This window comes from Heliconius melpomene, unplaced genomic scaffold, assembly GCF_056956725.1.
Source record: "Heliconius melpomene rosina isolate 202511_hmr_F unplaced genomic scaffold, ASM5695672v1 ptg000026l, whole genome shotgun sequence".
Lineage (NCBI taxonomy): Eukaryota > Metazoa > Arthropoda > Insecta > Lepidoptera > Nymphalidae > Heliconius > Heliconius melpomene.
Genome location: NW_028181862.1, coordinates 125,666 through 197,754, shown reverse-complemented (window position 1 = coordinate 197,754; position 72,089 = coordinate 125,666). Strand labels below are relative to the sequence as shown.

Here is a 72,089-nt window from a genome sequence, read left to right as displayed (position 1 = left end):
ATGTAATATGTGAACGCTTAATAAAATTTTTCAAAAGCTTTGTGATTTTATTTCACCGTTTTATCACCTTCAATGAATCCATAAATTAAGAGTTATTTAATATATAAAGTTTACAGCATTTAATATATTGTTAGCGATATGCGAGCGGTATCGTTTCCCACGCGTATTAAACAAGCGCTAAGTATTTGTCTCATTTTTTAATTTAAATTAATTGGAATTAATTCCAAACGTGTTGTATTATACTGTTCAAGGGGAACAGTGGTCTTTATAGCCGCAGTATTGGCTATATAAGTATAAGTTCAATTGTAAATAATATAATGGGATACTTGCTATCTGTATTTTGTAAAAAAAAGATAGTTGTAGCCTATATCACATGTCAAATTATTATTTTTAATATTTATTACATTATTTATATCAATTAAATTGGTTTTACTATTATTTTCACCTAACGTTACATAATTACCTACTATTTATCAATATATGCAACATATTATTTAAATTAAATCTAATATCATTTTCTTGTGGCAACTTCTTTATGTAAGGAAATATAGCATATAAGGTAATATAACATATATTTTTTTTACAATACTTAGTTCTTTTTTAAATTTAACCCTTAAATAGACGATTTTGTTTCATGATATTGTTTTTGAAATGTATTTATTTATTCTTCATTATATTTATAAAAACAATTGCTTTTTTTCGTATCACATAAAGATACACGACATTTTGGGCACATTTTGGGAATTTACATCTCTGCTGCTTATCCAGCTTAACTGCCCAATGACATGTCTAATCCAATCTGACGTCTTTCAAAGAATTTGCTTGAGCTGGTCCTCGGAAATTCTTCATTACAAGTTCTCTTTGTATGGTGCTCTCACTACACAATAGACCCAATTTACAGAGGGTTTCAGCAAGTTCTAGTCTAAATGTACCCAAATTGAGAAGTTGATCATTTCCTTTTATATTATTTACCTTCTTGAACAAAACCCATGAATTTATAACTGTAAGGTCCAGGAAATGATAAAATAAGCGCATTGTCCACTTGCGCCTCTTCAATATGATGTGATAACAACCTATAAATAAATCTAATAAGTCCATGCCTCCCATGTGGGCATTGTACTATTTGATGAATTTGTGGCATGGAATAGCAACTCTCTCTTTCTTCAAATTACCAAAACGTGTGACTGTCATGTCCAAATGGGTCTGAGAATGGTCTTATAGATGAGTGATTTATTATTGGTGGACAATTTGCTGTTTCGGCCCAGCAGCCAATGTAAGCCTTTATAACGGTTGTTGAGTTCTTCCCTTTTTTTCTTTATGTGGTATTGCTAAGTGAGCCGACGATCCAGATGTATGCCCAAATATTTGACACAATCTTTATGAGGCAGTACAATGTTCTCTAATGACACAGATGGGCAATTGCCTCTTCTTAGGGTGAAAATTACTTGTGCTGACTTATGCACACTGGCCTTTATCCTCCATTTCTGGAGCCATGCTGATATATCAGCAGGTCAAGGCCTGCTTGGAGCTGCAATGATGCTGTGTCTGGATTTTCATGACTTGCAAGTATGACTGTATCATCAGCAAATGTTGTAGTGCTGTGTAGATTGTACAGAGGATGGGACCCAGTATCCCAGTAGACTCAGATCCCTGCGGAACTCCAGCTCTGATATCATACAGCTAAGAGATGGTGTCATCCTGTTTCACTTGGAACAATCTTTCTGTCAGGTATAATTTTAGTAGCATGTAATAGTTGTGGGGCAGACAATTTTTAATTTTGACCAATAGACCATCATGCCAGACACGTCAAATGCTTGCTGTACATCCTAGAACACTGCGGCACAGTGTTTCTTTTCTTAGGTGTAAATCAGAATGCCTAGGGATTTATTTAGTATAATTTCATTTATAATTTCAGCATTGGAGATTTGTTACTGGGCTGCGTATAAGTTACTTTATTCTATGATTTTCTTTTTTATATCTGATGTAAAATAAAATGAAAAAAAAACCATATGGCGTGTTACAAGACATCAGTGCTTCGATTATCTGAGTTTCTCCCCTAAAAATAAGGCTGTTTATCAGTTCCGTTTTCGCCAAACCAGATGTCGTCTAGAAATCCCTTGTGATCTACTTTGGGGTGCTGCTTCTTCAGCTTCCAACATAGCGAGGGTCTGGCATATTTTCATCGTTTTCGATTACGAGAGGGGGATTAGCATCCACTTCATTAGGCTGGGCATTCTCGCCTTCATCACTATTTTCAAGGTCTCGGAGAACATCTCGAGCTGTTTGATAATAGTGACCTTCATCCTCTACTTCGGAGTCTGACCCGTCTAAGCCATCCACTGAATCTTCAAGAGTTTCTAAATACTAGTAATCGCGGCATGCTGAAATGCAAAATAAGAATCCTTCACCAAACATGCATTTATTTAGCAGGCAATGGGCATTGTAGTTTTCCTACAACATACCAGATTTGACCCTATTCAACAGTAGCATCAAGTGATTTTCAATGTTTTACAATATGAACATGTAATTGAAGATACAGCTACAAAACTTAGTTTCGCGCCACTAGAAGAGTTTTCTTCAAACTTCAAAGTGACATTTGACATTAACTTATTTTCAATTAGTGTTACCGATCGGTAGTGGACAATCGATAGGCTATCGGTATTCTATCGATAGTTGTCCGATAGAAGGACTATCGATATTATAATCGATAGTATCGTATCTCCCAGCCAGAAAAGTATCAATACAATCGATAGTATCGATACTATCGTTTCTTAGAAATTCAATATTATCGATATTTTTGTGACTGGAAGATACGACACTATCGATAATGTCGATAGTATTGCACCTGTCCGATAGTATTGTACCCTTTTGAACTATTGATAGTTTCGATACTATCTATTTAATCGATACTATCGATCGCATGGGCTTTTTAGATTAAAACTATCGATTGTGAAACTATCGATAGTTTGGCAACGCTATTCTTAATGCTTATAAACATTGGATAGTGCCAACATTAAAAAATTTACAAAATTCGTTCAGAAATAAGAACTAGTTGTCAAAATTAACAAAAAATTAAAAGAAGGTCAATTTTATCTGCGGTTTTTAATATTTTGTTTAAAAACAACACTGTGCATTTAAGGGTTAAGTTCAATAGTTATAAAAACTAATAAATAAACAATAGAATATAAATTAATTAAAACTAAAATTACTAATGAATCTTAATATATTATGATAATTCATATTACTAAAATGTATTACTTAAGATCATGCTATAAGACTTTGATGAATGTATTTTGTTGTAAATATGCAAGAAATAGAAGGTTTTTATTTTATTTATTTATGTTTTAATTTATTGTCTTATTATTGGAGGTTGAACAAAGAAGCTTTCATGTTTCTTTCTTGTGGATAACTCTGGCAAAAAATATCTTTCGAAATGATTTTATTATATCACAGCAAAACTCTGGATATTGTGCACCAGTCTGTAAGACAATATTTTTAAAAGAATAATACTATAATAATCTCTTTCCACCGACAGTCATCCACTTACATTGGTTGGCTGGAAGAGATTTCTTTGAAAATTGAGCTCATCTTTGTTAACTAACCGTTAAATTTTGTATTTCTTACATGTAAGTATTTAGTGCAATAAAGAATATAATACTAGACATGAGATTATTTTGGGTGAAGCCATAAGAGATATATGAATAGATAAAATAAAAGATTCCATAAAAAATTTTAACTTTTTAATTGAAATTTTAAAAACTTATTGATTATATAAATTTTAAAAAATATAAAAGAAATCTTAACAAAATAAAAATTACCATAGTCTCTTCAATTCAAACCATTGAGTATTATGGCAGGCCACGGCTTCCACCTGGAATTTTTAAAAAAAAAATCAAATAATTCAATTCAATATCTCGATCACTTAGTAAAATATTAAGATAGATGTAACTCACAAAGTATATATACATAGAAATGCTATATACTATACATAACTTAACAAATAACAATCGCTTAAATAATTTATTAAATTTATATCTGTCAATTTTAGCACATTTAAAGACCAGACCAGACCCAGTAAGGCCCCTAAGTCGGATAAACGTTGCCTGGGCTAAGTAGCGGGAGGTCACTGGTGTGGTCTGTGGTCGCAGGATACCGTCCAAACTCTTATCCGGCCAAGGAGATCGTGATCGATGCCTCCAGACTCGTGCATGACGCATCCAAGGTACCTGAACTTTTCCAACTTAGGGGATGGCCCAAAACTTATAAGGATAGTGTTCGAGTCCGGGCTCTCGCAGGCCATACTCGGTCTTTGACACATTGCCAATATACATTTCATTCATGGAGAATGGTTATGTAACGCAAATGCTGCAGCTAGAATGCATCGGAAAAGATACCAAAAAGCTGAATGTCATCCCGATTATCGTGTATTTCGATTTTTCTCTCTTCAACAAAGAAGTAATCCAGCAAGTGTCGTACCATTTCGGAATCCAGATTAAATGCGTAAAATCTTAAGCTGTAATTCACAGAAGGGTTACTCATGATTACATTACAGAAAAAAAAATGAAGAAAGAGTAATATTTGTAGTCTTAGGACTTGAAAAATCATCACAGGGTGTCGGTTTTTCCGATATTTTTTAAAATCAATATAATATGAAAAATACATGACAAAGATTTTTTTTTATATTTTTCCCATAACTGTCATGACTTGGTCTATCACCTGGTTTCGTTTTATCGCTGACTCCTGGGACACCCTATATATATATATATATTTATATATACAGGGTATAATAATAATAATAATAATAATAAAATAATTTATTTCTCCACACAAAGTAAAGTATACAAAAAAAGTTGTGTATATTTAGGTACATAAAAATATTATTTACTATCATGTGAGACTGACGCTTGTACTAAGCTCAGAGCCTGTATTACTAGTCGCCAGGATCTCACTCGCAGAAATGGATACAAATGCTGGTATGCACCGATATTATAATTACAGAACAACAGGGGAAGGAACAAACGAATACAATATATAAACTACAACAATAGGTACATTAAGTAACAATGTAAATAATTTAGGATTATAGATATTGCAGAATAATGAGTAAGTTGGATGTTGTGCGTGCACGTGTAAGTGTAAAAGTGCGTGTTTGTATATATGTATGTTTGTATATGTGTGTGTTTGTGTATGGTGTGTTTGTATATGTGTGTGTTTGCATATGTGTATGTTTGTGTGTGTGGGTGTGTCTGTATGTGGATGTGATTTGTTTTAATTAGGTAGTGATATTTTTTTCAGTGCAGTCATATGATATGCCTAATAACCATTCAGTAAGAAGTTTTTTTGTTTTAAATTTATTGCAGCTGTAGAAAAATAGTTTCGCATTTAACTTATTATAAAGGAAGCTACCCAGAAAGCAATAGAATTTGTGTGAAAAATTTGTTCTGTGAGTAGTAGTAGGGCACACTTTACCTTTCTTCCGTTTAGTTGCATTTTCTTTTGGGATATAAGATAGCTCAGCGTGTTTTTTTAATATAGTTTGAAGGATAAAAAGTTGCCTCACTGTGAGTACATTCCACAATTTATAAAGATCGTTAGTGGGATACAGTATAGGAAGAAAAGCACTTACTTTTAAAATGGCTCGTTGAGCCCTTTCAACTTTTAGCATATGGGACTTGTACGACCCTCCCCAAGATGTGATGCAGTAACTAATGAGAGATTGGCAAATGGCAAAGTATACGGTTTTTAGTATCTCACGATCTGCGATGTGCCTCAGGTTTTTAAAGATGACAATTAACTTGCGTAGTCTTACTGAGAGATTCTTGAGATGAGGCTCGAAGCTTAAATTGTGATCAATTTCCACTCCCAAGTATTTAACCACTTCAGCCCGTTGGAGAGTATTGCAAGAACAGAGAGACAAGTGTGGGAGCATACAAGAGTGAGCAAAGAGCTGGAAATGAGAAGGAAGAGATAGTTTGTGAATAGAAAAGGTAAGATATTTAGTTTTCTCGATGTTTAGAGTCAAGAGATGATCATTCAGCCAATTCCCAATCTTGTTCAAACCCTCCTGAGCATAAGAGAATACTTCTTCCCAAGATTTGGCTTTAAAAATGAGTGCTGTGTCGTCCGCAAACGTTATAATCTTGCCATTTGTTATTGAGAGATTGCATAAATCATTAATATAAGTTATAAATAGCGTGGGGCCAACTATACTACCTTGGGGAACTCCATAGGTGATAGAAAGAGGGTGGCTTATCCACTGATCTATTTTAACCCTTTGAGAGCGTCCGCTTAAGTAGGATTTGAAAAACTCTAACGGCAATCCTCTAATTCCCAAGCATTCTAATTTACTTAATAGAATCGGAATGGAAACGGTATCAAATGCCTTGGCTAGATCTAGGAATATTGCGATACATTTTTCTTTATTATCCAACCCTGTCACAATATAGTCTGTTAGTGCGTGGACTGCGTCCGAAGTCGATCTATTTGCACGAAAACCGAACTGGTTCTTTGATAATAGCTCAGATGATTCTAGGTACTTGACAAGTCTTTGATTGAGTAATTTTTCAAGCAACTTAGACATTGAGGGTAATATTGATATTGGTCTGTAGTTATTGACGAGGCCCTTATCTCCATTTTTGTAAATTGGTAGAATTAATGCAGTCTTAAAAGCTGTGGGGAAAACTCCTGAGGAAAAGGCAAGGTTACAAATATAATTCAATGGGGGAATAAGTATGTTTTTATATCTTTTAATTATTTTACTGGGTATTTTGTCTATCCCCATTGCACAGTCCGTCCTCAAATTTTGTAGTTAATTTTGTTTAGGTTTTTTCCAACATTAGCAAAGTAATGATTTACTTTGTTGATGTCATTTTGAGGGTCCGTCATAGAGAGTAGGCTTGCAGCTGAGATTTGCTGCTTTGTTGGAAAAGTCGTTCTTTTTAGGGTGTCCCATAATTTTTTCTTATCAGTGCTAGCATTTCTAACTTCCCCTCTCTCATAATCTCTTTTAAGTTTTTTTAGAAGTCCGTTGCAGAAATTCCTGTACCTCTTGTAAGATTGTTTCAAAATAATATCATCTGGTTTTTCTTTAAGTTTTAGATGCATTCTATCTCTATTTCGCATACATCTAAGAATTCCTGCAGTTATCCACGGCTTTTTAATAATTTTCCTATTAGGTATGCGAACTAAAGTAAGATTTTTTTGAATAGTCGAAGTTAAGGCAGAAATCAAAAACTCAGTAGCAGTGTCTACATGACTATAGTTGAATATTGGTGCAAAGTCATAATTCTTTAGGTCTGAATCTAGTTGTTTAAAATCTATACGTTCGTAAGTTTGTCTTTTATAAGTGTATTTAGTAGGAGTTTTATCTAAAGTAAGGAAAAAGAAAACGGTGTCATGGTCGGTAATTGATGTCTGAGCGACATAGCAATATGCATTTAATTTAGTTCTTATTATGACGTGATCTAAGCAAGTACGCCCATGAGTAGGAAGAGTATGTGCTGGTAATAGTCCTTGCCCTGCTAGAGTATCTAGATAGATGGAACTTTTAGGGTCAGATGTATTTTCATGTATATCAATGTTAATATCGCCCGTAACAATTAAATTTCTAAATTTAGAATATTTATTTATAGTTTCATCTAAACATTCCAAAAAACCTGTGATTTCTTTATATCCTGGCGCTCGATAGATAGATAAGATAATTATATCATTGTTAACATTTAAAACTAAGGCATTAGCATTAACTAACTCAACTTCTACTACATTGATGTTCATATTATCTATAAAGTATACAACAACACCTTCATTTTGAGTGGTATTTCGAGTGGTGTAGGCAAAACTATAACATAGGGTAACCAGCATTCGGTCAATATAATTATATCCCACTTGACTTGGCTTCTAGTTAAGAGTGTTAAAAAGCTGGGCATATTTCTATTTATACTGCGTATGTTTTGACTTAGGACTTTAAGACATTTATTAGTAATAGGGATTAGTGTTAAGGAATCTTCAATATCGCATAATGAAGAAAAGGCTACTGAGACTTCGTCAAGGTTATTAATTATTCTTACGTCTTTATTACAATTATCGAATTTTATTTAGTAACGGGGGCCACATATTACAGGAGAACAACGAAAAAATTAAGTGATACAGAATTTTGAAAAAGGTATTAGAATAAAAGAAGTTATGTTTGCGACTTAGATAAATAAAGATAATATTGTGATAGGGATAATTCAATGAAGAGAGACACTTGGTTATATGTATATTTATAATTGTTAGTATAATGTAAATTGTACAGAGTAGAATGTTATGTGCATTGTGTATATTTGTGTTTATACACCCACTAAGAGTAATTTTTACCATATATGTATTTGACATATTCATTTTATGAAAGAAAATCAATAATAAATTCTTGTATGTATTCATTAAACTTGCAGTAATACTAAATTTATATTTCAGCTTTAGAATAACAATATGTTTAATAATTATTTTGCTAAACAAGGAATAAAGGAATAACAGTAAAAATAAATTATATCTATTATGTATACTTGAATCTATGCACCTACTAGAGTTACACCTTAAATTTATCAAAAAAATAGTTTTAACAAATACCTTACAATACAAATAATAAAGAAAAAACAATAAAAACAAATTATATCTATTATGCATAGTTCTATTAATGCACCTTCTATGCCTTATTTTCAACATAACCATATATGTAAAACTAGAGAACTTGTAAAATAAACAGTGAAAGAAAAACACTAAAGTAATCAAACATATTGAGTTACAGTTCATGGTAATAAAAAGATGAGTTACAATATTTTTTTGAGATCTTCTTGCTGGTCTATATATTATATAATAAAACTGTAAAGGGGGTAAAATCTGTACATTGAATATAAACGATAAAAACACTTCAGGGGGACTCAATACAACTAATTGAAGGTAAAAATATGATTTTTGGAATTCTTGTCTGTCTGTCTGTCTGTTGTGGCTTTTTAACTCAAAAACTACTGGACAGATTTAAATGAAACTTCTTTTGTTGCATAGCTATTAGTCTTCGGCAACATATAGGCTATAATTTATTTTGATAGTCCGAATACCTGATGTGAGACCCTAGCAGCCCGCCTAATCTATAAGAGATATCAATACAACGCATTAGGAAAAGTTATTCAGCGTGATGAGCATTTTCTGTTGACATAAAAAAAATGGATCCAATGTGGAACCCCAGTCACCCAGCTAAACTTTATTACATATAATTCGTCAGTCGTCTTAAAATAAATTATTCTACGTAATAAGCATTTGTTTTGACGTTTACGTAATACCATAATTATTATTTAAAATGGTTCAACACCAAATGATATAAATTTAAGTAAATATATTAAGTAAATATATACAATTCAAATATTTTTTTTTTAAAAATCCATAAATCGGTAACATATTTGTGTATCACAGAAAAAAAAGATTACATTCTTATAATTTTGAGGCCCGTTGTGGCGCAGTGGCACAAGCACGCGACTTTATACACGACAGGTTCTGGGTTCCATTCCTACTTGAAGAAATGAAATATTTAATATTTTCATTACCTCACTCTGGAACGAGGCAATAGTAATTTTATAATATCAATAAAATATACGAAATATCTTCTTTTTTATAAAAATTAATCGCTGAATGTGTTACTAAGCGCAAATCTCGAGAGCAGCTGAACCGATTTCGCTAATTTTTTTTTTATAATATTTCTTGAAGTACGAGGATGGTTCTAACGGACAGAAAAAAATAAAAAATTACCAGAAAAGGTCCAAAACCATGACTTTTCTATATTCCCATACAAAAGATTCGTATTAATATCTACTTAAAAGTCAATTTGGACTTTAATACCCTAATATAAAGTTTAAATGTTAGTAGCTGGATTCCTGGAAGGCAAAACAATTGAGTGACGTTAGTATCGTATAAATATTATAGCCCAAGAACCCAGAGCTGCCAGACCGACGTCATTTTAGCAAAGGTGAAATTTTGAGGACATTAGTCTTACACGTAGTTAAGACAGTATGCTTACTCACTAACTTGAAAATGGGATCCTTTCAGAGGTAGAGAAAAATAACGGTATATCTCTTTTTGGAAAAATGATAAAGCCATCGGATTGATCTGGTTGCTTAGGGTCTGGGGCTAGAGGGGTCTTGAAATAGTCCGTAAATAATATATTTTCAATTTTAGATTTACTTTAATGTAGTTTGCTTTAATGCAAAAGCAAATGTTTACTTTAATGTAGAACACTTGAGTGCCCTATATTTAATACCTCTTTCTATGAAAAATCCTTCACAGTTCAAGCAGTGCGCTTATGGAACTTTGAATATTTATGTAGGTATAGTAATATTGATTAATATTATGTATATTTGTATGTAGGTTTATTATTATTATCAACATTATATTAAAATACCGCACCCGAATCATTTCTTTTAACTTCCCCTACATTCAAGGGTTTCTGGTAGAGATCTCTATTAGAGATAAGTTATCCATTGTACACATTTTTTCTGTTATCATAAGTTTTCTGTACTTTCTTTCTTGTGTGGTACAAAAATAAATGAGAAAAAAAAGAGACTTTCTTCTTTGACGCGACTGAAAGTGTGCTTTAAGTTGGCACTATCTCTGAAGGTTTTTTAAGTGAGAGACTTAAGTACATATTAGACTATCAATCCTCAAAATTTCAGCTTTGTTAAAATGATGTAGGTCTGGGGGCCCTGGGATCTCAGTCTATTAATGTCAATATTTGTCAATATTTCTATAGTAAGATGTCAATTGAAATGTAAACGTCTCATTGTGCGTCTATATTACTAAATCTAAAAGCCACAAATTTCTATAATATTAATAAAGTGTTTTGTATTTGTGACTTACTAAATATGCCTTCTATAAGGCGGTGGATAAATTTAGACAGAAGAATCTAATCGAACATGAAGATTGCAATGAACGTGAGCACGATAGTTGACTGATAATTGTGCAAATTTGAATCGAGCTGCTTTTTGTTACGATATATCAATTGATACCAGCAGTCCCTACAGCTGTGCTTGCTATTGGATCTATAAACTCAGCTTGCCAATATCGTAAGGTTATTGTAAAAACTCAGTTTGCGAATCAATTTGGTGGCGCCATGATTTTATTATAAGGAGGAGGATTGCCAGTGGTTCCACGTGTCGACAGTGCAAGCTGATGAACTGAATTCATGTTTAAAGTCCTCGAAATTGTGGAAACATGTCAAGGTATTACATTTAAGCAAGAATATGCGTGTCATGTTGCAAAATGATCAATCTGGAGACATATTCTCTAAACAACTGTAAGACAATTGTCAATGTGAGGGTATTTTACAGAATATAAAATAATAATACCCACATAATTATTTATAAAAGAGGAAGGGAACGGCTATAAAAAGTGACGTTTTTGAAGGATTGAGTCAGTACGTCGTTATTCTGCCTGTCGTGAGGTGTAAAATTGTGACAGTGTTCAAGCATTTAAAATCAGTGTCATTGTTGAAACTATGCGTTTTAAAACGTGTATAAGTGTAAAGTGTTATATAGAAACAGTGTTAGAAGTGTGTATATGTAAAAGAGGAACAATAAATTGTGGTTATTAAGTATTTTATTATACTTAGCACCTGACATTTTTACAAATGTCAGAAGTGGGATCCAACACCTAAAGATAACTGGTGTTGTTACTACGCCCAAAGCAGACCAACCGGCGCACGACGACCAACACGGTACGTCTGCGACGGTGATCGTAGACAGAATAGACGCGGAGATAATAAGCGGAAGCGATCACAGCAACCGGAACAACCGAAGTTTTAGTAAAAAGCATAGTTATGGTCGCCGGCCAAGTAGCAGAAGGTACAGTCGAAATTGCAGAAGACGTGAACGTGAGGAACAGGGACGTCTCAGCAGGCGTAGGTGCGTGGTAGCAGGCGTGCCCGTAGTAGTGTTCAACAAAGCAACAGCGACCATGTTTATAAGCCGAAGCGTGAACAGTAAGTTTGCCGCTAGCGTGACAGCCGTGCAGATGGCTCTTATAAAGAAGACAATGAAAACCGTCTTCCTTGAAGTAAGCATCGTTATAAAGGTACGAGCATTTTATTAATAGTAACAGTAATATTAATCATCAAGTAGAAGTGCAGAAGCGGCACAATATGGTAACAAAATTTTAATAAGATATTAAGATGCAAAAGTCAAAGTAGTCGCTATAATTAAAGTCTCCTTTATAACAAATCTAACAGTGTGCTAAATGTCATCTTATAGTTTACTTAGTTAAAGTCTGTAGAAAAATGAATAGCGTAAATGAACTAAGTGAAAATGTAATCGAAAGAAAAAGTAATACAATTAACAGTGACGTGTTCTCAGTAAACGACATTGTTTTGAATTCTTTCATTAAACTAGGAAGAACTTTCAGTAGTATATTAAGTGAAATAAGGATAAAACGGAGCCTTTAATAGGTTTTGGTAACTCGACAGTTACACCCGTAGATAGTTATGATATTTAAATTATTATTGATGGCATTTTGGCAATAACGGAAGTGCTTAGTGAATCTAATGAATATTTACTTAGGTTATGCTGTTACGGAACAAACATTTATAATGTTTAAGACTTACGATACTTTTAAAATAATAGCTAAATAAAATTATAATACCCGCAGTATTATCATTTAGTAGAATTGAACAAAAAAAAAGTCTTATAAAGTCAAAGCATCAAACAGCGGTTTAACAATGGTTAGTGTATAGCAATGGTAGATGTAATAAACTTATAGACGTGTAAAGAATATTTTGTTTTATAAGAATTAAATGAATTTAACGATAAAAATGGTAAACTTATTCTAAAATAAAGACAAAAAGAAATAAACTTTCAAAAGATAGTTATGTGTTTCAATAATTATAAAAGTAATATTGCTCTCATTGCTCTATATCGATCCCCATCCAACACGAATATCGCATCTTTCATTAATAGCCTAGATAATGCATTAAATTCAATAGTTAATTTTAAAACAAAAATTATAATAGGGGACGTAAATATTAATATTGGCAACTTGTCTAATGATGTACGAGCAGACGAATACCTAAACCTTTGTGCTTTACACGGTTTATTGCCAGAGCACCTATTTCCTACCAGAAATAAAAATTGCATTGATCTTATACTACTTAAAACTGATACAACCGCTAAATCTTTCGTTTTAGATACCGACCATAGTCCTATAATTGTTTGTTGCGATCTACATATACATATATAAAACAAGTAACAAAAATACGAACATCTTTTCTCATTGATAAATCTGCTATTATTGCTGACATTAAGGAGACTGATTTTTCTGATGTTGTAACTTCCACTGATCCTGAAGTCTCTGCAAACAGATTAGTATCAATTTTATCTGCTGCTATAAAAAAACATACCCGTGAAGTATTGGTTTCTAGTAAAAGACGAATATTAAAACCTTGGATAACCCCAGGATTATTGCGATGCATACGAAACCGTGATAAACTCTATAGGAAAGTAAAAAAAGATCCTAATAATATAGATTTAAAATCATCGTTTACCCGTTATAAGAATTTTTGCAATAATTTACTAAAGAAAATTAAAATAAATTATGAAAGTAACGAATTCATTAAAGCTAAAAAAGATTCAAAAAAGACTTGGGACCTAATTAAACAGTTTGGCAATCTACCTAACAAAAAAGCGAATGTGTCAAGCCACCTCTTAAAATCAGTAAATGATGCACACGAAGCAGTTAATAGTGTTGACGTCTTTTTTGCCAATATAGGGAGGGAGATAGCGTCTAAAGTCATTCAACCTACCGCTAAGTATAAGAAATACATCAACTTTCCAAATAGTCAATCTATGTCCTCTTCGATGGTAATTATTGACACCGATGAGTCCGAAATCAGGTACATCATCTGCCAACTTAAGGACAACTGCGCTGTGGGTTGGGATGGGATTTCGACATCGATACTAAAAGCAGCTGCGGATTTCTTGACTCCTCCAATAACTGTACTGTTCAATTTGAGTTTATCGAAGGGCATATTCCCTAGGGTTTTTAAAAAAGCTATTATTCATCCAATCTATAAGAACGGTGATAATGAATCTGTCAACAATTATAGACCTATCTCCATATTGAGTTCTTTGTCCAAAATCCTAGAAAAAGTAATTTATAAGCGACTTATTTCCTACTTGGATAAGTATAAACTGCTTGAAGATAATCAGTATGGCTTTAGGGTCAATAGGTCTACTGAGGACGCACTCATGAATTTAGTAGATACCGCCACTCAACATATTGATAAAAAAATGAAAACTGTGGGTATTTTTTTGGACTTATCAAAAGCCTTCGACACGGTTTCTATCCCTCTCCTTCTTTCCAAATTAGAAAAACATGGTATACGTGGAACGGCGTATGACCTTTTTAAAAGCTACCTGAGTGAGAGAACCCAGTGTGTTTCTATAAACAATATTATAAGTAGCGATCAAAATATATCCTTCGGAGTGCCACAAGGTAGTGTGCTGGGACCTATCCTGTTTCTTATATATATTAACGACCTGTGCAAGCTACAAATTCCAAATTGTAAAATTATTACTTACGCCGATGATACGGCTCTGATAGTTAATGGTAGTACATGTTCTGAGGTTCGTAAGCATAGTGAAAATGCTCTGGCTACTATAATCAATTGGTTATCATGCAACATATTAACGCTAAATACTCAGAAAACTAAATTCATTACTTTTGGCCATAAATCCCAAATTCCATTTGATACCTTTTCGATCATTGCACACAAATGCCCAGACCAGGGTCACTTTTGCGATTGCTGCCCTCTTAGTCGTTCACGTACACTAAAATACCTCGGGGTAACCCTAGATGAAAATCTCACGTGGACTGAACATATAAATGCTTTGGTATCCCGATTAAGGAAACTCATATATATTTTTAGAAATCTTAGATCTAGCGCAACCCAGGAAATCTTAAAAATGGTTTATTTTTCTCTTGTGCAGTCTATTTTGAATTACTGCATTCCAGCATGGGGTGGAGCATCGAAATGCACGATGCTTCGACTGGAGAGAGCCCAAAGATGTGTTTTAAAAGTCATCACACACAAACCTAGGCGCTTTTCAACTGCAGATTTATATAAAATTTGTAATGTACTGACTGTTCGACAATTGTTTATCTTGCACGCTATTTTACGGAAACACACAGAAATATCTTACAACCAGAATAGTGAAAATTTGAAACGCAAAAATAATAGAGTATGTCCGATTGAAAAAAGACGCTTGGCCTCCTCAAACAAACATTACGTTTATTTGAGCCCAACACTGTACAATAAAGTCAATGAATACCTTAAAATCTACAGACTAACGTTACGAAGATGTAGAATTGTATTGTTTAATTGGCTTCTAACACTAAATTATAGACACCGAAAATCTTATTAAATTTCAGATGCAAACATAAGCACGCACCACACACACAGACACTCACGCGCACGTGTATACACGCAAACATACACACAGACACACACACAAATACACACACACATCTATACACACACACAAACACACACACACACACTCACAGAAACCCACTTACTTTTATATTATTTTACTTTAAGTTTTTTTTTTGTATTTCATTGTATTTCATTGTAATTTTGTGCTGTTTCATATATTTACAATATTTACTAAGCAACGCTAGGGTGGTGGGCGTTAATAGCCGCAACACAGTGTATCACTAATGCGGTTATTATCGTACAAATTGTTTCTTGTGTAAATTTCTTGTGTATTCCAATAAAGTATTAAAGTATTATTAATAATAGTCATTTAAATAAGCAGACCCAAACTTAAAGTAACTTAGAAATAGAAAATGAATAAAAAAATAAGTGTTAATGTAGATATTTCATTAAAGGAATACATATTGAAATTGTTTTGCTTTTAATTCAAGAGAATTAGGTGGTGATCTAGCAAATTAAATTAATTGATAATAGTGCGGTAGTTTCTGCGTTATGGCGCTTTAGATTTTATTCACTGGTCTAAAGGTTAATTTGGTGACACATTGTATTCATTGCGGGCATCTTTTGAAAAACGTTAAACGTAAATGATAAACAGAACACTGATGTAGTCATTTATGTTTCAAGTAATTCAACAAAGTGCAAAAAAATACGTACGGTTATGTTTATATTGTGTTTATCACAAGGCATCTGATGCAAAACCTAAAAGATTAATAATAAAAAAAGTTAATTGTTGTGAATCATTGACATATTTTCCTAAACTATGAAATAATACAACCATTTAGAGGAACAGATGAGCCCACGATCCAATGAGCAGGTGGATATAATCGGAGGAGGATAATAATATGTTCCAGTAGTGGTTTGAATATAAGAATAGTAAGGCGAGCAGCGTCATGTTCTGTTGGACTCTCATGGCTAAACAAATTGTTTATTTGTATATTTTCGAGCTTTCTATCGAATGAGCTACTTTTATATTTTAAATTTGTACAATATAGAAAGTAAATATATTTGTCAGAGTATTATTTACAAATCAAGGTGTCATTAATTATTAGTTATAATTGAATTGAGTATAAGACTGTTTAGAGGTCTTAGAATAAAAGTTATACAATAGGAAATAGAATACGGTGTTGCTGGTACTAGTTACAAGTACTTTTTATGTAGTAAATGAATCTACTTAATTTAAAGTGTCATCATCAGCATATACTTTTATTAAATTAGCGAATCAATTTTACATTTTTAAATATAAATTATTATAAGAAAAAAAAAGGTACATTTAAAAATATAAAAACCACTCTTCCGAGGGCGGGACAAGGGTCCAAGCCATCGGTGGCTAGGGCTCCACAGAGAGGAACCTCCGCACAATACGTGCCGTCTCAAGTAATACTGCCTTCTGTATCCGTCATTACTATTATTATAACAAACCCTTTTGATGTATAGAAAAGTACACGATAATAAATAGAAATATTCTATTTAGTATTGCTAGTGTTGTTTAATACTTACTTCAATTCAATCGTTAGCAATTGCGGACAATAATTGTGTTGTTAAATAATATTCATAATAAAGGAATCGGTTGAACGCCGACTGAGGTTTAAAATGTGAGTAGCAACTCTGATAGTCTTATATTAAAGTCATTAAGCGTAGATATAAAGAATAAGTAATAATAAAGAGTAATAAAATTATAAATGAAGTATTTATAAAAAAGGGGGTCAAATATATAATAGCATAAAAGAACCGCCGTGTCAGTACCAAAACGAATTTTTCGTTAGAGTTTTTCGTAATAAAAAGGTTACAAGTTTTTAACAAAAAAACAAATATGACATTTAAGATCTTCTCCCAAGTACAAAAAGTGTAGGGGTGTTTATAAAGCAATAGTGGCCATAGATAAAGATAGAGCGTGGGTAGTGTTGACCATCTTTCAGACGATAGTGATTCTCAACCCAAATCGGGTAGTCATGATGATAATGAATGTCAGTCTCGAATTATTTAATTTAATGAAGTCTTGTATAAGTTGATAAATAGTCTTGATAATATTTTAATACTATTAAATAAATTTCAATTAATAAAAAAGTAGCATGTATGAAGAGGTTGATGACGGTGGACAGGGCTAGTTAGTGGTAGCTAGGCCGTGGCGTTTGGCGCTCCTTTCTCTCTCGCTAGGAATAAAGCGTGGAGTTAAGCGAAGTTAAAAGTATAGTATACAGTGTATACTTATGTCAAGTAGATAAAGTATACATGTAAGTCAACCTTTTTTTTTTTTTTTTTTTTTTTTTTTTTTTTTTTTTTTTTTAACGTGAGGAAATCCTTTTACGGATACCGGCCCGAGTGGGGACTCGAGCGGACATGTAAGTCAACCTAGTCTAACATTGTTGTAACACATGGTTTAAATAAAATATAATAAATATAAAACAAGTGCCCGACGGCATGTGGGCCTATGGTAGATTTATGACTCCGAGAGAAAGTTCTTTAAAAGCATTACGAGAACCCTGCTGCACATGTTGGGGCACATGAACATTGGGATGTCGATGACAATAGGCTCGCTGATTTCCGACTTCCCGGGAATTTCATATAATAACTCCATGAGAAACAAAGCATCGTGGGAAACGAGCCAAAGGGGTGGGGACACCCGAATTTGTATTAAAGCCGACCAACCTTAGGGATAAGGCGGATTCCACTACCAGCACTCTTATAGTTAAGAACTAGTTTTAATAATAAATGTATTTTATTTTAATAATAAAATAGTTTTTAAAACAAAAGTTTAAGATATTTTTACTTGTATATGGATTTATTTAATTCTAAGTGAATTGTTATGTTTAATGTATGGTTTTAGATTTAATTTTAGAGCAATTGCTCCAGTTCAAGACGGGCAGATTGCCCCAGTTCAAGACGGGCAGATTGCCCCAGTTCAAGACGGGCAGATTGCCCTAGTTTCAGTTGGGCAGATTGCCCTAGTTTCAGTTGGGCAGATTGTCCTAGTTTCAGTTGGGCAGATTGCCCTAGCTTCAGTTGGGCAGATTGCGCTAGCTTCAGTTGGGCAGATTGCTCCAGTTTCATTTGGGCTGAATCCCCCTGTTGCAGTTGGGCAGATTGCCCCTGTTTCAGTTGGACAGATTGCCTCCAATGTCAGTTGGGCAGATTGCCCTAGTTTCAGTTGGGCAGGTTGTTGCCAGTTGCAGTCGGGTAGATTGTCACTAGTTTCGGTTGGGTAGATTGTCCCCAGTTTCAGTTGGGTAGATTGCCCCAGTTTCAGTTGGGTAGATTGTCCCCAGTTTCGGTTAGGTAGATTGTAGCAGTTTCGGTTAGGTAGATTGTAGCAGTTTCATGTGGACAGATTGTCCCAGTTTCATGTGGACAGATTGTTCCAGTTTCATGTGGGCAGATTGCCCCTGCTTCATGTGGGTAGATTGCCCAAGCTTCATGTGGGCAGATTGCCCCAGTTTCATGTGGGCAGATTGCCCCAGTTTCAGGTAAACAAATTGCCGCAAAGCTGATCACCTACCAACTTGGGCCAAGTAGACGCGCAGGTAGCTACTGCGAGCTACCTCGAGCAGACCATCAACGGTGACAACATCATCTTTGACTCCGTAAGGTGCCTAGCAGGCTTCTGCCGCCACGTTTCACGGAGGATTCTAATCTTCGCTGGCTTGCAGCCAGTGGGAGTCGAGGAGGAGCACTGTGAGGAGGGACAGATTGCCGCAAAGCTGATCACCTACCAAGTTGGGCCAAGTAGACGCGCAGGTCTGTTATACCATCGTGTGCCTCCATACCTGCGCCGCGTCATCGGGGCTTACCTGTCCGGGAGGTCTGTGACCTTTCCGGCTCCTGGAGGAGGTTGGGAGGAGTTTGTGGTGTCGGCCGGTGTTCCACAAGGGTCGGTGCTGGGTCCGATCCTCTGGAACATCGGGTACGACTGGGTGCTGCGGGGCGGCACCCTGAGGGGGATAAAGGTCCTCTGTTACGCCGATGACACGCTGGTCTTGGCGAAGCAGAGGACCTATCGGGAGGCGGCGGTCCTCGCGACGGCTGGAGTGGCGGAGGTCGTCGGCCGCATAAAGCGGCTGGGTTTGGAGGTCTCCCTCAACAAGTCCGAGGCGTTATACTTCCACGCTCCTCGAAAGGGCACACCAGCAGATGCCCACATCGTTGTCGGTGGCGTCAATATTGACGTCAAGAGGAGCATGAGGTACCTCGGACTTGTTCTGGATGGTCGGTGGAGTTTTCGGGGCCACTTTACATCCTTGGCCCCGAAACTGTTGAAGACAGCGGCGGCATTGGCGCGCCTTTTGCCCAACGTCGATGGGCCGAGCGCCTCTAGCCGTCGGCTGTACACCGGAGTGGTCCGATCGATGGCGCTCTATGGTGCTCCCGTATGGGCGGACGCCCTGGATCGGCACAACATCACTCTGCTGCGACGTGCGCAGAGGGTGATGGCCATCCGGGCGATACGGGGGTACCGGACCATCTCCGGTGAGGTGGCGTGCGTGCTGGCTGGAGTCATGCCGTGGGATCTGGATGCTCTGTCTCTGGCGTCGGTCTATTGCCGGCGTCGAGGCCTAGTGTCCGGGGAACCGGCAAGTCAGGCACGCACGGAGGAGGCGCGGGAAACCGCGGTAAGAATGTGGGAATCCCGGCTGGCGACACCATCTGCCGGCCGGTTGACGATCGAGGCAGTTCGTCCAGATTTCCGCCAGTGGTTAGCGCGGCGTCACGGCGTCCTAACCTTCCGCACCACACAGGTGCTCACGGGGCATGGTTGCTTCGGGGGTTACCTGTGTCGGATCGCTGGGAGGGAGCCCGACGCTCGCTGCCACCACTGCGACGACTGCCTCGACGAGACGGCCCAGCACACGTTGGAGGTGTGCACAGCCTGGGCGTCTCAACGTCGCGCTTTGCGCGACGTCATCGGGGACGACCTTTCCCTGCCGGCCGTGGTCAAGGCCATAGCCGGTAGCGAGACGTCGTGGGACGCGGTCTCATCCTTCTGCGAGGCAGTGGTGCTCGAGAAGGAGTCGGTGGAACGGGCGAGGGAGGCTATTGCCGAAGTCGCCATCCGCCGTAAGAGACCGGGTCGCCGGAGGGCGGCATACGATCGCCGCCTTCCGCCCTAATGTGCCAGAGGGCGGTCAGCTTGGGGAAGCTGGCCGCCTACCAACCTGGCCCGAGTAGGCGCGCGCAGGTCGCTCCCGCGCGCTACTCCGAGCAGGCCGTCGAGGGTGCCCACACACCCTTGGCTCCGCGACGTGCCTTGCAGGCTCCCGCCGCCGCGATTCGTGGACGATTCTAGTCCCCGCGTCTCGCGGCCAGTGGCGGTCGAGGAGGAGCACCGTGAGGTTTTAGTGGGTATGTGGACGGCCTACATCTGCCTAGTCCGCGAGTCCCACATAACCCGCTCGAGTCCCCACTCGGGCCGGTATCCGTAAAAGGATTTCCTCACGTTACAAAAAAAAAAAAAAAGTAGACGCGCAGGTAGCTGCTGCGAGCTACCTCGAGCAGACCATCAACGGTGACAACATCATCTTTGACTCCGTAAGTTGCCTAGCAGGCTTCTGCCGCCACGTTTCACGGAAGATTCTAATCTTCGCTGGCTCGCAGCCAGTGGGAGTCAAGGAGGAGCACTGTGAGGAGGGACATATTGCCGCAGGTTCAGGTGGGCAGATTGCCGCAGGTTAAGGTAAACAGATTTCCGCAGGTTAAGGTTAGTAGATTTTTGCAGGTTTAGGTGAGCAGATTGCCGCAAATTAAAATGGGCAGATTACTGCAGCTTAAAATGGGCAGATTGCCGCAACTTAAAATGGTCAGATTTCCGCAGTTTAAAATGGGCAGATTGCCGCAGCTTAAAACGGGCAGATTGTCGCAGTTTAATATGGGCAGATTGCCGCAACTTAAAGTGGGCAGATTGTCGCAGTTTAATATGGGCAGATTGCCGCAGGTTAAGGTTAGCAGATTGCTCTAGATTCAGGTGGGCAGATTGACCCAGGTTACGTGGGTAAAAATTGGTCCTAGTTTAACATGGCAGATTGCCTTTAAATATTGTTTGTGAAAGCTGTAAATCATTTTTGTAAGAGACATTGTTACAGTCAATTATGTAAGAGTTATGAACCATAGTTATTCTCTTTTTGTTTTGTTTTTTTGGAAACACGAGGTCGTGTTTCGGTGCAGGACGGCCGAACTGTAAGACAATTGTCAATGTGAGGGTATTTTACAGAATATAAAATAATAATACCCACATAATTATTTATAAAAGAGGAAGGGAACGGCTATAAAAAGTGACGTTTTTGAAGGATTGAGTCAGTACGTCGTTATTCTGCCTGTCGTGAGGTGTAAAATTGTGACAGTGTTCAAGCATTTAAAATCAGTGTCATTGTTGAAACTATGCGTTTTAAAACGTGTATAAGTGTAAAGTGTTATATAGAAACAGTGTTAGAAGTGTGTATATGTAAAAGAGGAACAATAAATTGTGGTTATTAAGTATTTTATTATACTTAGCACCTGACATTTTTACACAACTCATTGATATTGGTAATGGCAAACTTCCTATATATGCGCTGGCTGGCTGCATCATCTTTCCTGATTGTTTTTGTCAGTTAACGTAATCAAAAGATGAACTCATTCATAAAGTAAAAACTCTATACTCCTTGTCACTACAATCTAATCCTGCAATTAAACCCTTCCTTTTCTCCTATTTCACAAGCAGAGGTTCGCAAGCATGTGTTGTCAATTAAATCTGACGCTACTGGCTCTGATGATATTAGTCGACGGATGGTCCTCCTTACACTTAATTCAATTCTTCCTGTCTTGTGTCATATTTATAACTTTTCCCTTTCCTATAATGAATTCCCTGATGCCTGGCGTCATGCAATTGTGATCCCAAAAATTTAAGGAAGGCGTTCTGCATAAGCCAGGCCAAATCTAAAATTCCATATACATATACATATAAACATAATAATTATACAAAAGACTATTATAATTATACAAAAGACTATAATAATATATGTTTAAAAAATTGTCGGTAGGGGTCTCATCCAACCCCTCTAGTATAAGCTCTAGATATAAGTACAGTTTAAATTGTCCCAAAATTAAGTACGCCACATTAAAAGAACTTTCTTAAAATAAAAAAAGGCACGGGCAACTATGCGCCCGTGGATGTAGTTTTTTTAAATAAAAAAAAAATAAAATAAAAAAAAAAAAAAAATACCTAAAGTACCAAACCCAACATCCTTCTCAAGCTATCGCCCTATTTCCTTACTGCCTTTCCTATCTAAGGTTCTTGAACGCATTGTGCATGACCAAATCTCTCTTTTCCTACACAACAATAACATACTGTCTCCTTTCCAATCTGGTTTCCGTCCTGGGCATAGCACAGTTACAGCTCTTAACAAAGTCTGTGACGATATTAGATACGGTTTTGAACATCAGCAAGTGACTTTACTTGTTCTGCTAGACTTCTCTAATGCATTTAACACAGTTGACTTCGATGTTCTATTAGCAATTTTAAGATCTATTAACTTCTCCTCGAAAGCTACTGAATGGTTTTCCTCTTACCTTCACGGACGCAGACAAAGCATCAAGCTTGACGGAAAAGTTTTATCAACATGTAGTATTAACGCCGGCGTCCCACAAGGCAGTGTATTATCGCCGTTACTCTTTTCCATTTTCATTAACACTCTCACTCAACACATTTCGTCTTCGTACCACCTCTACGCCGATGACTTGCAAATTTACACAACTGCAGCTATAAGCGATGTACCTAATGCAGTTAGTAAAATTAATTCAGATTTACAAATTATTAGTGCCTGGAGTAAATCGTTTGGACTTGCTATCAATCCCAGCAAGTCTCAGGTGTGTATGTTTGGTAGCTCCAACCAACTGTCTAAATTACGTTCTCCCTTACCCTCAATTTTATATGATAATATTTGCTTGGAGGTTAGTGAGAGTGTTAAGAATCTGGGAATCAGGATGGACGGTACTTTTTGCTGGTTGCCTCACGTATCAGAGCTTAGTCGGAAGGTCTTCTGTTCCATAGGTAGATTGAGAGGGTGGAAGAACGTCTTACCAATAAAGACTAAAATCTCTCTGGCCCACGCTCTCCTTCTACCTATCCTAGACTATGCAGATTCGTGCTACTTAAATCTGTCCCAGCAACTACTTAATAAACTAGAGCGTCTGCAAAATCTTATAATTCGATTTATTTTTGGGTTAAGGAAACATGACCATGTGTCTCAGTATCGAAGTCAACTTAAATGGTTGCCAATAGAATATAGGCGTAACTTGCATGCCCTTACTCTCCTTTATGACATCCTTTCCAATCCTGTGACACCATCATACCTCAAGGAGCGCTTTAAGTTTCTGGGGTCCGACACCCTACATTCCCAAAACCTCCGTTCCCGCCATAATCATACCCTTGAAATTCCTTTATGCCGCACCAAATGCTATAGTGACTCTTTTACTGTTAAAACAGTAAAACTATGGAATGAGCTGCCACTGGAAGTAAGACGGTCCCAGTCGATTGGGCTATTTAAACGACGCCTAAAACAGTACTATCTTCAACTTAGGCTTAGCGCGCACTGGTAACTTTTGTCACGGTGACAATAAATTTTTTGTCACTGACATGTCACCATACTTTTCGCCACTGCGCGCATTTGCGATGACAGTGACGAAATTTTTTACATTTGATAAAATGGATCTCGAAGAGATGGTTGTCTGTGCACTTATATTAAGAAATAGAAAAAAAAGCAAATGTAGAAAATATTGGCTTTCAACTTTTCATTTGTCTTAGAGCAATGGCCTCAACTCAATTTCGTCAATCAGTATTGTGATTGTCTATTTCATCTTCATGAAAACACATGTTTTGCCTTGGTGATGAACTTGACGCCATTCTTGAAATAAAAATTCGGTGCTGCAATGCAACACGCTGCTGTTTCATGTTTATGCGGAAGACGACTAGTATGGAAACCGCAAGGGGGAGGTGACATTTAGTTGCTAATGCGCGCACGGGCATACAAATCTATGGACGCGGTGACAGTTGCGTCACCGGCGTGTTGCCGTCCTCCGCGGACAAAAAGTCACCTAATTGTCACGTATCCAAATGCGCGCACCTTCATTTAGTGTAATGTACACGGTGAAAGTCACGCAACAGTCACGGTGACAAAAATCACTAGTGCGCGCTATACCTTAATCTTTAAAAGGACAATATTATAAGTGTATGTATATTTATTTTTAATGGTTTATTTATGTATATATATATATAATATATATATGTATGTATATGTGTGTGTATGTATTTATTTATGTATGTATGTTATGTTTGTTTATATATATGTATATATAAAGCTATTTGGTATTCGCTATTTATGTATTGGTGTATATATTTCGTAGTACTTTTTGCACCTTTCTGCTTTCTTTACTAAATTTAATCCTTTCGCTTTTCTTTTGGTTGCCTGTAAGAAATCGCTTTTAGTGATAAGGCCGCCATTGCACTGTTAATCATTTTTATCATGTACTGTATTTCATTCTCTTCTTATTTGTGCAATAAAGTGTTATATTATTATTATTATTATTATTAAAGTGCTTCCAAATATTGCTGAAACGTTGCTGATTATTTATTCCATAATTGGTTGAGCGAAAGAGCTTTACTGGCTGCCAAACACGCTGATGTAAATGAATTAAATATAAATTTTCAAGATGGCATTCCTGGCAAAATAAGGACACATAAGTCAGTTGATACGGCAACTAATGAAGATGATGGCGTGAACTATCCACCGAAATTCTTAAACTCACTTGATTTGCCAGGATTGCCGCCTCACAACCTTCAATTAAAGCTTGAATGTGTAGTTATAATGTTCAAAATATTAACCAACTGAAACTTTGTAACGGCACACGATTAGCGATAAAAAAATAATGAATAACGTAATAGAAGCAATCATATTAAAAGGAAAGTATAAAGGAGAAGACTTTTTGATGATGCGGGGCATCCCAATGATTTCGACTGACATTCGAGCTTAAAAGACTACAGTTTCCAGTACGGCTTGCTTTCGCAATGACTATAAACAAGGGACTTCGCTACCGTTTACCGTTACCGTTACCGCTATAACGTTTGTTTTGGTTTACACACGTGTCAGTGAGGATTGTATTTAATTTAGTGTTGTTTATTAATTTAAGTGGAAAAGCTTAAGTTTTTAGAGGTTCCATATTATCAAGGTGTTTGGTTTTAGTAAGTGTTTGTGCTGTTAGTAGTTAGAATGGTGTTATTATATATATTTAAGTTTGTAGGTTAGGATTTAAAATGGATCCAGACCCCCCGCCTGATCCGGGTGGTATAGAAGCACAGGTAAACAGAAAAAGGCAAAGCGTAGATTCTCATCCTGATGTTGATATGGTTAAAAAAACCATAATCGATCCTTCCACTGCAACTCCTTCAATTCAAAATATTTACACTCACCCCTCCCTTTTCGAAAATGCTAAGTCATACCTTTAGTCCAATAAAGGCCCTTTCATTGTGTATGTGTCGAGGGAAATTCCTGACCCGGCAGCTGGTACCTCTATTAGAGCTATCAGGTTTGGCCAGTTTCTGCACAAGAATAAAATTAACGACATCATTGATGGTGGTATTAAAAACATTGGTCGCAATAAGATTAGCGTTGAGTTCTCAAATGCTACTGCAGCGAATTTATTTTTAACTAACCCATTATTGAGTCTATGTAAATATGTTGCTGTTATACCAACCTTTAACATCACTAGAATGGGTATAGTAAGAGATGTTCCCGTTGACTTCTCATTAGATGAGCTTGTCGAGTCCTTGGTATTTCCCTCTGGGTGTGGTTTAGTATTGAAAGCCAGAAGATTGAATAGGAAGAATGTAAGTGAGGGGGTAACTACATGGATTCCGACACAGTCGGTTGTAGTTACGTTCCGTGGACAGATGTTGCCTGATAGGGTCTTTTCCTATCACTCTTCCCTCCCTGTAGAGCCCTACAAGTTTCCTACCATTCAATGTTTAAATTGTTGTCGGTTTGGCCATGTTAAAGCACAGTGTAGGTCAAAGCCTAGATGTTACAGGTGGTCCCAGTTGCATACTGGTGATGCATGTGACATAGCCAAGGAGGATTCTAAATGTATGTATTGTGGTAGTAAACATTTTGCCACTGACAAAGACTGCCCCGAATTTTTAAGACAACAGTCTTCTATATGGAGGCGTCATCACGTTTCCCTTCTTCCCAACGCTCTTATGCTGATATGGCAAAAGAAGTGTTCTCCCATCCTATCCCCTCATACCAACCAATTCCTAGTAATAAATCCCTGATACCTCATTCCAGTGTTCCAGTCGGTCCTAACAAATCTTACCGTAAGACTGTGTTCCAATCTCCCCGTCCCCGCGCTCCTTTAGCAAAGGGATATGATAGGTCAGCTCACCAGGCAATAACTGGTAATTGTTCCTCTTCCCTCCCTAATGGTTGTGCTCTTAATCAGGGCGTTGACAATTCAGCAATGTCAAGAAAGGATCTGTTGCTCTTCCACCTCATAGTCAACAGATTAATGCTGTTGCTGTGAGGGCTTTTAATATCTCCTTTCTTTCCGCTTATATTCCTCATCCTTCCTCTTCCCTCTTCCTTGAGCTGAAGTCTATTATCTCTGCGCTTCCTAGCCCTGTGCTGGTCTTGGGTGATTTTAACACTCACCATACTATGAGGGGGTGTTATTACTGTGATAGATTTTCTCCTTCGTTGGTTGACATAATTGACGATGTGGATCTCTGCATTCTCAATGATGGCTCACCGACTCGCAGGGTTAATCCTAATCAGCATCCTAGGACTGCTATTGACCTTTCCTTATGTTCTCCTTCCCTAGCTTCCCAACTATCATGGTCTGTACTTCCTTCCACCCATGGTAGTGATCACTTCCCAATTCTGTTATCCTGCAATAATACACACTCTCCTACTTTTAATCCCTATTCGACTAATAAATATAATTTAAAAAAAGCAAACTGATCTGAGTATGCTGACTCTGTGGATTGTATGTTGGGCAATCTTCCTGAGTCTGATAATTATGAGAATGTCGTTTTTTGCTATGATAGGTTTATTTCTGTCATTTTATCTGCAGCTGACGCACATATTCCTAAAAAGCGCTCCATTCAGAATTGGATGCAGTTCAATCCCTGGTGGGATCAGGAATGCTCTGATTCTGTCGATCGGCGAAAGTCTGCCGAGGTGACATACGCGGCCTGTATGTCAATGGAGAATTTTATTGAGTACCTACGCAGTGATGCGAAGTTTAGAAAATGCATTTGTAAAAAGAAAAAACTTGGCTGGGTCAATTTCTGTGAATCCCTAAGTCCCCGCTCCTCTTCCTCTCTTGTGTGGACAAACGTTAAGAGATTTCGCAGATCATTTAACAATGTCAACTCTCCGAACTCCAATAATCCTTCCATTTGGCTTAATGATTTTGCTGACAAATTGGCCCCTCCTTCTGTACCATCCTATGACCTTTTTATATCCTCGCCGGTTGAATCTTCAGAGGAAATGGATTGTCCTTTTTCCTTTGAAGAGCTCAATAACGTCTTAACGGATCTAAAGGACACTAGTCCAGGAGAGGATGGTGTCTCTTATTCTTTTATTACTAGATTAAGTGAACAAGCTAAGCGCCATTTTTTAAATCTGTTAAATATTATATTTCAATCAGGCAATACTCCCATCTCATGGAAATCCCAAATTATTATTCCTTTACTTAAACCAGGAAAATGTTCTTCCGATCCTAATTCCTATAGACCCATTGCTCTTTCATCTACTTTATCAAAAATTGTTGAACGGCGTTTGAAAAACTGTTTGGAATGGTTAGTGGAAAGCAGGAATATACTAGCGCCCTCTCAATTTGGTTTCAGAAAGGGGTTAGGTACCATAGATAGTCTCAGTATTTTAACTACAGACATTCGACGGGCTTATGCCAAAGGAGAGTATCTAGTTGGTGTTTTTCTGGATGTTGCATCTGCATATGATGGTGTTCTTCTCCCGGTACTCAGGCAGAAACTTCGACAGCTGAGTATTCCGCCGAGGATATTTCATTACATATGCAATTTGCTGACCGGTAGAACGGTATCTGTTAAGCACCCGCTTCTTACTGTACCTCCCAGACTCGTCTGGAAGGGTCTTCCTCAAGGTTCGGCTCTGAGTCCTCTGTTGTATAATTTATACACACATGACCTCGAACTGTCTGTCAATAGTTTTTGCAACATACTTCAATACGCTGATGATATCGTTCTCTACTACAGCTCAAACTCTGTGGAGGACATAACTTTTCGTTTGAATACTGCTTTGCACTATCTTAATCAATGGCTTTCTGATCATGGCCTGGCATTATCAGTGGCTAAATGTCTAGCGGTGGTATTTACAAAAAAGAGACTAATTCCAAATTTTAACATTTTATATGATAATATTCCCATTAATTTTTCGGAAAGTGTAAAGTTCTTAGGTTTAATACTCGACAAACGATTGAACGGAATTGCACATGCTGAGTATCTCAGCAAAAAATGTGAAAAAGGCATAAATGCTTTAAGAGCTGTGTCTGGTGTATGGTGGGGTGCACACCCTTATACTCTTAAATTATTATACCATGCAATAATTCGTAGTCATATTGACTATGGTTTATTTGTTTTAGACCCCTTTAACAAAGTAGCGTCAGAAAAACTCAATCGAATTCAATATAAATGTCTCCGAATCATTCTAGGTGCAATGAGGTCTACTCCCACTAACGCACTCCAGGTAGAGTGTGTTGATCCTCCTCTTCCTATCCGCCGTCAATATCTCTCCGATCGATTTGTGGGCAAAATGTTACAGCTTGCTTCCCATCCTTTAAGGTCTAAGCTATCCGAGCTAGCCGACCTTATTCCTCGTGACAAACCCCTACCATATGTACTTAATAGTTTTCTTAAATTTACTAATCTTCCTCATCCTTTGTCCTGCTCTCCATCTAACCCATTGTTTTGTACATCATACAAGACTTTGGTTTATGCTCCTCGTATCATAACAGATCTTGGCTTGATCAAGGAAGATCCTGGCACCAACACAAAGTTTCAAGATATAATTCAACTCAATTGGTTTGATCATCTTCTCATCTTCACTGATGCATCAAAGCTCTCTAAAGAGGGCTGTGTTGGTGCAGCATGCTGGATCCCAAAATTCAAAATTATTTTACAATTTAAATGTCCTCCCGAATTTTCAGTGTTTACAGGTGAGGCTGTTGCTTTATTAGAAGCAATCCTGTTTGCACATTCCCATGACTTTAGACAGACGGTTATTTTTACTGACTCGCTAAGTTGCTTAATGGCGTTAAGAGGTAACCCATTTCATAGTAAATTAAGATCTTCAATTGTTTTAAGGATTCGTGAAGAATTGTACTCATGTTATCTAAAGGGTTTGGATATTACTTTAGTCTGGATTCCAGGACATTCTGGAATTAGTGGGAATGAATCGGCAGACTCCTGCGCTAAGTTAGCTACTCAGTGTGGCACATTAAATCACTTTTCTAATTCGGCCCAGGATTTGTTGTCCCTTGCATCTGCCCATCTAGATGAGTCCTGGAGCAAACTCTGGGAAAGATCAAAGTCTCTGAAAGGTAAGTACTATGCTTCTATCCAACCTTCTATCCCAAAGCGACCTTGGTTCTTTACTCAAAAATTTACTGAACGGAGAATTATATCAACAATTTGTCGTTTGCGTTTTGGGCATGCATGTATGCCTGTTCATCTGGCTAAGATCAGGGTCAGGGATCACTCTCTGTGTGAATGTGGCCTCGACGACGGTTCTCCTTCTCACCTCCTTTTCTCTTGTCCTAAATTGACCCGTCCCTTATATGACATCCTTCCTTATAAAGTTCCCCGCCCCCTTAATGTTCAGTGTTTGTTAATGTTTGTGTTTAGTCCGTTATGTAAATTTTTATGTAAATATATTAAGAATAACAAAATTAAACTATAAACTAACATTTGTGTTAAATAATAGATATTACTAACCCTCTTTATTTATATATTGTATATGTACATATATATAATTTTTTTTTTATTGTTATAGGTGAAGGCAGTATTTTAACTGGATCTCTCTTAAACATGCATTTTTCTATTGTATAATATTATAACTTTTTTTTAACCGTACAACCTCTTTCATGAGTTCTCCATTCAACGTGACACTGGCGAAGTGATTTTGTGCTCAACTGGCACGCTCCGAACGCCATAATAGAAAGAACAGAACAGAACAGACTATAAACAAATCCCAGGGGCAGTCATTAAGTGTTTGTGGTATTAATATAGAAAACTTATGTTTCTCGCATGGTCTATTGTATGTTGTCTGTTCCCGTGTTGGAAAACCATCTGCTCTGTTTGTTTACGCGCCAGATAACCAAGCAAAAAATAACGTGTATCATAAAGTACTACTATGAAAATGAAACTGAATTTAGAATAAGTAAAAATAAAATATAATAAGTAGGAATCATAATAAGATATAGGAAATTGTTATTTTTATTATAATTTTTAATGAATATTATAAGAATTAAAAATAATTTAAGTTTTTATTTTTTTTATCTTACTAGCTGACCCGGTGTCGCTAATAGCAGAATACATATTAAAAAAAATCGACTGTTAGGCGATACGAAGTTCGCGGGTCTGCTAGTAATTGAAATATAATCCTTGTACGATTGGCCTCAATAACATTTATATTGAATCCTAAATGACTTTAAGGTATAGCGCGCACTAGTGATTTTTGTCACCGTGACTGTTGCGTGACTGTCACCGTGTACATTACACTTAATGAAGGTGCGCGCATTTGGATACGAGACAATTGGGTGACTTTTTGTCCGCGGAGGACGGCAACACACCGGTGACGCAACTGTCACCGTGTCCATAGATTTGTATGCCCGTGCGCGCATTAGCAACTAAATGTCACCTCCCCCTTGCGGTTTCCATACTAGTCGTCTTCCGCATAAACATGAAACAGCAGCGTGTTGCATTGCAGCACCGAATTTTTATTTCAAGAATGGCGTCAAGTTCATATACAAGGCAAAACGTGTGTTTTCATGAAGATGAAATAGACAATGACAATGCTGATTGACGAAATTGAGTTGAGACTATTGCTCTATGACAAATGAAAAGTTGAAAGCCAATATTTTCTACGTTTACTTTTTTTTCTATTTCTTAATATAAGTGCACAGACAACCATCTCTTCGAAATTCATTTTATCAAATGTAAAAAATTTCGTCACTGTCATCGCAAGTGCGCGCAGTCGCGAAAAGTATGGTGACATGTCAGTGACAAAAAATTTATTGTCACCGTGACAAAAGTCACCAGTGCGCGCTAAGGGTAAATATTTCTACAATAAATCGTACTATAGTAGAGTACGTATGTCGTGACTGGAATGATTTAAGTATCTACACAGCTACACTAGCGCTCGAAACGGGAATCCTTACTCTTCTAAAGAAGACATGCTTTGCTTAACTACGTACGGAGCTACTTCCGAGATAAAGGCTGCAGTACAAGTCCCCAAGTTGTAAGAAGAATGGGCATTTTCAGTTGTTATTAAATATTTTATATTGTTAAAAATAAATTTCAGGACTGACCATTGAACTTGGCATACATTTACATCTCACTTCTTTTATCGCTGAAAGCATACGCTTTATTACAGAACTTGGCTTTCTTTTTACATTTATGTTTTTGATGGGATATATAATACATTTAGGCTTAGCGCGCACTGGTGACTTTTGTCACGGTGACAATAAATTTTTTGTCACTGACATGTCACCATATTTTTCGCTACTGCGCGCACTTGCGATGACAGTGACGAAATTTTTTACATTTGATAAAATGAATTTCGAAGAGATGGTTGTCTGTGCACTTATATTAAGAAATAGAAAAAAAAGCAAACGTAGAAAATATTGGCTTTCAACTTTTCATTTGTCATAGAGCAATGGCCTCAACTCAATTTCGTCAATCAGTATTGTCATTGTCTATTTCATCTTCATGAAAACACACGTTTTGCCTTGGTGATGAACTTGACGCCATTCTTGAAATAAAAATTCGGTGCTGTAATGCAACACGCTGCTGTTTCATGTTTATGCGGAAGACGACTAGTATGGAAACCGCAAGGGGGAGTGGGAACGAAGTGACATTTAGTTGGTAATGCGCGCACGGGCATACAAATCTATGGACGCGGTGACAGTTGCGTCAACGGCGTGTTGCCGGCCTCCGCGGACAAAAAGTCACCCAATTGTCACGTATCCAAATGCGCGCACCTTCATTAAGTGTAATGTACACGGTGACAGTGACGCAACAGTCACGGTGACAAAAATCACTAGTGCGCGCTATACCTTACAATAATACTATAAGTCAAATATATTCGTAATTTCATTGTTTTCTATCACCAGCCAGCAAATCATAGGCAGATGTATCAAACTACAAATCCTAGACAAGTGTCAATTATCAATTATAAAATATTATTTATTGTCATAATCATATATATATATATATATTTTATTATTTAATTATCATTAACTTTATAAATCTATTAAATATAATCATAATTCTATAGTAATCCATTACTTAACTACCAAATCATAGACGGATATTTTAAACGCCAAATCAATGACAAGTGTCAAATGTCAATTACAAAACATTATTAATTTGACTGTCCCTTATTCGAAGCTTATTAAATGAGATAGGCACTACGTTTCCCGCCTGTACTTCCTTCTTAGGCCACGCCTTTTCCCCCTGACGTCACTTCCACTTGGCAGTCCCTTCCTTTTGACAGCCGTGGGTAAAAATATTCATTGGCGTTTTATTTTCCCGCCGAGTCGGTCGTCATCGGAGTACGTATTCCGACTCTAAAATTATTATACAAGTAAGTTTTTACTTTATTATAATAATGTATATTTTTTCTTTTCACTTCATATTTCGTTCATTTAATTTATTAAATGTTAAATTGAATATTGAAATTATATGGCTAAGCAGGCCGAAATAATTTGTTAATCTATGTTCAGATTTTTTATTCTTATATTTTTTTTAACGTTTTACTTTCGTAAATGTTAACGGCTTTGTTTCGTGTAACTAATTGATAAATTTTTATTAAAAGTTAATCATTCTCTCATCTTGTTTAGGAGAATAGTGTTCCCTTTTTGTGTTTAGCATGGAAAACAATGTAGTGTCCGTGGTTCCGGGAACTTCTTTCTCACCGAATCAGCAGCGGCGAAGGTCCTTAAGTTCAATTAATTCTTCCTCGTCAAATGATTCGAAGAGTAAACACCGTAGAAATATAATGAATAGAAAGTGGAAAGGTCGTGTTCCAAAGAAATTGCCATTGTCACGTGAGGGCTGATTTTAAGTGAGTGCAGATTTTAATAATGATCATGTCATATCGTTTATGGCAGGGGGAAAGTGACCGTATAAATGATGAGATCGTTTATGAAAATTCTGGAAGATCTGTTGTGTCTTTATGTCTGTGTGAATTGTAAGAATGATTTGACTCTCTCTTATGAAAATCCTTTATTTCCTAAGGCTTCAACGGCCTTCAATACTTATTGATCATACACATTTGGATAAAGGTGATTGGTTTGATGACAAAAACGCGGACGTTCAATAAATTGTAGGTACAATTTTTCCTCCGGGCTTGAAATTAATGAAGAAACAGGTTCTTATGAAAACCCTCGGCATCTCAATCACGCCGATAAGACATATGCTGCCTTAAACATGTCTATTTTTTAAGCAACTGGAAGCTTTACAAAATGGTTTACGGGATCTACTGTCGTGGGCGAAAGATTGCGACATGTCGAACTATGACGTTTTAATAAGCGCTCTTTGCTCGTCTGCCGATTTTCATAAAAGCTCCACAGATCTAATTCAATTAATCTGTGACCATTGGCTGAGGATTTGGCTGCTAAATGCGGTCTTCGCAAGGTTTCTCCGTCAGCTACTAATCTTTTCAGCGCAGAAAAGTTTACTGTAGTTTAGAACATGCTGGTGGAATTAAGAAGTGTTTCTGGCCTGCCCAGAAAACAAATGTGACTTTTACCTCGCAGGCAGTTCTAAAAAAGTCACATGGCCCCTCGCAGGGGCCCAATCGAAATTTTTAGCCCTCGCAGGGTTCAGTTTGGTGTAACCGCAGTTACCCGCATCCACATTGCTCTCATGAAGCCCCTCCGCAAGGTGGCTAATAAGTTACCAGCTACATGCCTCATTTCATTCGGCCGCACCGGATATCCGCAATTTTCAAAGTTGTTATAAGGGAAGTTCCCTTCGACAAAACACGAGACAACGTGATCAAGGTAAGGTTGGACGAAAACTAGCATTATCACCGTCTCCAAGTAAAGACAATAAAAGGTGGAGATTCTGAATCAGATCAGTTTCAAGCCGGTCGTCTGGCGCAGTGTCGGGATCAATGAGCTTGTCTAGGGGCTCCGAACCTAGTCGTAAAAATAATATTGAGGTGTCGCATACCTTTCAGTCTAAAGCCACCTCTGGTGTACCTCGGTACTGTCAATTTAAAATGACATGTGCCCGAATCAACTAACATGACTCAGATCATAAGCAAGATGAAACAGCAAAGGAAAGGCAACGATCTCTCCAAGGTTTCTACCGTCAATGTTTTTGGTTCCGAAAGAAACGGCTCATATCGACCAATTTTCATTTTAAAGGCTTAAAGCCAATATGTCATGACGCGCCATTTCAAGCTCGTAAATGTTCAGCGCATATATTATTTTTACAACCGAAAGATTGGTTGTTCAAAATAGACATCTCACAAGCCTATTTTCACCTTCCTATTGGGTAAAAGAACCACTCGAGATTTCTGCATCTCTATTATCGCGGGGAACTCCTGGAGATGACCTGCTTGCCATTCGGGCTGAGTATGGCTCCACAAATATTTGCAGCAATAACGAATTGGATAACTCAAATTCTCAGTGAGCAAACAATAAGAATTATCGTCTACTTGGACGATTTTCTGTTAGTCAACCAGGACAAAAACATCCTACAGGGGCATTGCAGAAAGTGATAGTTTTTCTAACTAGAAACTAGGATGGGTGATAAATTTCGAAAAAACATCCAAGGTTGCAGAGAAGAGCTTAGTGTTTTTGGGGATTCATTGGAATCCTTGGACAAACATAGTGTCTACCTGCAGATGAATTACCCCGTTAGTATCAGCAATAAACCAAATGTTGACGGATCAACGAACAAGCCTCAGAAATCTTCAAAAGTTTGTCGGGATTCTCCATTTTGCCAGTTTTGTAATTGTTGTTGTGCTTCTGAAATTCTTGAACAAAAATTTTAAAGCTACGAACCTAAATACTTCATGCTAGCCCTTTGACTGGAATGGAAAATCTGCTTTGGTGACTACAAAATTGCAGGCGGTCAATACTGATTCATTTCGATCCAATCTGTCATTTTCTCACTACCGATGCGTTGGATGTGGCATGGGGAGCCTACCTAAGCATTATGACTCTTGCCGGTTCATGGTTACAAACAGAGCGCCGTCTCCATTACAATCAAAAAGAAATGCAACGCAGTACTGTTCTCATTCAGGTCTATGATAGCGCATCCACGTCATGAAGGTGAACAAAATCAGAATCTCTCATGAATCTAACATATCAGGTGTTTCTGATTCTAGATATTCACCAGATGCAAATGCATTTGGAGAATATCTTTCTTATATTCACAAGAATGAATATCTTTCATATGAAAGCATTTTATATTCCTAGAATTTATAACAATCACGCTGATCGTTTATCAAGGCTGCAAGAGAGCTTCGAGTGGCATTTGACACACGATTGCACGGACAAAATTTTCATAAATGGGGAATTCCATTTATAGACCTGTTCGCATTCAGTCGAGCTCATGTAGTGACTAATTACGTCTCACTGGATTTAAACGTCGATCAGGCTTGGTGTGATTTTCATGATGCGTTTTTCCCGGACTTGGAACTTCAATCTAGCGTGGTTATCCCACCGTTTTTCTTATTCCCAAGGTACTGTGTCATTTAACCAGGCTCATGGAATCTATCTTTTTATAGTCCCTCGACGAAGACGAGAATGTTGGCAGCCGGATGTCAAAATCATGCCCTAGCAGGAACATGCATGATTCCTCGCCTGGACAAAGTTCTCGTAGACATGATCACAAGCTTACCTCCTCCGAAATTGTTTAAAATGACAATGGAGGTCTGATAGTGTGGCGGTCTGGGACACTAGATGGATGGAACTTTAACCAGTTGAAGTTTCTGAGGGAATCTTGGCGTTCATCAACACGTAGGGTCTATAATATCGAGTGGAAACGATAAGATTTCTTAGTCTAGATCTTACAAAATAAATCACCTTAAGTTGTGCTTAATGGCTAGTGAATTTGCTAGTTTTTTGTCAGATCTACATCATTAATCTTCAAATTATCATATACTTCTGTTTTGCTTCATAAATCGCACCCGAATTCATCATTTCAATTCATCCGAATTTATCAGGTCAACTTAGTTCCCATGTACTTTTAAAGTACATTTTAAAATCAATAGCGTGCGTAGGCTATCAGTCATATGAAGGCCCCAATTTGAAATATTGACGTCTTGGTATCTTATTTGGAGCTACAGAGTTACAGAGTTAAGAGACAAAATTAGTATTTCCAAGTGCAAAGACATACAGCGGCTCTGCTATTACTTTGTTCAGGAAGAAGAATTCATGACTTGACTTTGTTAACAGTAGATTCAGACAATTATACCCTTGACGATAATTTTATAGTTTTTTGGCCACCATTTGGGTCAAATCCGATTCTATTACGTGTCTGTACGTAATATTACGATTCTATTACGTGTCTGTACGTAATAAATCTGTATTCAGGATGTAAATTATTGGCTAATAAGGAAAATGAAAAAATGGATCCCGTTTTCTAGATAAAATTAACAAAATCATTACTTGAAGATCGGAGAAGACTATCGTTTAACCTTTTTATCAACATTGGAGGTGAGCCCAGACCCGCGTCACGTACATTAATAGACGGTTAGGTCAAATCCTTGTTTAAGGATGCGGGCGTGTTAGCTATCTCCGGAAGCATTAGATCTGCGGTTGTTTCTAAAAATTGGTTTGACAATTATGATTATACAAATCATAATTGTGTTTATTATATTTTGATGATAAATTGTGCCTGAAATAATTATGTTTATTATATTTTGATGATAAATGTATGAATAATTGTAATAAAATTTCTCATTAAAATGAGAAAGCAATATCTAGTTATACCTTTATAATAACAATTTTTCTTTTTATTTATTTCTCATAAAATTTGCTTTCACTCTAAAGTAAGAGTTCAATGATTGTGATTCATATAAAAGTAGATTTGTTAGAATACGCCTTATGACATTTTCTAGTTTATATTGCATTCAATATACCTATACTATGTACTACTGTAGTATACAGTTTTCAAGTGATCTATACTGCTATCACATTGGCGTTCGTCACTTCCACCTGGCGATAACAAACACGTCTCATTTAATAAGCTTCGAATAAGGGACAGTCAAATTAATAGCAGCGTTTTACCTGAAATAAAACGTTTATTAATTTACTTACCTTATTCGAAGCTTGCGATTAATCGCTGCCTGGTGTTTACTAAAACGCAATGAATATTTTTACCCACGGCTGTCAAAAGGAAGGGACTGCCAAGTGGAAGTGACGTCAGGGGAAAAAGGCGTGCCCTAAGAAGGAAGTACAGGCGGGAAACGTAGTGCCTATCTCATTTAATAAGCTTCGAATAAGGTAAGTAAATTAATAAACGTTTTATTTCAGGTAAAACGCTGCTATTTATGATAACAATCATATATGTATTATTTATTATCGCCATATATCAAGAATTCAATTAAATTCAATTATTTATTATTTAATTACCATTAGCTCTATGAGGCTATTAAATGTAAATATCGTTCACCATTTTATTTATATTTTGAACGTCTATTTCATTTGCTCAGTTTCGTTAGCTTATGCAGTGTTGCTAACCCCGAGAAACGAGAAAACAGTAGTTTACTAAAAAAAAAACAGGAGAAAACGGTAGATTAACGATGGAAACTGGACCTCGAGGTCCCGGCGGCAGGCATAGCGACAGTAGAAGCTATTCGCCCGCATTTAGATCGATGGTTACGAAAGAGCTTTGGGGTTTTGACGTTCAGATTGGTGCAGGTATTGACGGGGCATGGTTGCTTTGGCAAATACCTGCACCAGATTGTACGTCGAGAGCTGTCACCGGCATGCTACGAATGTAATGCACCCGTCGACTCAGCCCATCATACCCCGGCTGAATGGTCTGCTTGGGCACCGCAACGCCACATCCTGATGGCCGTTGTCGGTGGAGACCTCTCACTATACAGTGTGGTGGGAGCCATACTGGATAGTGAGAGGAACTAGTCTGCTGTGACTTCCTTTTGTGCATCTGTTATAGCACTAAAGGAAGCCGCGGAGCGGATACGCGAGTCCAGCGCGAATGCAGACCCGCTTCGCCGTCGGAGACCAAGGGGTAGAAGAAGACAGTACGAGCATCTCCTACTCCCTTTACCCTAGACGAACCAGTGCCTAACTCACGGAGGTTGCGGAATCCCCTATAGGATCGCTAGAGCACTCTGAAAGGTGGTAAGGTGGCTCGTAGATTGCGGGCCTTCCACCGAGGCGTCGCAGTGGCATGCGCGAGCGATCCTGCGGTGTCTCTATATTGGTGGAGCGGTTTCGCTGGGTTTTAGTGTGTGGTATCGGTCTTCTTTACGATGACTCCCACAGTACCATCCTTGTGCGGATGGTCTGAGTAAAAGCATTTCCCAGCGTCAAAAAAAAAAAAGGTTGGCAGCACTGGTCACCAACATAATAAAATATTTTATTTTATTTATAATATTATTATATCGAGCAAGTAAATAAAATAAAACACTTTCAAGTTACAAAAACTAAAATTTATGGAACACCTTTCCACAATTTTTGGTAAAAATATAAAGAAATAAGAAAGATAGACAAATAAAGAATAGCATTTTGTAGATTTACTTTAACAAATATATATTATTTATTGTTCCATTACTGAATGATTGAGAGAAAATACAAAATTCTCATTATATTTACGCGGTGTATAACTGATGTTTGGCTTGTAGGATCTTTGATATTGTATGGGAGTATTAAAAATCATTTCTCGTCTAGGAGACTACTTCAATTTTGAAAATTTTAAAAACACCTTCAGATTTTTTTGTGCTGATTATGGAATCTGTTCTTTACTTTCAGCAAGTATGTTTTATCTGTACATTATGTATCCCATCAAAAACATAAATGTAAAATGAAAGCCAAGTTCTGTAATAAAACGTATGCTTTCAGCGATAAAAGAAGTGAGATGTAAATGTATGCCAAGTTCAATGGTCAGTCCTGAAATTTATTTTTAACATTATAAAATATTTAATAACAACTGAAAATGCCCATTCTTCTTACAACTTGGAGACTTTATTTATGTGTAATATCTGACTTGGCTAGTTTTCAAATGAATTTACATCGATATAAATGAATGTATTCAAATTCTATTCTATTCAGATTCTATTGTAAATTCATATGAAAACTAGCCAATACAAAGTTATCTTTACATCGATATAAATGAATGTATTCAAATTCTATTCTATTCAGATTCTATTGTAAATTCATATGAAAACTAGCCAATACAAAGTTATCTTTACATCGATATAAATGAATGTATTCAAATTCTATTCTATTCAGATTCTATTGTAAATTCATATGAAAACTAGCCAAGTCAGATTTTACACATAAATAAAGTCTCCAAGTTGTAAGAAGAATGGGCATTTTCAGTTGTTATAAAATATTTTATATTGTTAAAAATAAATTTCAGGACTAACAATTGAACTTGGCATACATTTACATCTCACTTCTTTTATCGCTGAAAGCATACGTTTTATAACAAAACTTGGCTTTCATTTTACATTTATGTTTTTGATGGGATATCATTAGTTTTTGTACAGAAATTATAAGTAGGAAGATTCATAATGTAATCAAAATCAAAATATTCTTTATTCAATTTGCCCATTACAAGTACTTTTCCTATAGGAAGCTACTACGGCAAGAAACTCAATAGTTGCTCTTTTTAAAACATAGTTTAGAGTAAGTGCTTCATAGGACATTTCTCTTCGCCGAATAAACCAAGTAGGACACCATTGTGATAATACACTTCTATCTTAATATTGTACAAATCTACTGCAGCCTTTATTTCGGAAGTAGCTCCGTACGTAGTTAAGCAAAGCATGTCTTCTTTAGAAAAGTAAGGATTCCCGTTTCGAGCGCTAGTGTAGATACTTAAATCATTCCAGTTACGACATACGTACTCTACTATAGTCTCGCGCAATTTATTAGTTTGTTGTATATCAATACGCTCAAACAAAGAATATGCAATAGCATGGAAGAGACAGCTCCCATCGGGAGGCATTGGAACAATTCGGTGTAAGTTCTTGTTTCAACCACAAGCAATTCTATTGAACGACTCATTGTTCAACATGTCTTGGAAAAAATATAAACAATAAGTTTATTAAGTGCTGACGGTACCAATCTAAATTGATATGATCCCAAGGTCGACTTCGTTCTCTGCCGTTTTCACAAGTGTTCCTAAAACCAGTAAAATTATGAAACCCAGGCCAAAAAAACCATTAAAATATGAGCGCCTTCGTACAATAAAATATATCTAATATAATTAGGTATTTACTTTTTTATTATGGTCAATAATATTATGTTTTATTACTCTTCAGACGATATTTAATTATATATGAAAATAGATTATATTTATCTATGAATCTCGAGTATAGTTTTTATTTTGTTGATTAAATGACAGTTGTCAGATTAGAAAGTAATTAATGTATGCTGCGTTTAGAAATCTGATATATTTATTATTATTTTTTTCTAATATTATTATTTTGTTGGAATAACTCAACACGCAATGCCTCCAGAGTCCGATGGAAAGAGGGGAACTGAGTGTCTTAACACTAGGTTCCCTCTGTCTACCCCGCTATGTGTGGGATGCATCGTAAAGCGGATTTATTTATTTTTTATTATTTTGTTAAGTAATTTTTAATTTTCTCTTTTTTTCTCTTATTTTTTTTATTAACAATTACTTAATTTTTTACTGTTAATAATTACTTTATAATTACTTCTGTTAAGACAGCTGGTAGGCTGACAATATATCAAATTAAAAATCAAACCAGCTTCACGCTGTATCCCGCACACAGCAGAGTAGACAGAGAGAACCTAGTGTTAAAACACTCAGTAACTCCACTTTCCATCGAATTCTGGAGGCATTGCGTGTTGAGTGGCGGAACTCAATGCCGCGCTTTGCCTTGGTGGAAATATATATTTTTTTTCAGCTTCATGATGTATTTCGCGCACACCAGGGTAGGCAGAGGAAACCTAGAGTTAAGACACTCCGTTCCCCACTTTCCGCCGATTTCTGGAGGAATTGCGTGTTGAGTGGCGGAACTCAATGCCGCACCTTACCTCGACACCAGAGCGAAGAAATGGAAATATAAGTCTCAACTCAAGGAAATAAATATTTCATTTCCTCGAATGGGAATCGAACTCACAACCAGTCGGTTTTACAGTCACACTTTGTGCCCCTGTGCCACGACTGACCTTACAGATAGTATATTATTATTAAATTTTATTTATATTTCTATCAATATAATTATTTTTTTATATTTATTTTTTAGTGTATTTTTTTTCTGTTTTCGGATTCTGTACCTCGAAAGCAATAAAACAGAACCCTTATAGGATCTTATATAGGACTTAGTACTTAAATATTGTAATAATAATTTAATATCAAATACGTTAATCGAATATGCAAATACTCTTAGTATAATAAGTACTAAAACATATGTTTAAATTATAATAAATAATAATAAAAGATGTTAATCCATTTATTATATTTGTATATTTTTACGTGAAGCCCTTGAAGTCCACATGATGGCAGGCTTTCTCAGGACATAAATTAGAGTCATTTTTAGCTACAAATGGAGACATATCTTATCTTAAAATATACTTGAAAGCATCGTGTTGTTTGAGATGGCTTACGTAAGTAATAGTGAAGTTAGTCTACAAAAGAAATAAAATATTTACTAACGTGTGACATAAATTAAAGCAACATATATAAATAATGCATTGCTCTTATTTTGTTGGCAGGCGCTAAGCCTAAAAATCAATTATCATGAACTTTGATTGCTATGCTTTCACTACAGGCGCTATAAGTAAATGTTCCTAATTGAATCTATTTATTGAAAAATTATAAGAAAATATTAAAAAAATACTAGTTTCGGATTTTTCCCTTTACATACACCCAATTACCTAACCGGATGCTAAATTTCACCATTCCAGGTCATCTGGAACTTGGTTAACATTAAGGTCTATAGGTCAGTCACCCCCCTAAAAATTAACGATTTTTGGACGTCATTATCTGAATAACTGTTTGAGCTGTGTTTATGAAATTTTATGCACGTATACAGGTAGGGGGTCTAAATATTTGAGCCAGATATGATAGGTTTAGGTGGAATAGTTTTTGAGTTACGAATAGGTAAAAAGTGGCTTCAAATGGTTCGTGTAAAATAACACATGGTGCTGCTCGCCAGTTCTGAAACCCAGAACTTGGCACGCGCTCCGCGCGTTTTAAATATAATATCATATGATAGCATCATATATACGGAATGGCGTAATAGAGCATATTTATCTAGTAATATTATAAGAATTAGTGTGTTAGCTTAAGCAACAAGCAAAATCAAGTTATGGATAATCAAATTGAAAAATTAAATAAAAAACTGATTTGAAATTATTATAATGGGGCCACATACAAATATTCTCAATCCAAATTCAATAAAAAAAAGTCAAAAATCATAATTGACAAATAATAAAGGAAACAATCAAAACGGTAAAAGGCATTTTTCTTTACAATTAATTATATTCTTGTTTGAATAATATAGTGTGAGCTCGATTGTACCTATAAAGATGTGTGGGTACGAATTTCCTGTAAGGACGTAGCGCTCACACTGACGCACAGTAACTTGTATGGCAAAGGGATACCGCACTCTCATTTTTTGTACCTCAAAATTTATTGAAATAATTTACCTAATATTTTTTTTTATAATCTTTAAGAAGTTTAAATATTGCCAGATATTTCTTTATCCATATTGCATAGTATATAAGCTTTTATTACGCATACAGAATGTTTATGTTGTACATAAGTGTGTATATAGAATATTATATATATATATATATAAATATAATAACTTTATTGACTTTACAAACAACTTTGCTTAAGTAAACATAAGTTTTAGATACAAACATAGGCTAAACAACTATAAAGAAAAGTTTAAAGATTTCCTCTGTATCCGGACTAGTTGCCTGTATTCCGGTATACAGCGCCCATCCCCACAAGAAAATTTTATAATTAGCCTGTTGAAAAATATAAATGTTCAACAATTAGCCTCTAGTGTGACGTGACCTCTCTTTGTGTATTATGAGATTGTGCCTGAGTGAGTGTGAGAGGATGTATAATTTGATATTTATTTATTTGTTTTGTGCATGTGTATGTTGTGTGTTTAAATTATAGCGTGAGAGATTTAAGGATATATATGTATATATAAATAAATAGCAATAAATTTATTTGTCTTTACAAAGCAGGTTTTCTGTTTCTTCGTAAGAGAGCTCATGTAGAAAATTGAACACCTTTCGTTTGCATGACCCTTTTGTTAAATGATAAACATTTAAAATTTTATTTATTTTGTTATAAATGTAAGGACCAATGTAAGGGAAAAAATGCTTAACAAATGAAGTTCTTAAATTAGTAGGTAAATCGCACACCATGTAACTTCGACGCTTAGTTAGAACATTGGGATCAAAAGTTAGCTTAGAATGTTGCTTGAGGATAACATATAGCAGATATAACTGTCTAACGCTTAATACTTCACAATACTGATAAAGTTCATAGGTAGGATATAAGCGTGGTCTAAAAGTTGCGACTTTGAGAATAGTACGTTGCGAAATCTCAAGAATATTTATAGTGGATTTTACAGCTCCACCCCAGGTTGTTATACAATAAGTGAGAAGAGACTGGCACAAGGCATAGTATATCTGTTTCATTGTTGGAAAATCAATTACATGTCGGAGATTTTTAAAAATGTAGATTAATTTTCTCATACGATCGGATAAGCTTCTTATGTGTTCACTGAAACGAAGGTTTTCGTCTAAGATTATGCCTAAATATTTAATGTTAGTTTTTCGTTCCAGAGAAGAGCACGTGCAGCCTGTGTTTAAATCACATGTGTGAGCAATGATGCTACGTACATTATTAAAATTGTTAGTTTTACGTATACTAAAACAGATATACTTAGTCTTGTCTACATTTAGTGTAAGACTATTACTTCTTAACCAATTAGTGACGTTATCCAAGCCTGACTGTGCCGTGTGAAACACATCCCTCCACGTATGTCCAGTAAAAACGAGAGCAGTATCGTCTGCATAAGAGTATATTTTAGTATCAAGGAGTGTCAGTGACGTAAGATCATTAATGTAGATCAAAAATAGGGTGGGACCAAGAATACTTCCTTGCGGAACACCAAAAGAGACTTTGAGATCATCGCTAGTATAGCTGCCAACCTTTACTTGTTGAAATCTATCAGAGAGGTAATCTTGGAATAGCTTTAGTTGATTTCCTCTAACGCCTAAATATTCTAGTTTTTTCAGTAAGATGGGAATAGAGATGGTATCAAACGCTTTACTCAAATCCAAGAAAATAGTCAGACATTTTTTGCCACTATCCAAGTTGGAGCTGATGTGTTCAGTAAGAGAAAGGACGCATTGTTCTGTGGATTTATTTCTACGAAAGCCATACTGATTATGTGCAAGAAATTCAACTTTGTCCAGATATTTAATTAATCGAGAGTTAATAATTTTTTCTAATAGCTTTGATAAAGATGGAAGTATTGAAATAGGTCGGTAATTATTAGGGTCATTTTTGTCTCCATTCTTAAATATTGGAAGGATTACCGCCTTTTTAAGAGATTTGGGGAAGATTCCGTTCCGCAAACATAAATTGAATATATGTGTTAAGGGGGCAACGAGAGAGTTACTGTGTTCTTTTAAGCATGCGTTACTTATGTCATCATGTCCTGTTGTACAAGCTTGTTTTAGATTGCGAATTAGAGATTCTACTTCTTTTTCATCTGTGTCTTCCAAAACAAATGAAGTAAGTTGGGCGCTGTTACAATAAGGGGGTATATTTTGGTGCTTGATTTGTTGGGCTATTTTTTCAGATAAGTTTCGGCCAATATTGCTGAAAAATTCGTTTACAATATTTAAAGAGCTCTGAGGAGAAGAAGAAATTGTAAGGAGTTCCTTAGGATAATTAGGTTCTCTGTTTCTATAGATAATATTTTTAATAGCCTGCCATAATTTTTTATTATCTTTTTTTGCGTTATCAATTTGTTCTTTTTGGTATTTTCTTTTACAATTTTTTAAGATAGTATTACAGAAGGTTCTGTATCTTTTAAAAGTCAAATTTAAAATATCATTATTTGGTAGTCGCTTAGACTTTTTGTGTAGCTTATCTCTGTTTTTAATGCAACGAAGTAAACCCGGAGTAATCCAGGGTTTTAGAATTCTACATCTTCTGGAAAGCTTCAGCACTCTTGTATTGGCATTAATGGCATCCTGCAGATATTTAATTAGATAATTTAAGGCTAGTTCCGGATCATCACATAGGTAAATCTTTTCAAAGTTTATATTAAAAATGTCTTCTTTAAGTTTTATTACATCTACTATGGTTTTCGTGGAGATGGCATAATTGCGGGTAGGATTAAGTTCTATACTAGTTAATACAGTGTAGTGATCAGTCAGAGTAGTATGAGCAACCAATGTAAGAGTAGGAGTTCTTGTTTTAATGAGAACGTGATCAATGCACGAGTCAGAATTGCTTCGCGTTATAAATGTATGTGCTGGTAACATACCATGTATTGCAGCAAGATTTAAATAACATTCACCTTGTGTGTTAATTTTATTCAAATTTATTGGAATGTTAACATCCCCAATAAGTACAATATTATTAAAATTAGAGTATTTCTGTAATACCTTATCAAGAGATGCAAGAAATCCATCAATATTGATGAAGGAAGGAGAGCGGTATATTCCTATAATAACTGTTTGTGTGTCCAGTACTGCCACAAGGCCGGATGCCTCTATAAAATCAGGTTCCTCTATTAAAACATTAAGATTATTTTTATAATATATTACAACACCATCATTTTGATTACTGTTACGAGTGGAGGCTTTGCAGAAGTAGCTGCTGATAGGAGGAATGACTTCAGTTTTAGCCAGCCAACATTCCGTTAGAACTAGAATATCACATTCTACTTTCAGCCTAGACAGCAGAACTTCGAAGCCTGATATGTTGCAGTTAATACTGCGAATATTCTGGGTTAAAAGTAGTAGCTTTGATGATCTTGACAATAGTTGATGGCATATTTCTAAATCAACTTCCATTGATTTAGAAATAGCCACATTATCAATGTTTAAAGACAAGTCTTCTATATTATCGAATTTAGAAAAGAAATACGTTGATTTAAAAGTATATCTCTATAACAGCGAATCGCGTTATCATATATATTAATGAAATGCTGTGAAATATAAAATGATGTTGGCATAGCTATAACCGAAAAAAACTCTTTACAATTTTTTCCTCTGTATAAAATTTTATATAAGTAAGTAGCAATAGATCTTAAAAGAACCTTTGTGTCACATGCTTTTATTTTTGTACAAAAGTTATTGAAGATTAAAAATACGTGTGAGTAGATGATAAGTGTAGGTTTATGTATGTATGTATAGTTACAATTTTTATACGTTAAATAAAGGCTTGATTTTAACATAATATAGAAATATAAACAATAGGTGTACATAAGTGCAGATATTCTTACATGACAATATGAGATGTACCACTGTAGAAGTCTTAAAAAACACAAATTAGTAAACACAGCTAGTCATTCTTTCTTCCTTAGATTATCCAGGTCAGCATCACACGTAATACGAATTTGGGGAGAATTGTCATTTTTTCTAAGGTATACTACACCGTTAGAAGTCCAACAGAATTTGTAATCGTGAGATTTTTTATATACTCTAGACAAATAAAATAATCTTTGAGTATTGTAAGTCAGACACTCTGATACGAATATAGGCTTAACCGGTATTTCATAATTTAAATGCTTCGTATTTAGTTTTTCAGTTGAAATTTTATTCTTGTTAAAATTCTTTACCCCTTTTATGATTTTTTCTTTTAATAGTGTTCCGGAAAAATCCACGATAACAGGTTGAGAATTGTCTTTAGAGTTAACTCTATATATATCTCTGATATTATTGGGATCAATATTAATATCCAATTTCTTTCCTAGTTCGATGATTGAGCCACATAGGCTTTCCTTAGATTCACCTTGCAACTTGGGTATATTTCTGATTTCAATTCCATTTGTACGAGACCTTCGTTCTAGTGTTTCTATTTTTTCTTCCAATTTCTTAATGGTTTTTTTGTCTTCAATCTGTTGTTTTTCAAGAGAAGACAACTTGGATAAGAAAGAGTCGTATTTTTCACTCATGACTTCCACGGAATTGCGCAGGTCCATAAACTTTTTATCCATAGCATTTGTGAAATCTGTAAACATCTCCTTAATTATAGTCAGAAAATTAGTGTCATCCTCACAATACTTTCGTTTTTTACGCTCCACATTTTTAACTGCAATCGAAGATAGATCCGGTGCCGAGTCACAGTGATGCAAGATGGGATCTGGTCCCGGAACCGTTAGTTTACTCGAGTTGGACGAAGAATCCTTCGAAGTAGACCTCTGCGAAATAGCCGGAGGAGTTCTTTTAAGTGGCATGTCTTATTTATCTTATTATTACAAGACTGACTTAAAAATTGTATGCCGTTATTTTATATAAACGACGGCGTAGCAAGCACTTGCAAGCACTACGCCTTCTAATAAAAAACTGGTTATGCGCTACGGATTCTTGTGAACGGCTACGCAGTCTTCTAACGTGCTACAACATAAGCTACGTCTGTACGTGTCTGATCTATGCGCTTGTAGGGAGCTTCGTTGTTTATATCTATTTCAACTGTTGCTATCCTTTTCACACATCGCACTTCTTACACATTTATGCACGCCTAGTACTTTAAAGCGCGACTTTTTATTAAATTTAACTTTAAAAATGAAATTTTAAATAATTTTAGCACAGTGGACACGTCTAAACGGTTTTGCGGTCCGAGGGGAAGAGGAATATCATGTGCCATTAGTTATATAAGCAGAAGCTTAGAATTGATTAATTATTTATTGACAAAAAATTATACTTTTCGGGCTAGTCTTGATTTTATTCTCGACAACAATGTATGGAACAGCTAATTATTTTTTGATATTTACATATCCTCATAAAATGTTCGTTTTGTATAATTTACTACAACATAAACATGATCAGATATATTAATTATCGTATAGGTAAATGTGATTTACTAAGCGTGGGGTAAAACAACATAACAGGGTAACACTGATCGAACGTTCTCTGCGCATACGTATACTTAGCAGTTTGCCGCGCGTGCTTCCCATTATCAATAACATGTTTGCCAGACTATACTTACTATAATTTATGTTAAACATACGTGTACGTCCCATAAATAGCAAATTATTTTAAATTAATTTTCTCAACTTTTTGACAAAAATAAAAAAATTATCTTATACGTCCATGTGTGTATTTGTGCGTATGTCAGTGTGTGCATGTATGTGTGTGTGTGTGCATGTGTGTGTGCCACTGGGACGTGTAAAATATTTCATTTTTACCATATCCAAAAATAGTCATCAAATCTTCAATCGATTTATCAAGGAGTTGTGGCTCGCTGAGTGCAGTCTCTCGCATTGCTTCTAATAAACGAGACTCTTCCACATCCGATACTGATGATCCTGAACAAGCGAGGACAAGTTTATATATTAAGAAAAGTTAAGTATCTATATGTTTTAAAACACAAACCATAGTGTATTCACCTGGCGGTCTCGTCACATATTCTCGTAGCCATCTCGCAACTCCCACAGGCCCCCAAGCGCGTACGTCAGCGCCCTCCTCTTCGTCGAGTAGGTGGGAGTTGGGCAGTTTCCACAGCGTTAGCGTCCCGCTCAGCTCGCCCACGGCCAGCACGGGCGCGGGCGCGGGTAGCAGGCGCAGGGCGGGCGCGCCCCCCGCCGCGGCCGGCAACGCGGCCAGGGCGCGCGCACACACCTCCCCGCCCGCGCGGGCCCACACGCGCCACACGCGCGCCCAGCGGTCCACGCCGCCCGTCGCCAGCCACAGCGCCGCGCCCACCCCCGCGCCCGCCTCCGCCGGGCCCCAGCGCACGCACTGGACTACGCCGCCGTGCGCCTGTAGAGACTTGGCTAGTTTCAACGAGCCTCTCTCTACGCTAGTGTCGGTGACTCCCTCCAGCTCCACCCACCATAGTTTCACCAGAGCGTCTCTTCCTCCCGTCGCGAGCAAATATGTTTTGATATTTTCATCAGAATCTTCGACTTCAAAATTTGGAGCAAAATCACAACTTAGAACTCCTGAATGTTTATGAAATAAAATTAGTCGTTTTCGTTTATTTAAATTTTAAAATAAAGAATCATATAGTTCATACTTAATTATAAATAAAATCACCAGGCCAGGTCATTGAAACGAAATATTTACTATTTTCATTTACACGCTCTGGTAACTAAGCACGCAATGCTCCAGAATTCGACAGAAAGTAGGGAAGGGGGTATTTCAACACTAAATTTCCTCTGTTATGTGCGGGATACAGCGTGCAGCTAAAAAGAGTCACCGAGATCGTGTGCATCTGCTTCTTGATGCAGTGTCCCGGGGCAAGACGGTGGAAGTAACAAGTGCAGCTCGCCTGCTTCACCCCCTGTCACGAGTGCTCGTCCGTCCGCCGTCCATGCGCAGCACATGGCCGCTTCAGCCAGGTCCATATAAACACTAAAACAATTGAAACCGAACAAGTCTTTAATTACTAGTAAACTATAATATTTTTACCTTCCTAATATAGGAAATTATAATAATTAATATTATAATTATTTTTCTATAAGTATTAAGAAAAAATTATAAAATACCCATTTTTAGGGTTCCGTACTTTTTAAAGAAAAGAGGAACCCTTATAAGATCACTCTGTTGTCCGTCTGTCTGTCTGTCAAGACCCCTTATCTCTAGGTAATAAAAACATAAGCCTTCCTTAGCAGTCGGGATAAATAGCAAAAAACTTGTATTTTTACGCAATAAAAGGAATCAAAATTAATAGGACACTTCCGGTTAACTTAGAATTTTGATTAGGCCGCTAGCATGTATAAGTAGTATCAGGAAAAAATCTGAAAACTATACATTTGTAGTTAAATCCTTAAAAGAGGGGAAAAAATTGGTATTAAAGCCGCTAATTCAAGTGAGGTATCAGATAAAAGAGCTCTAGCTAAGCTAAGCCTGAATTTCAGAAAAAGTTCGATATCTCCAATTTTTGTACGGAACCCTCGGTGGGTGTGCCCGACTCGTGCTTGTCCGGTTTTTTATTTGTTTATATTGTAGAAGTAATTTTAAAAAACGTTACTAAGCTGTAATGGGTCTGGACTTGGCGGATCGATCCCCCAAATAGCTGCATGTCCGTCGTCGCAAGCAATCAGAAGTAAAGGTGGACGATGTGTGGACAGACGTGTGTCGCGAACTCCGCCGCCTCCTTCTCCTCCGCAGGCATTTACGCTTTCCGCTGAAAACACTACCAGCTCACAACCTGACTAGTCTATCAAGGGCCGCACTAAATATATACGAGTATTTGACAAGCACATCCTAGCAACCTGCACGTCCCAGAGGCGCGCGCAGCCGTCAAGCCCTCCGCTCAGAAGTAACGCGCCATCGGCACCAAAATCAACAGACAGTACAGGATACGAATGCGCCGCTAGCTCCAGTTCCAGCTCAAGTACGATTTCATCTTGCCGTAGCCATTTAAACACTCGTACATAACCGTCACTAAAACATATAGAGTAGGTGCGACCGATATAATTACATACATTAACATTAGCAATATTAGCAATATACATTGCCGCAAATGCAGGTGGCTACCCTGGCGTAGCGGCGCAAGGACAGGGGTGTGCCTGTAACTGTACTGTACTGTGTAGAGTTCAACCACACAACACGCAATGCCTCCAAAATTCGGCAGAAAGTGGGGAGCGGAGTGTTTTAATACTAGATTTCCCTCTTGCTAGTAACTATGCCTACCTTGAGCGGGATACAGCGTGAAGCTGATTTAATTTTAAATTTCACTTCACGAGATGGTTATGTTAAGGCAAACACTTAAATTAAAATATTAAACAAAATTATCTACTTAATTTAAACTAAAAAGTATCGTTTAGTCTTGAATATGCATTATATGGCCGTGTGATCCCAGCCTAGAATAGGATCACCCTGGTACTGATGGTGTCGTAAGAGGCGACTAAAGTACGTGTGGTAGAGTCACGTCGCCAGCAATGGCAACACGTTTGGGCAGACTCGACCGGATCATTACCACCCCCGGCATTTAAAACCGGCGTTAAGTAGTGGCTTTATGCCACTGCGTTTCGCATTAGGTAATGCCGGGCTCCGGAGCCCAACCCCCACCCCTCCCTGGAATATGAAAGCGGCACATAAAGAGAATCTACCCCAGGAGGGTACCAGCACCTCCGGTGCTGGAGAATCCCTCCCTGAGTCCTCAAGCTCAGGCTGCCCTTCGAATTCTGGGGAGGGCAACGTACCGCGCACAAGACCAAATTGCAAACAAGGCAAACGAGACGTACGCCCCACGGCAACCCCTACCACACTAAACGTGGACTTTTCCAATATCAGGGGTCTTCACTCCAATCTGAATGCCGTCCACCACCATCTTGAGACGGCACGGCCGGCCTTGTTATTTCTGACGGAGACTCAAATTGTCCGACCGAGCGACACAGCCTACCTCCAATACCCCGGCTATAAAATAGAACACAACTTTATGCCTCATGCCGGGGTCGCTGTGTACGTAAGGGAGGACCTGAGTTTCCGTCGTCTTGCTAATCTTGAAGGTCGGGACCTGTCGACTATCTGGCTCCGTGTTGACTCGGACGATCGAACCCGAGTCTACGCATGCCTTTACAGGTCCCACAGTGGCAATGCGGAAACGGATCGGCTCATGGAGCACATGCAATCGGCCATCGACGATATGCTCTCACAGATCCCCTCTGCTGAGGTCGTGATACTTGGCGATTTTAACGCGCACAATGCCAGTTGGCTTGGATCACGCACCACCGACCACGCTGGGAGGGCCGTTTTTGACCTTGCTACGGCGAATGGATTGTCCCAATTGGTCGAGTCGCCTACGCGACTCCCGGACGTGGACAACCACAATGCCTCCTTATTGGACCTTCTGCTGACTTCGCACCCGGAACAGTACCAGGTGGTCGTCGATGCTCCTTTGGGGTCTTCTGACCACTGCCTGGTACGGAGTGTCGTGCCCGTTCAGCGCGGCAGTCGCAGAACACCCGCAACTCGTCGCGTTTGGCACTACAAGTCAGCAGATTGGGATGGGATGCGTACATTTTACTCATCTTATCCCTGGGGACCGGTTTGCTTCTCTTCTGATGATCCTAGTACCTGTGCCGCTGCTGTTGCCGACGTGGTTCTGCAGGGCATGGAACTTTACATTCCTAGCACTGTAGTGCCCATCGGTGGCAAGTCACAGCCTTGGTTTGATACGTCTTGCAAACTTGCTGCCGTTAGCAAACGCGAGGCATATCAAATCTGGGCCGAGGCACTGGTTACTAAGGATCCGAAGGTGAAAGCCTCAAAAAGAGAGTATAACCGGGCCTCTAGGTCCTTTAAGCGGCAAATTGCCAAAGCAAGGTCCCAGCATATCGCCAAAATCGGCGAGAAGCTTGAGAGCTACCCGTCCGGAACTCACCAGTTTTGGGCGCTCTCAAAGGCGGCACTCGGCAACTTCAGCCAGCCTTCGCTTCCGCCTTTACGCAAGGGGAATGACATCTTGGTCCATACGGCGAAGGAGAAAGCCGATCTCCTGGGCGCTCTCTTTGCCTCGAACTCGACTTTGGATGACCAAGGATCAACGCCACCGACCATCCCGCGGTGCCAGAGCTCAATGCCTGAGGTTAAGTTCAACCAAAAAGCTGTAAGGCGAGCTCTGTCCTCTTTGGACATCCATAAGTCGAGCGGACCAGATGGCATCTCCCCCTTAGTGCTTCGTTCTTGTGCTCCTGAGCTGACGCCGGTGCTAACGCGTTTGTTTCGGCACTCTTACTCAGTCGGCGTAGTCCCAGATTCATGGAAGAGCGCTCTTATCCACTCGATCCCGAAGAAGGGCGATGGATCCGATCCATCTAACTACAGGCCTATTGCCATCACCTCCCTACTCTCAAAAGTCATGGAGAGCATCATCAATAGCCAGCTCTTGGTTTATCTAGAGGATCACCGATTGATTAATGACCGTCAATATGGCTTCCGCCATGGTCGCTCAACCGGTGATCTTCTGGTTTACCTTACCCACCGTTGGGCTGCGGCTATTGAAAGCAAGGGAGAGGGCCTGGCAGTTAGTTTGGACATGGCGAAGGCCTTTGATCGAGTGTGGCATGGAGCGCTCCTTGCCAAACTTCCATCCTATGGGCTTCCCGAGAACTTATGCAGGTGGATCGCCAGCTTTCTCACTGGGCGCAGCATCAAGGTCGTTGTCGACGGTTTTTGCTCCAATCATATGCCCGTGAACGCTGGCGTTCCCCAAGGCTGCGTGCTGTCCCCCACGCTGTTTCTTCTGCATATCAATGACATGCTGGAAGATTCTAGCATTCATTGCTTTGCAGATGACAGCACGGTGGACGCTGTTTACTCCGGCCGCGCAAGTCTTTCTCGGGAAAACGCTGAACAGTACCGAAATAAACTTGTGTCTTCTGTTGAGGCGTCCCTCGAGATTGTCTCTTCATGGGATGAAAAGAACCTGGTCCAATTTAACCCCCTGAAGACACAGGTTTGCGCGTTAACCACTAAAAAAACCCCATTTATCGTATCGCCAGTCTTTCAGAATACTCCCCTTTTAGCCGCGCCCAGTATCAGCATATTGGGCCTTAATGTTTCGAGTGACTGCCAGTATCGCGATCATCTGGAAAGCAAGGCCAAGTTGGCCTCGAAGAAACTGGGGGTCATCAATAGAGCGAGACGGTACTTCACGCCAAAACACCGATTGGCCCTATATAGGGCCCAGGTTCGGCCACACATGGAGTACTGTTCTCATCTCTGGGCTGGTGCACCCCAGTATCAGCTTGACCCATTTGATCGCATACAACGTAGAGCTGTTCGAATCATTAAGGACCCAGTAAGCTGTGAAAGGCTTGACACTTTGGCTCTGCGTAGAAACGTCTCCTCGCTGTGCGTTCTCTATCGCATTTTTCATGGTGAGTGTTCTGAAGAACTGTTCGACCTGTTACCTGCCGCCGAATTTTCCAACCGCACAGTACGTCACAAACTTAAATACCATCCACACCACCTGGATACGTGGCACTCCACTACTGTGCGGTTTCGTAGAAATTTCCTTCCACGCGCCACCGAACTGTGGAATGGCCTACCCGCGGCAGTGTTTCCAGGTCGGTACGATATGGGTACCTTCAAAAAGCGCGTCTATCTCCACCTTAAAGGCCGGCAACGCACCTGTAGCTCCTCCGGTGCTGCACGGGGTCATCATCATCAGGTGACCCGAACGCTCGTTTGCCTTGTCTTTCTTCCATAAAAAAAAAAAATATATTTAAATAATATAAAGACTTCGTTTATTACCTGCATGCGGTAGCTATATGTTTCTTAGAAATTGCAACAGAGTTGATGGCAGCGACATGAGACACGCGCGCCAAGCGACGGGTCTCAGTACTTGTACATAGTAAGCCTTCTAAGTTTTCCATATCTGAATCCATTTCGCTAACAGGGCCAATTCCCTAAAAAAATTGTTTTAATTTAACAATTAAGGCTATTTAAATATATTGAAGCACTTAGACCTTATACCAACCTCTAAATCACCGAGCCCAAAATGGACGAGAGGATTACAATTAAGTTCTATGTCATCACTTATAAAAAAATTTCCTAACGACCACGTCCGGATCGATTTATCATTAGAGGCTGAAAATACACAAAGAAATGTTATCTACATATATATGTAGTGAAATTGGGAATAAAAAATAAGCAAGTACCTACAGCATAGCTTAAAAATCAAAAAGCACAATTTAGGAAATTATGTGAAAATATTTTTTCTAATGGAGAACCAGGGTGATCTTTCTGGCGAGGCATAAACTCATATTCGTATTAGTAAAAAATTGTATTGAAATCCGAACATTTCAAAAATTTATGAAATCGGATAGCAAGAGGCGGGGAAAACGGGGCATTGATTTGCCACCTTACACAATGTGTCTAAAAGAAGCAAAAATTAAGAACTAAATGTCCTAACTGTACGTACTAATCTGCAAAATTTAAGCAAGAACGAGATACGTAACAACAATAGAAATAGAATAAACGAATAGCTACCTGTGATCATAAATCGTAAGTCATGTGCAAGTTCAACACAGGTGAGGTAGCGCTCGTGCGCGTGCAGCACGCGCAGGCACGTGGCGGTGCGCCGTGCGGTCCAGCGAGGCAGAGGCGAGCACGCCGCGGCGCCAGCTCAGCGCCGTGACGGCGGCGCTGTGCCCCAGCAGCGCGGCCCCCGGGGCCACGCGGCGCGCGCCCCCCGCGCCCTCCACGCGCCACAGCCGCACGCGCCCGTCGTGCCCGCCCGTGGCCGCGTCCCTTGCGCACGCCACGGCACACAGAGCCCCCAAGTCGTGAGCACCGTCTTCCCATAATATTGGCGATGGACCAGTATCGCCTTCTCTCGCATGAGAAATGATTTCTAAAAAATAACAACTAACAAGTGACTAAAATATGAATGATCACCTTCCTTCATTTTCTTCTCATTTTATTTAAAATCTAATAGTGTTATACAACACCTTTTATATAACTGATATTATTTTCTATAAGTTAAATAATTTAATAAGTTTCGCCTGATACAGTAAATATGTGTGCACTATTATAGCATATAATAATATTGTGGACGTTAATATCTACAATCTTTCCAGAAACATCACTTGAAATGTAAACGGACTATAAAACAACAAACAATAATCTGATGTCATTATTGCTAACTAGCGGCCCGCCCGCGGCTTCGCCTGCGTGAACTGTTATTGTTAATTTCTGTCTCCATGAGTACCTACGTCCTATAAGTGATGTCCTTGCAAAATTTGAAACTCCTAGCATTTATAGTAACCAAATAACAACCCCAAAAACAACTTCTTAGAAGTCAAATATTGCAAATTCCCGCCTTAGCGAGCACCTACGTCCTATAAGTAATTCCTATACAAAATTTCAGATTCCTAGCACTTGTAGTTTGAGATTTCGTGATGAGTGAGTGACCTCACTCACCCCACCTGTAGCTCCTCTGGTGCTGCACGGGGTCGTGGGCGGCGGTGATCATCATCAGGTGAACCGAACGCTCGTTTGCCTTGTCCTTTTTTCCATTAAAAAAAAAAAAAAGACCTTTCGATTTTATATATATAGACTAGCGGACGCGCGCAGCTTCGCTTACGTATTTTTTAACCCGGTGGGATTGTGGCGGGGTGTGTACCGCTGTCTCCAGTAGCCCAAAATGAACCCGGACGATATACTTGACGTGTAGATTGTCCATGCAGGGGAGATCACAAAACAAAATACGCTTGTACTGGGTGTGGAAAAACTATATGTCTACATCATACAATTTTTTTCTTGCAAAAAATGTACTGATTTTGAATTAAATTTATAAACTGTTCCAAAATATTTCATAATGTTTTATGCTCATATTTTGTCAAAGATCTCATGTTCTTTTAATTTTTAAGAGTTTTTTTTTTGTTTAAATAAGACTTGTTATTTTTTTTTATTTTTTAAATAGAGGTTAATATTTTTGTTACCAAAAACAAGTGACTTAGATCTCATTATGGGAATTAATAAAAATAAATATAATTTACTATATATTTTATTTTCTTTACACGTAAATATATAGCTTATATAATATACACCACTTACTTCATTTAATTTAATTAAAAAAACTATTTAAAATACCTAATAATTTGTAGTAACTTTTCTTCACCACACTCCCGCCGGGTTAAGTCTAAATTTCAAATTTTATAAAAATCGGTGGCGATTTAAGATTTTTTCCGTACTAACTTTCAACCCCTATTTCGCCCCTTTACGGTTAACATTTTCCAAAATCCCTTCTTAGTGGATGTCCAGATTACGAAAGTAAACATTTATTTATTTATTTATACGGATCTCCAACTGTCGTACATATTGGTTTACATTACATACATTCTTAGGATATACTAATACTATTATGTACAACTGATTATAGGAGAACACATCATTCATCATCAATAATAACAATGATTAATTTACATTATAGAAAAAAAAATAATTAAATAACAAAAATATAAAATTACTTAATATTACATAATAGTTAAAATCATTTACAATTAATTCTACTAATTAACTTTATTGAGTATATGGTTGCATTTTCTTAAGAAAACTGAGAGCCCGTCACAACCAATGTCTAACGTGACATCTTCTTTCAAGTACTCATTAAATGAACGAGAGATGCGATTAATGGGACTATTTTGTCCAAGGTTCGTTCTAGTTCTTTCCGTCTTGAAAAACAGACATGGGTTGCGAGGGGTTCTCTGAGGTATCTTAATATTAAATCTAACAAAAAAAAACAGTTCACTATCATCGATCTTTCCTTTGAATAAATTATGTAGAAACTTCATGTCTACGAGATCTCTACGGTTTGAAATATAAGCTTCTTCAGGTTAATAATAGAAACAACCATTCGGTTCCAACACTTTATTGATAGATACCACTGTGCCGTAAAGTAAGTGTATTTGCCGAGGCTCGGGCAAGGAATGAATCCCGACTACTAATTCCATGCCTTTTATATTATTAGTCAAATCAACAACTATCTTGACAAATACAATTATAACAAAATTGTGTCATTTGACTTCACAAAATATTATTTAAAAATTTAAGCCAAAGAAAATAACAACTTTATTAGAATTATTATACCATAATTCTAATAAAGTTTAACAACAAAATACTAATAAAAATAACTTTACATTATAATAAATTCACAACGCTAACAGCTCGGCCTTCCTTTACCTTCGAGTCCCCTCGAAAAATGAGAAAAAAAAAAATAACCAAAAATTAAACAGACATTCATGTATATAAAACTTAATCTTCTCGGCCATCTTGCAATTAATTGTTCCTACAATTACATATACAATTAAATAATAACACAAAAAGAATAAAAAAAAAAAACTTAAACAACACAGATATATCTGTTACACTCCTTAGTTGGCTTATCAGCCTCATGTGTGAACAGGTTATGATTTTAGCCAGGTGTACTCATCATTTGACTTATCGGTCTTATGTACACCCAAACTAAAATCATATTACATCAATTTCTTACTCACTAAACTATTCTAAATCATTATCATTGTCATTATCATTGTCATTATCATTATCATTATCATTATCATTATCATTATCATTATCATTTTCAATTCAATATCTGTTACACTCCTTAGTTGGCCTATCGGCCTCATGTGTGTACAGATTATCATGTAAGCTAGATGCACTCATCATTTGACTTATCGGTCTCATGTGCACTTATACTTACTCATCATCATTTTCATGTTCTAAATCTCTACTCAACATGAGGAGATTCATATCACCTCACAATTGTTTATTTATCATAATCATGGTCATTATTATATTCAATTCAATATCTGTTACACTCCTTAGTTGGCCTATCGGCCTCATGTGTGTACAGATAATCATGTAAGCTAGATGCACTAGCAAGATGCACTCATCATCCGGCTTATTGGTCTCATGGGCACCTATAAGTATAGTATACTCATAATCATTTTCATGTTCTAAATCTCTACTCAACATGAGGAGATTCATATCTCCTCACAATTATTTATCCCATCACTAAAACTATCAACTTTACCATAAACTCTTCCTACACTCTTTATCAACTTTCATAATCATTCAAAACTTCATTATTAATTTCGACATTTGCTCAATTTCATCACTTGCGCATCTGCTATTAACTACATCAAAAATTAAACCTTCTAAAGACTAGTCAACCGAGTCAATCAAGTCATCATCAGTATCATTTAAACCGATCCCGATTATAACATTTTTATGAACTGAAAATACTCCTTGATATTTTCCACTTTTGGTAATTGAGGTATGATCCTTATAATCTTGCTACAAGTTCTTTTTTTTTTATTTACCATTTTTAATCTTAATATCGCGTTGAACCCCAACCACCTAGTAGTCACCTACTTTGTAGTTATTAAATTCAAAATATTCTTTAATTAAAAAAAACTTATTATAAGCACTCTTGAATCGTCGCATGAACATATAAACAAAAAGCTACCACCGGCTCGGAAGGCAGTTCTGCTGGGAAGAGCCGGCAAGAAACTCAACAGTTGCTCTTTTGAAAGTCAATGGTATATTTACTATTACATTGGCTGGCAGCTATCCTGCACTACATTCCAAACATGTATATCCTTTAAATATTCTTGTACAGTGTAATAAGCTTTACTTGTTAGAATTTTTTTGTTTTTTTTTTTACAAATACTTTAAATTTTGGAAGTGGCAAACTTGGAACACAGCGGAATTTTATTATATACACGTATACTCAGACCGATAAAAGATTTATTAACTTTTTGGAGGCGAAAACTTGGTGTAACAAGCTTATCTTTATTTCTCGTTCCTATCGTATGTCCATCACTATTTTTACTATGACAATGTTCATTTTGTCGGGTTTATCTTTGAAGACATCTCGCAGAGAATCTCGCGCTCTTTTAACCTTCTTACGCCACTGTTATTTATTTTCTTTATTTTTTTCTGATCATTTGTTATTCGTAAATTTACTTCTTTTCTTTTTTTTCCGCCGCCTGAGTATTATTTTCATTTCTATTTTCTTGACAATTATGTTTAACATTGTTGTTATAACATTACTTGTCCGTTTGTACGGGATGTAGCAACTGCATTTAATACACGACTGTTCTTATGCGTTTCAATAAATTCTTTAAAGCTTAGGAAGCTTTTACTCGTGAATGAAGGAACTATCAAATAAACTAAAATAATGATTTAGTAATTTTAAAGTTGTTTTCGTATTTTTGACAGCATTTATAGTAATAAATTTATTATAAGCGTCTATTATATATGAGTTTCTTTAGAGGCATTAATAAAGGGAACAATTTTATATTCTACAGTAAAAATATTTTGTTTGTACATTTAGTACTTTTGACTGGAATAGATAGAGGGACACTTAAAAGGAATAATAGAAAGCAAAAATGTCTATATCTTTTAAATTTTCTTGTCTGTCTGTCTGTTTGTATATGATTATGTTTATCTCGGAAAGTGCTGACCCGATTTACTTAACTTACACGAATTGCGGTTTTAACTCAGCATAAGATCTAAATCATCTTGTTTTAGCAAAATCGGTTTATAAATAAAAACTATCATCATTTAAATGAATTTAAGGCATTAGTTCGCCTACGAATATAGCAATCTACACCTATAGTTATACTTAACGTATATTTTAAATCGACTTCCAAAAGGAGGACGTTGTCAATTTAACTATTTTCGATTCGATATTCGATTCGGGTATATATATATATTTTTTTAATATGCAGTTTTTATTTTACAAAGAGTATTATAAATCCTCACCAAAATAAATAATTTATTAACATTTAAGGCTGTTTCTGAACGAATCATATTTATTCATTGACATCAACACATTTGACTGTCAGTCAATTCTGGTTATTAAATGAATAATCATGTAGTTTAAGCGGGCGGGCCACTAGTGTGGTCTATGGTGAATGGTGTGGACAGATTTATCAATTTTAGGAATAGAGTGGAACATACCTTGTTTTGCGATAACTACATTCAAAATAAGGTTTCTAAAGTTTTATCACCTTCAAAATACTCTAAATCATATTTGTTTTTTTTTTTTTCAACAATTGCCGCCTAACAACTTTTGGAACTATCAATTTGAATCTATTATGAATAACTATATACCATTCCTTTTTTTTATAATTTTGATTTTTTTCTTGTAAATATCATTTCAATTTCACTTTCGTCTAATATACGCTTTATATTTAAAATCTTGCCATCTGTCTTTTGCATTTCAGTTACTTTCTGTTTCTATTCTTTTAGCCAAGTTGTTATTTTGAAGCCACCATCTTACCACCCGTGTTATTAAAATCTCTTTTTTTTTAAAGTCGTTTGCCGGCTGTAATATACGACGGTGATGATTTTTTTTAAGTTGATGTCATTTCTTTAAAATGAGTTAAACCTAAGCCCAACATCCTAATTGAAAGTTATTTACTATATTAACGAAATAATTCTTCATATTTTTATTTTATCACTCGAGTTCAATACATCGCCAACAACATGTTATTTTTTTTCAAAATTTTGCTCTACAGTCGCTTCTATCTTATTAATATTTACTACATGTTTGGCCTCCATTAATTGTACTCTAATCCTTTAATAAAAGGACATGTTCTTACCAACTGAGGTAATACGCACGCTTTCTAACACACGCACAGCCGTAAACGCTATACGTAGAAACGTACGAACGAAATTTGAACAGATTTCTAAAATTTAATAACTTAAAAGCAGCTCGGATTTTATAAAATTTAAAATTCAGACTTATTTATATTTAATTGATCACGATTTTTTTTTAGAATTCATAAGGTTCACTTAAGTTTATTAAAAATGATACAATCTTTTGCTACTCTTATAAACTCTTTTATATACACTTTACATGATTCAATATTTTATTCTGTTTCTAATGGGACTGAACTAACTATATTTTTATTTATTTTTTTCACCACCGCTTTCACAACATTTTTTTTTTTTGGAAAATCATTTTTTTTTATATCCGCTTTAATTAGTACAATACCATTATGCACTGTAAAATTATGGCTCAATAATACTGGATATTTTTAGTAAATTATCTTGTATTATAAGAATTTTAATATTAGTTGAAACATTTTGAATTTATTTAAATTTTCATTTTGAATTTAAATAATCTATAGCTTACCGATAGTTTTTTTATTTTATTATTTTATAAGTATTTACCAAAACCTTTCAGCGAAACGTAAATTTCGAAAATCATATTACTTATTTCTCATTAAAGAAAATCGACTCAGTGATTTTAAACAAAAGGCATCTATTATATATTTATTAACTTACTTTAAGAATTATTTTTATTTTAGCATTTCTTTGTAACCATTTACAAATAATACAAGTTATTAATGATTTTAAATATTCATATTCCAACTTGCTGAATTTCAAGTAGGCTAGTAAATCTTCTGGAACTACAAAATTTCCAACTTGTACTCCTAATCGTATTCTACAATCCTCTGTAGCATCAATAATACAAATCAATAGCCTTTTTACCCTACATTTCACATCTATTTAATAAATTCATTTCATGATAATTTCGTTTCTAAAAGTTCATTATATTTAGGTTTAAAGTAGACGTAATGAGTAATTGAGTTCCTGGCTATTTATACTTTAAATAGTTTTCTCGGTATTCTCGTTAACCAAATATCCAAAGTTTGTTCTTCATTTGAGCGGTTAAATTCGGGAATCGTATTAGAAGTATTCGTAGGTAATATATGTTGATAGAATTGTTTTAAGTATGAGTAGGTTAATTATTTCTTTAATTATGAATGTAGGTACTTCTTTATCAACGCTAATTCATTCTTTTCGTACGAACGGAGTCGTATCTTCTATTCCACATCCACTATCAGAACTAGATGATTCACTCACCAACATTCTTCTTCGTCGCTCGTGACTGCGACGTGGCCTTAATTAAAGTTGATAACTGCAATTCGCTCGAAAGGTGACCTCGAAGCTCGATGATGCCATCTCAATCGGTATCTGCTAGACGAGCGCGAACTCAGCTTACGACCCAAGATTGGCCCACGTTCACGTTTGCGTTTTCTTACACCTTCATGATAATTTCAATTTACACTCGTGACTCAATCTGAAACTTACACCCAGTTGTATCAGTTTACAAAATAAATAAGTATATAAAAAACAATAATATGTCTACCTATTGTACATAGGTATCTTAATGCATACTGTTAATTTCAATTAATATAAAGATAATAAAAAATAATTGATACTGGCCTTAATATAACCTCTTGATGTGTTAACGTGGAAACACATCCCACTTCTGAACTATAAGCTTCTTCAGGTTAATAATAGAAACAACCATTCGGTTCCAACACTTTATTGATAGATACCACTGTGCCGTAAAGTAAGTGTATTTGCCGAGGCTCGGGCAAGGAATGAATCCCGACTACTAATTCCATGCCTTTTATATTATTAGTCAAATCAACAACTATCTTGACAAATACAATTATAACAAAATTGTGTCATTTGACTTCACAAAATATTATTTAAAAATTTAAGCCAAAGAAAATAACAACTTTATTAGAATTATTATACCATAATTCTAATAAAGTTTAACAACAAAATACTAATAAAAATAACTTTACATTATAATAAATTCACAACGCTAACAGAAAGCAATTGCAATTTAAAGCTGCCAATTATGTCTTCATATCGTTCACTATGACTTAGAGTCTTAAACCTACAAACTAAATATTTAACTAATCTTTTTTGAACGCTTTCGAGCCTATCAGAATACTTCCTGTAAGCAGGAGACCACACCTGGCAGCAGTATTCAAGCTTACTACGAATTAAACTATTGTAAAGGCGTAGAATTGTTGCTGGATTTTTAAAATCCCTTGATTGCCTAAAAATCTGCCCAAATTTCACGTTTCTACGCACAGCGGTTACGGCTGTGCATGCGTCTTACCTCAGTCAGTGAGGACAAGTCCTTTTATATATATACAGATAACTATGAATATAAAACTTGCACACGGTTCTATATGGAACATCATTGATATTAATAAAACAACGTTCTTTTACTTCCGTGTCTCGGAACGAGCAGGAATGATTTATTTGAAGTAACTAGTACATGTCACATGATGCCACAAATAATTTTGATATATACCAACACCCCCACTATATAAAAATAATACAAGTAATTTAATTTTATATTGAACCAATAGCTTTTACAAAACTGTTATGCTTAATTGAATTGAAACTCTTTATAAACAAATCAGCTGGCATATCAGCTGTACATAGGTACTGTACATGTACTAACTTTTGAGCAATAATATCTTTACAAAAATGAAATTTTATATCTATATGCTTAGATTTATTATGGAAAACAGGATTCAATAACAATTTATGTGCACTTTGGTTATCATTGTAAAGAATAATAGTATATAAACTGTCAGTAATTTCACATTGCAAGTTTTGTAAGTAAATAGCTTCTTTACAACTTTCTGAGATCCCTATATGCTCTGCCTCTGTACTAGAGAGTGCAACAACCTTCTGTTTTTTGCTTTCCCAAGATATTGCAGCACCTGATAATTCAAATACATAACCTGTATATGACCTTCTACTAATAACATCACTCCCCCAATCAGCATCAACATAACCAATTATTTCAGAATTAAATTTTGAATCATATTTTAAAACATAATGTTTTGTTTTCTTTAAATATCTTAAAATCCTTTTAGAATGTTGCCAATGTTGTTTAGTAGAACAACTAGTATCAGGCACTGATACGGTATACTTTTAACCCATAAATGGCCTAACTTTAAGACTACCATCATTTAAATCACTAAAACAATCTGGTATTTGCATATATCTTCTTCAAGACGTCCATTTAAAAAAGCTGTTCTTACATTTAAGTGTATTGTTTTAAAATCTAATTTTACAGTTAAGGCAAATAATAATCTTGAGGTGAAATATCTAATCACGAGAGAATGTTTCATTGTAGTCCACACCAGGTCTCTAAGTGAAACCTTTTGCCACTAAGCGTGCACGGTATAGAACTGTACCATTCACATCACACCTTTTCTTTAAAACTCATTTACACTTAACCACACAACCACTATTTGGAGCATCAACCAACTCCCAAGTTTGATTCTCTTCGAAACATTGAAGTTCTTCTTTTAATGCTTTTTGCCAATACTCTTTTTCATATCCAGTCAATGCCTCTTGCAATGTTAAGTCTCCAACTTCTTGAAAATAGACACTTTGTTGACTACTGAAACCAAATCTATCTATCTAGGTTGTTTTCTGTTTCTAACACCCTTTCTAGTTATCACAGGTTCTTGTAAACTTTCTTCTACATTTTCATACTCACTGGGTGTATTACTCAGAATCAGAGTCATTTGTAGATTTCTCATGGGATGTGAGAGAATCATTTTCTTTCATATCCCCCACTGAAGATGGCTTGTCTAAATTTTGTATTGTTTCATTTACATTTTCCTTTTCTGTCACTGCTATGGTAGTGTTTTCTTTCTCAACAGCTATCACATCTCGACTAGTTGTTATGACCTTTTTAATTGGATCATATACTCTATAGCCTTTGCTTACATCAGCATAACCTACTAGAATAACTTTTTAAGCTTTTGTATCCCACTTTCGTCTCCTTTCTTAGTCTTTCTTACTCGTAGTTAGTCAATTTTCTCTTTTAAGGTTAACCCATCAACTGTATTTTTCATTTTATTCAGACATACACTGTTTATATGTCCCAGCCTAAGATGCCAGAGCTCACCGGATATGATCGCTGCTGCAGATATATTTTCTTCAAGTTGTAGCTTGTAAACTCCATTTTTTAATAATACTTTACTCTACTTTAATAATACTTACTTTTTAATAATACTTACTTGCCACCAGTGTACCCTTTCTGATTATATATTTCACAGGCATTAGTAGTAAATACAACATTATTCCCTTTGTGAATTAATTGACTTACCGAAATTAAATTAGTTGTCAACTGCAATCATTAACTATGGTAGAAATCTTTGTATCGCCGGAACACGTGATCGGCACTTTTGTTTTGTCGGCTACTATAATGGTCTGACCTTCCTTTTTATAGGAAATATTTTTCAGCCATTGTTTATTTGGCGTCAAGTGCACACTGGCTCCAGAATCAACATACCAATCTTGATTGTTGAAGTTTCCGCTTAGAAAGATCTCACTGAACGCATTTGTTTGCTTACGTTCATTTCCTTTGTTATTCGACACTTCAACCGTACATTGTGACTTATAATGACCTATTTGTTTGCATCGACAACATTTAATTTAATTTTTCTTAGCTTTTGTTGTCAATGTCATTCCATGTTGACCGCCATGATTGTTATTTTTGTTTACCATAGACTTCCTGGCCGTCGATAAATGCTGCCAACCTTTATAACTAATAGCCTAAACGCCATTCGATTCATCGTTCATTCCATTCGTTCCGTTCCCGGTTTCCATGTCGAGTAACTTACTTTTAATGGTGTCTGTTGTTATCTGAATACCGGAATGTTCGATGGCCATTATCATGCGGGCATATTTTTCAGGTAGCCCTGCCAATAGCAACGAACCAATCCACTCGTCGTTTAACTGGAATCCTGTATTACACAACTTTTGCCCTGTTTTTATTATTTGTGTCACATAAGCAATCATGGAACCACAATTTTGCAATCTAATAGAAATTAAATTTCGTAGTAAGCTAATTCTTCTCGTCAATCCGGAATCATCAAATAAAGTTTGTCCCATAATTCCTTTGTAGTAGAAACATTTCTAATATGCACATATAATGAAGTGTCAATCGTAAGAATCAGTTTCGCTCTAGTTTTTTTCATCTTCCTGGGCAAACAATCTCACATCTTCCTTTGGTGTGGAATCGATTCACGAGCACTGCAAACGCATAGCGAAGCGCTACTTTGAGCGCGCAGGCTCGCACGCGAATCCCTCATCGTTAATGCGTGTGATTACATCCCTAACGCACTCCCTAGACGTAGACGCCCGCGCAGCGTCCTTTTAGACTCCGATGACGCCATTACTATAGCGAATGCCTCGTATGTAGGTAGGAAACACACTACTCGCACACGACACAAACACCGTACACAAGTCCAGCTTATTCAACGGCTCGGTCGCGTCTCGGCGCGGTCGGGCGCAGCGGTTAGGGACCGTTAGCTCCCTTAGAGTAGTCTAATTTGTCCCCAGTCGCGACTTCAAGTCGCGGCTGATTTGCTTAGCATAGGTGAAATCCCAGTCCGCTCGACGGCCGCAAGCCGAGGTTCGAGTCCCGCAGGGGGCGCCTTTACAGTCGTCGACTTCCTCACAGGCAGCCACTTAGTGCTTGCATTTCTTCAGAGACAGAGTACCCTCTTCCCTACCCAACCGGTGTCGCTGTAAAAGCCAATAGGGCTAACAGCATTATCCACATGTTCGAAAAAAAAAAATCTTCCTTTGGTTTGATGCATTTCATCATCCCTTCAAGGATTAATAAGTTTTGCGCTGCAAATGCCCATTCACTGTAATTTTCTCTGCCTCTTAACTTCGGCACATTTACAATGTAAGTAATTGACAACCATTTTTAGCTTGATGTAAAATAAATAAATTTGTATACCTAATCTAGCTAATCTAAATATCCTACTGCGAAATTTATTATCACACCAATAACTTGATATGTTTTCAACACTTTCGCGATACTTCGCAAGAAAAACTTTAAAGAGCCCTACATCTGGGCTGGAATCTGGGCCCATAACCTACTAAAACAACGTTCTTTTACTTCCGTGTCTCGGAACAAACAGGAATGATTTATTTGAATTTGAAGTAACTAGTTCATGTCACGTGATGCCACAGATTATTTTTATATAAGCCAACAGATATTAACTCATTATTAAACTTAGAAAGAGTTTCAATGAAATCGTTGCCGCTTTAATATCTTACCATCAAATTCAAAGACTTTAAGCACTCCGTCCGTGCAGGCGGTCAACAGCAGCGCGCCAGAGGCCAGCGCGGCGACGGCGTGGACAGCGCCCTCGTGCGCGCGCACGTGCGCCAGCAGCGCGCCCGAGCGCGGCGCCCACACACGCACGCCTCCGTCGTCGTGGCCCACCACAGCGCGCTCGCCGCCCACCCACTGCAGCGCGCGCGCCGCCGCCGCGTCCGGCGCCGCCAGCGTGCGCAGCGCCACCAGCGCGGCGCCCCAGCCCGCTCCACATGCCGCCCGCGCATCCACCGCCCGCCACACGCGCGCTGCGCCGTCCACGCCCGCCGTGGCTAGCAGCTGCCCCGAGGGCGCGAACTGTACCGCCGTGACGCCGTAACGGTGCGCGCGCGGCGCCTCGGCGCACTGTTCCCAGGCGCGCCCAGCGCCCCACACCCACAGGCGCAGGGTGCCGTCGCCGCCGCCCGTGGCAAGGCGCCCGCCCGCCGCGCTGGCACCCGCCACCTCGCCGCGCCGCAGCCGCGACGACGACACCAGCGACGGTTCGCCTATCTCGTCCATCCGCACACCTTGCCTTACCTTACTACTCTAAGCTGCTTCCTAAATGGAGATATTAGCCTATATAATTGAGCCTATGATTCTTCGATAGAATATGAAAGCTTATTCTACAGCGGTAGTCCATATATAAAATAGTGACAAATGAATGGTAACAATTGACGTGCTCAGTGAGTAATGGTGGCGCGACGGCACTGACGTGGTCAGCGTGGTATCGATTGCAGGAGTGACCTCGGGTGGCGCCGCCGTGTTATTACACATTATGACAGCTATTATTGTACTGACCACAAACTTTGTTGTGTCGACGGTTGAGGTTTTTACTTATGGTCATCCAAAAGACTATTCATCTGCCATTTTTAGGGTATTTAAAAAAAAATATAGCCGTTTATATCGCAAAAACTTTTTATTTTTTATTTTATTTTATTATATCGCAAAGACCGACACTATAAAGGGAATAAATATTAATAGGGTACTTCCGGTTTTACCTAAGTTTAAGAAATTTGGCAGCTAGCATCTACAGGTAGTAATAGTTCAGGAAAAAAATACAAAACTACAAATCTGTAGTTGAATCCTAAAAAACTGGGTCAAAATTTGATATTAAAGCCGCTAGTTCAAATGAGTCTACCTACGTCTACGTCAAGGTCCATGACTGTAATGGTACTTGAAAATTTAACATTCGATTGTTGAAAATTTCGTTATAATACAGTTGCTAATCGATTTTGTATTCAAAGTATTCTGAGAAATGTTGATATAACGTCTTTGCATCGCCGAGATCCCAAGACATGGATTATACAACAAAAAAAAGCAAATAAATAATCTACAAACAAACAAGCAACAATAACAACAATGTGTTAAAGTGTTAAATTCAACGATAAATTTTAGATTATGGAATCGATTATCTTGTATTTTGTTTTTCTTTTTTTTTCTCTGTATATATGTTTTGTTTATTATTTTATAATTGTAAGTTAATGCTGGCATGGGTGTGATGCAAATTTATTAATTCTATTACTATAACTTTGTCAAATTATTATAATTAATATTATTCATAAACTTATTATTAATTCCTAATTTATATTATCTATTTACTTTGTTATATATATTTATATATAGGAAATATATTTCTTTTTATATTATTTTATCTATATAGTTTTATGCAACGGTATGCTCAATAACGCAAATTTAAATGGTAACAGCTCCGATGAGGATATATTTTGTCAATGTTCATCTACGTCGTCTAATAATAGTTTTCACAGCACTTTCTCCCAACTCAATACTAAATTGGACATGACATTTCTTAATTCTAACAAGCATTTTAATGTGATACACATAAATGCACAAAGCATTCCCGCCCACTACCCGGATCTTTTGGCTTCCTTCGATGTTAAAAACGTTCATGCAATCTTAGTCTCTGAAACGTTCCTTAAACCATGCTTACCCTCAACATCCTACGCACTACCTGGCTTCCATTTAATCCGCAATGATCGAACAGGGAAAGGTGGCGGTGGAGTAGCCATTTACCTACGTAGCCACATACCCTTTTCTATACTTGACAAATCCCCTACATTGTACTTAAATACTTCTGAACATATTTTTATTGAAGTCATTTTCGGTACCATAAAGCTTTTATTAGGAGTATTCTACAGCCCATCGCTTCACATAAATTATTTTGATAACTTTGAAAATTTGCTAGACAAGTATGTACCGAATTTCGACCACACAATTATTATGGGTGATTTTAATACATGCATAATTAAAAACGACTGGCGTACTAAACGACTTAAAAATATAGTGAATAGTGCAAACCTCAACCTTCTTCCTACCAGTGCTACCCATTTTTTCCCAAACACTATTCCTTCACAACTGGACTTAATGATCGTGTCTTCTCATGAACGTGTCGTCACTTTCGGCCAACTGTGTGCTGAGGCCTTTTCTTATCATGATCTCGTATACTAACCCTATAAGATTCGCACACCAAAAATCAAGCCCACGGTTATCATGCGTAGAAGCTTCAAGAATTTCAATAATGAGAGTTTCATGAAAAGCTTAAGTCAGATCGATTGGGATAGTGTGTTCAATGCTCCAAGTACCAATGACAAAATTAACATATTTAACTCTCTTCTTATTGAACTTTTTGATATTTATGCTCCTCTTAGACCCGTAAAACTTAAACATCTCCCCGCTCCGTGGCTTACAGACGATATTAAGAAACTCATGGCAAAGAGGAACTCTGCTAAGTCTAAATACAAAAGAAATTGCACTGAAGAAAACCTTACTAGGTTCAAAACGTAAATTTATCCATTCCACTATTGAAAATAACAGCCCTGCTAAAGTGTGGAAATTCCTAGATGCAATGGGTATTGGACGCACACGGAAAACTATTAATATAAGCGATAAAATAAATCTTGATGAAATTAACAAACACTTTTCAAATGTTAACTTACTGAACCAAGAAATTAAAGCCGACACCATTAAGTCAATTTCCGATATCTCCTGTCCTTCTCCTTTTTATTTCTCCTCTGTTTCTACTGATGACGTGAAGAAGCATGTGCTGGCCATTAAATCCGATGCTACTGGTAGTGATCAAATCAGTCGGAAGATGATTCTCTTAACTCTCAACCCTGTACTCCCTGTCCTATGCCACATTTTTAATCATTCCCTTTCCTCAAACTCTTTTCCCAATGCCTGGCGCCAAGCTATAGTAACTCCTATTCCTAAGGTACCTAATCCTTTATCTTTTTCTGACTATCGCCCTATCTCCGTTCTCCCATTTTTGTCAAAGGTGTTAGAGCGTATAGTCCATCAACAACTTTCATCCTTCTTAGCTTTAAATAAAATCCTATCCCCCTTCCAGTCTGGATTTCGCCCTGGGCACAGCACGGTTACGGCATTAAATAAAGTAAATGACGACATTAGGTTCGGTATCGATAATCAACAAATTACTATTCTTGTACTACTGGACTTTTCGAATGC

The 72,089-nt window shown here is 37.2% G+C and overlaps 1 pseudogene; it reads right to left on the bottom strand.

The window, feature by feature from the left end:
• Nucleotides 1-49,294: 49,294 nt before the first annotated feature.
• On the bottom strand, nucleotides 49,295-69,299 carry LOC146526550 (telomerase protein component 1-like; annotated as a pseudogene).
• Nucleotides 69,300-72,089: the final 2,790 nt, after the last annotated feature.